Source organism: Phragmites australis, chromosome 12, assembly GCF_958298935.1.
Source record: "Phragmites australis chromosome 12, lpPhrAust1.1, whole genome shotgun sequence".
NCBI lineage: Eukaryota > Viridiplantae > Streptophyta > Magnoliopsida > Poales > Poaceae > Phragmites > Phragmites australis.
This window is the reverse complement of record NC_084932.1, coordinates 24,975,794-25,036,741: the sequence shown is the minus strand read 5'-3', so window position 1 is coordinate 25,036,741 and position 60,948 is coordinate 24,975,794. Positions and strand designations below refer to the sequence as shown.

Genomic DNA, 60,948 nt, shown 5'->3' with positions numbered 1-60,948 from the left:
CACAATCATAGAATGATAAAGTTTTTGGTCAATCGATTTACCCGTTTCATCCAAGTCGAGATGTCCATTGGTAGGCATGGGGTTCTTGATTGGCTTGCAATCATCCATCTTGAACTTCTTGAGGATGTCCCTCGTGTACTTCTCTTGATGGATGAATGTCCCTTCCTTCAATTGCTTGATTTGAAACCCAAGAAAGTAGTTGAGCTCGCCAATCATTGACATCTCGAACTCTCTAGACATCATGTCACCAAATTCCTTGCAAAACTCTTTGTTAGTTGAACCAAAGATAATATCATCAACATAAATTTGACACAAGAAAAGCTCATTGTCAATGATCTTTGTGAACAATGTGATGTCCACCCTCCCGATTTTAAATCCTTGGTTGATGAGGAAGTCACGTAGGCGTTCATACCAAGCTCGTGGGGCTTGCTTGAGTCCATAAAGCGCCTTGTGCAACCTATAAACATGATTAGGGTATCTAGGATCTTCGAAACCGGGGGGTTGTTCAACATAAACGAGTTCATTAATGAAGCCATTTAAGAATGCACTTTTCACATCCATTTGATAAAGCTTAATGTTATGATGTGAAGCAAATGCAAGGAGGATACGGATGGCTTCAAGACTTGCCACGGGAGCGAATGTTTCACCAAAATCCAAATCTTCAACTTGTGCAAAACCTTGCGCGACAAGTCTTGCCTTGTTGCGTACCACCACACCATGTTCATCTTGCTTGTTGCGAAAAACCCACTTTGTTCCAATCACGTTCTTGTCTTGAGGCCTCTCTTCAAGTATCCATACTTCATTGCGAGTGAAGTTGTTAAGTTCTTCTTGCATTGCCAACACCCAGTCCGGATCCTTGAGAGCCTCATCTATATGTGTGGGTTCCAAACACGAGACAAACGAGTAATGTTCGCAAAATGAAGCAAATTGACGAGAGCGAGTTTGTACTCCCCTAGATGGACTTCCAATGATCAAGTCAATCGGGTGATCCTTGGAAATGTGTGTATGCTTCACTTGTGGTTGTTGAGGTGTGTCTTGTGGTGGTCCAACATCTTGAGCTTGAGCTTGAGCTTCCTCTTGAGAGATATTGACATTATGTGATGGAAGTGGTTGATCATCCTTGTCCTCATCTTCATCAACTTGGGGCGCCATGGAGGTGTGCGGAATGGAAGTGGAAGGTACATCTTCATCATCCTCCTTAGGCTTGATATCCCCAATTGCCATATTCTTCAATACGTCTCTCACGGGTTCATCACCTACATCATGGCAAGAAATACCTTCTCCTTGGGAGCCATTAGATTCATCAAACTCCACATCACAAGTTTCTTCAACAAAACCGGAGGTATTGTTGAATACTCGATATGCTTTGGAGTTTGATGCATAACCAACAAGAAAACCAATATCACAACGTTTTTCGAACTTGCCTAGGCGTTCCTTTTTCTTGTAGATGAAGCACTTACACCCGAACATCCGGAAGTAGGAGACATTGGGTTTCCTCCCAATGAGAAGCTCATATGACGTTTTCTTCAATAGTCGATGAAGATAGACTCGATTTGATGCATGGCACGCCGTGTTGATTGCTTCCGCCCAAAACTTCTCCGGTGTACCATACTCATCCAACATTGCTCTTGCAAGAGTGATCAAGGTCTTGTTCTTTCTCTCAACCACGCCATTTTGTTGAGGGGTGTAGGTTGAAGAGAACTCATGTTTGATGCCTCTATCATCACAAAAATCTTCAATTTGAGTGTTCTTGAACTCCGTGCCGTTGTCACTCCGGATCTTCACAAGTGTGGACTCAAACTCATTTTGGGCCCTCTTCGCGAACTTCTTGAAGATCCCAACGGTCTTGCCCTTGTCATCTAGAAAGAAAGTCTAAGTGTATCTTGTATAATCATCAACAATGACAAGGCAATAGAGATTACCACCAAGACTTTTGTAGGTGGTTGGTCCGAAGAGATCCATGTGTAGAAGCTCCAAGGGTCTTGATGTAGACATCATTGACTTGTATGGATGTGAGCTCGCAACTTGCTTCCCTGCTTGGCAAGCGCTACACAACTTGTCCTTCTCGAATACCACATCCTTCAAGCCAACCACCATTTCATGTTTGAACACTTTCTTAAGTTGGTTCATGCCAATATGTGCAAGTCGACGATGCCAAAGCCAACCCATGGAAGTCTTGGAGAAGAGGCATGTAGTCAAGCTAGCTTCATTAGAGGAAAAATCCACAAGATAGATATGTTCATGTCTAAAGCCTTTAAAGATTAGATCATTATGCTTCTTGCTAGTGATGACAACATCAACATCACTAAATAAGCATGTGAAGCCTAAATCACATAGTTGAGCTACGAAAAGTAAGTTAAAACTAAGAGACTCAACTAAAAGAACATTAGAAATAGAGAGATCATGAGAGATTGCAACCTTACCCAACCCTACCACATTTGCCTTAGAGTTATCACCAAAGGTGACTTTGTCATGATCGTCCACTTCATCTTCTATAGAGGTGAACATCTTTACATTGCCGGTCATATGTTGTGTACATCCACTATCAAGCACCCAATACTTTTCACCGGCTTTGTAGTTCACCTACACACATGGGATCAAGCTTTTTGTTTAGATACCCAACTAAGTTTGGTACCTTTCATGTGAGATACAAGAGCTTTCGGCACCCAAAGTTGCCTAGGAAGCTTGCCCTTAGCTTGAGTTCCAATAAATTTAGCCATGACTTTTCCACTTTTAAGTTTATGCAATAGGAAATGATGATCATTAAAAGTGGACTTGTATTTTAAAGGCAAAGTAGGGAGGGGTTTAGTAGGAATTGGACACTCCCTTGTGTGGTGACCGGTGACTTCACAATGTTGGCAATATGAACCAACTTCCTTGATGAAGCAATTCTTGATCTCCGGTGACTTGTTGACCTTGTCCACCGGATTGGGGAAGCATCCAAGGCCTCTCTTGTTGTAGTACAACGCATTCTTCATGAGAATTTCCTTATGTTTGTACTCCCCCTTGGTCAACCGGGTCACACATGATTTGAGATTTGCAATCTCACTCTTAAGTTCTTGCTCCCTTGCATGGTTAGTCTTAGAAGATGATGTAACATCACATGAAGAGGAGCATGGTATATCAAGAAGATCATCACAAGAAGTAGATGCATTGACCTTAACAACATCAATATTAACCAATTCATTCAAGCTACGATCAATAGCATCATAAGCATACTCAAGTTCTTGATATTTGTAAATCAAGTCATTATGCTCAAGTTTTAGCTTATAGTTACTAGCCGAAAGAGACTTGCTAGATACAACTACTTCATCATATTTTTTAAGCACATCATTATATTTAGCAAGCAACTCATCATGACTAGAACTAAGCTTGGCATTATCATTTTCAAGAGACTTGATTTTAGCCTTTTGTTTCTTAATGATGATAGCATAATCATTCATAAGTTTAGATAAATCATTTGGAGAGAGACCATCATCATCACTACTATCTTCTTCCTCACTACTCACCTTGTTGTTACCTTTTGCTATGAGGCACATAGGTGGTGAAGGTAGCGGTGGATCAACATTTGTGATGGCGAGGCCGGCGAAGTCCTTTTCTTCATCATCGCTTGAATCTTCACTTGAGCTTTCACCGGAGGTCCATTCACCAACAATATAAGCCTTACGGCCTCCACCCTTCTTGTTGAAGAGTTTCTTGTTCTTCTTGTCTTGGCCCTTCTTCTTGTGATTTTCTTCATCCTCACTTGAATCATCCTTCTTGCTCTTGTTCTTGTTTCTCTTGTCGGGATGAGGACAATCATATGAAATGTGGCCAAGGTTACCACAATTGTAGCATTTCTTCTTGTCTCCGCCACCGTACTTGTCAAATTTCTTGGAGCGAAACTTATTCTTCTTGGGATCATAGTTGTAGCCCTTCTTCTTGAATTTGGAGATCATTCTTGTAGTTCTTCTCATAAGAAAGGCAAGCTCGGTGTCGAAGTCGTCATCATCATGTTCCTCATGATCATCATCACTTTCACTTGAAAATGGAAGCCTCACTTTCTTTTTCTTGTTGTCAACCATCTTTGCCTTGAGAGTAAGGTTTTTCTTGGATGAAGACTCATGATCTCCAAACAAGAACATCTCATGAGCACATATCTTTCCCACGGCATCGGTGATAGTCATGTCATTTATGTCCCTTTCATGAAGAAGAGATATGACAATATTGTATTGCGGCTTGGGAAGCACCATCAAAATCCTACGAATAATGTCCCCATCGGACAATTGAGTGAGTTCAAGAGAATTGATTTCTTCCACAAGCATATTTATGCGAGAATACATATCATTGCATAACTCATTAGGAAGCATCTTAAATTGATTTAGAGCATTCATAAGCACATGATATCTTTCCTCACGAATTCTTTTAGAGCCCTCATGAATTTCACATAGAGCGGTCCAAATTTCATGAGCAAACTCCTTGCTCCTAACTCTAGAGAAAACTTCTTCACTAATTCCCTCAAATATAGCATTCTTAGCCTTAGCATTCCACCTAACTTCTTGTTCGCTAAAAGGTAGCTCAAACCCAATAGATGCGGCTTGCCAACATTCGGGGGAAATAGCCTCAAGATAGCTCGCCATGCGAACTTTCCAATAGGCGAAGTTCTTTCCCTCAAATCTTGGCACGCTACTTCCATTCCCCGGGGCCATTGCTCTAGGATTTTAAGCCTATGAAGAGCACGAGGCTCTGATACCAATTGAAATGATCAAGTGACCCAAGAGGGGGGATGAATTGGGCACTAATCAAATTTTTACCGATTTTTAGAGCACAAGACAACCTTATCCTAGATGAAATGAAATGCTACTAAATGAACAAGAAAGAACAAGGCAACTAAGCAAGCAAGCAAAAGAACCAAGAACAAGAGGAGATAGAAAGCTTGCACGAAGAAAATGCTCAAAGTAAATTACAGGAATGTAAATAGATGGAGAAGAGAACAAGCCTAGACTACAGCTAGACTACAGCTAGATGCACATCTTGTTACTCTTCAAGCACTAATGATGTCCTTAACCTTCAATCAAGAACTTGGAATTCACTTAAGTGCTCTCTCTTGCTTCTAACTATCACACCAAGTGTATGAGTTGCTACAGTGTCGCAAGAGCGCCTCTTGAAACCAACTGAGTGGGTATTTATAGCCTAGAGATCAAAATTAGCCGTTGGCTAACCACTCTCATTTTTCTGTAATCACCGGATAATCCGCTGGCTATATCCTTAAGATCACCGGATAATCCGGTGGGTTCAAACCCAGAGCCAGCTATCACTAGCCGTTGCACGGCAACATTTGTCCGGTGATAAACTCCGGTGAACACGCAGTCATCACCGGATAATCCGGTGAGTACAACTCACCCGACCCTTTGAATTTCATAACCTTCTGCAAGAAATACTCTGGTGATATTTTTGCTCTCACCGGATAATCCGGTGAGTTCAATTTTTCTGAGTTTCTTCACAACATTTCTCCGGTGGTCTGCCAGCTAAGTCACCGGATAGTCCGGTGAACGTAATTTTCCACTGTGGCCCGAAGCAATGCTCTCTGCAAGAAATAGTCCGGTGTTCATATTATGCAGTCATCGGATAATCCGGTGAGTACAAAATTGTTTTTCTCCGAAAATTTTCTCTGCTGGAAAAGCTCCGGTGGTCACCGGGCTTCCATCACCGGATGTTCCGGTGTAACACTTCTGAAATTTTTCATATAATTCGGATGCCTCAATTAGTGTTTATCCGGTGAGTATTAGACATCCATCAGAAGATAATCCGGTGAGTGATATATATATATATTTTTTTCTGAGCTCGTCCAATTCAACTCTTTTTGAGCTCTAACTCCTCGACAACTTCACCATGGACTTGTATGCTCTACCTAGTGCTAGAATTTAACAAGTGTGCATCAGCTATGTCTAGACTCACTAAGTCAAGCTACTATTTTTAGCCCCCCTTTATAGTACGGGCAAAAGACTAAAAGAAAAAAAGACCTATACTACTCTAAGTGTCCTCCATCTCCTTTGTGACACTTAGAACTAGAAGATCCTTAATCTTAAAGCATATGTCCTTTGATTGTCCATATAAGCACTTTAGGGACCAAGATTACCCAAATATCATTGTATACTAAATTTTTGATTCCCTTCAAAACAAATTGTTAGTCACAGTAATATGGTTGTTATTAATCACCGAAACACTTACCACTTATCTAGGGGCCTAGATGCTATAATAAACTATTGTATAGTTATATCAATTTAATGTAACGATGAGAGTTAATAAAGCTTCATTTAAAAAAAAACAAAAATGACATGATTCACTTGTGGATTGCTCAAGGTTGCATCCACCATAATACATGTGAAACACCATTTCAGCACAACTCAGGTGCAACCTGCCCCTGCGCTGTGTCTTTTGTGCGTATCACACTTCAGGAATGCCTGGCTGAGTCTAGAAGTTATTTTCAGGTTAAAGTTATCATATTTTGCTTAATTTTCTTCAGATTGCTAGATATGTTGTGAACCTATATGCCTATGAATATATAGACATATGGTAGATATGCAGTTATGCTTCTGCTAGAAATTTGTGGTTCTGTGAATATATGCTAGATATGCAGTCATGCATTCATGATGCAGCCTGCAGGTGCTATTTGCTAGAATGCTAGATATAAATATATGTTAGTTGAAGTGAAGCTGTGAAAGTGACTTCTAAGTATTTTTCCAACCAGTAGGATAAGAAATTCTTATATCATCAATTTATCATGTTTTATATACACAGAAAGATTGAAAAATATTATGTTATTGTCGTGTGTTATCCATTGGTTTGATACGATCATATGGTCTATCTGTCTTTCATTCTTTTTTCTTGATGGGTTTGTATTTTTTTCGGTTATATTTGTGTATGACATCGTTTTGAACTAATCGATTATATGTATGGTGCATAATTTATCTCATGTTAGTGTAATTTGTTAAGCCTCAGCCCCTAACATTTTTTTTCTAGATCCGGCTCTGGACCCCCCCTCCTTGCCCTGACAGGTGAGATGGAAAAGCAAAGTTGTTTCCGCATCCTGAGTGGCGCTGCTTTCTCTGCACGGTGCAACCTAACGAAAAATGCAACTTCGCATTAAGTTGTGCACGTGCAATCTATCCCATCTGTCTATCGTTCTCACCTAATATTTATCATCTTCGTTAATTCTCTCCTATACTTTATAATTTTTTTCACTAGCTGTCAAATATAAATCTCTAACACCAATAAACGTAATGACACGAGTCATGTATCCGCATGACGTTTGAAATTTTCCCTACCTAACACGAATCTCTATCGCCGGGTGCGCTGACTTGTCCATTGACTCTTGCATAGAAAGAGGGCATGTGGCTCAGTGGCAGCGTGGACGAAGGGGGAGTAGGAACTCCTTGCTCAAATCCATGGCGACCGGGCTAGTGTCGTCTCTCCTGTCGTCGCTGACCAAGCTGCTCGACCTCCTCCCGAGCCCGCCGGCGGTTTCTTGGCCTCCTCGCAGCTCCGGCGGGCGGTCCACCGTTTCCAATGATCTGCAGCGGCTGGAGCGGCTGCTGCGGCGGGTCCAAGCCACGCTCGACGACGCCGGGGAGCGAGAGCTCCGGGACAGCTCCGTCAAGTTGTGGATCGAGGAGCTCACGGACTTGGCCCGCGACGCGGAGGACGTCCTCGACGACCACCGCTACGAGCTGCTGCGGCGTCGGGTCCAAGAACGCCAAGGCGCCGCCTTCGCCGCCTCCGCCTCTACCTCACGCAAGCGAAAGCACGAAGACGACGAGGAGGAGGAGGATGGCGGCATCAGTGAGGTGATACGGTTTCTTGCTTCGTTTCCTCCCAATTTCTTGTATCCCTTCAAATAACCATCAGTTAATCTGCAGAGAATTGGGGAGATCACGCGCCGGTTCGAGGAGATCTCCAGAGATCGATCCGCCTTGCAGCTTGGACCCGGGGACGGGGAAAGAATCGCAGGGAGGGACTTCCAATGGGAATCAAGAACGACTAGCCACCTTCTTGATGAATCCCTTGTTTTTGGTAGGTCCAACGAGAAAGAGAGCATCATAGAGTTAGTGTTGTCTTGCAGTCATGGCACTGGAACTCAAGTTTTGCCAGTTGTTGGAATGGGTGGCATTGGCAAGACCACGGTAGCACAGATGGTTTATAACGATAGCCGGGTCAAAGAACGTTTTGATCTCAGGGGTTGGGTTCATGTCTCCCAAACATTTGATTTACGCAGGCTAACGACTGCGATCGCCGAGTCCTTGACCTGGAAACAATGTGGATACAATGAATTAAGCTCTGTTCATCATGTTCTGGAGGAAGAGACAGATAAAAAGAGTGTGTTCCTGGTGCTGGATGATGTATGGAATGAACGGGAAAGTTGCTGGCAAGACTTGCTGTGTCCACTCAAGCTTGCTAAAACTGTGACAATCCTAGTGACTACTAGGAGTAAAGAGGTAGCACGCCTTGTGCAGACAGTTGATCCCTTTGCCCTTGGCTCACTGCCTAAAGATTATTGCTGGTTGTTGTTCTGACGCTATGCTTTTGGAGACAGAATCATCAGAATCATCGATGAAGAATCCAGTTTGGTTCAAGTTGGTATGAAAATTATGCAAAAATGTGGTGGCTTACCATTGGCAGTGAAGTCGATAGGTTGCCTGTTACGGTCCAAAATGGATATGCAGACTTGGATGGAAATATCGGAAAGTGAGTTCTGGGAGTATTCAGATGATAATGAAGAGGTCTTCTCTGCTCTCAGATTGAGCTTTTATCGACTGCCAGCAAAACTCAAACCTTGTTTCTTGATGTGCACTTCGTATCCCAAAGGTCAGCCGTTTACCAAGGATGACATGATTCACTTGTGGATTGCTCAAGGTTACATCCACCCTAAAACATGTGAAACACCAGAGAAAGTCGCTGGTGAGTACTTTGATGAATTGAATGAAAGATCGCTGATTGAAATAGATTTGGACCTCTCTAATGATTGCCAGTACTTGGAAAGGAGACCGTTAGGTGAAATTTCTTCTGAGCAGCTCTTCAACACTGACCAGAACTTTTACGAGTCGCATGTAAGATCATTGGTTGAAACTTTTCATGAAAGAAAAACTGAGGGTTCTTCAGATCAATCGCTTTGGTCATTTCAAGGATTTAAGTTGCATGATATGGTTTGGGATGTTGCAAAATCTCTGTCGAGTCATGTGCTTTCTGTAACAGCTGATGATGAAGGTAGTCTTAACGTGTCAAATAAAGTTCAACACCTATTTCTTCGGTTAGGTAGGAGCAGATACAGACATGATATTCTAAAATCTTTACCTCGGAAGGTAACCGGTCCGTTGAGGTACCATGAAATGACACAAGATTCATTGATTCATAATGATCTAATGATTGAGTTGCTTCGTTGTATGGAGAATCTAAGGATAAAATCGAGTCAAGAATATTGCCTAGCTAAAGAACATAGTCACTTTCTTACTGTGCAAAATCGAGTTTCCCAGTTGCGCAAAATGAATTATTTACGAACCTTGGTGTTAGAATATTGGGATTATGCGTTCCCTATTGATATACACAGGTTTGCGTACCTGAGGGCTCTTGTACTAGATTCATGTAATGATAGAGGCTGCATATCTGCTATCCAGAATCTGAAGCACTTGCGCTACCTCCATGTAACAAATTGTTACCCAATGATCTGCGAGAATCTGGAGCACTTGACAGAGTCAGGATGTCATCTTTACAGCCTAGAAAAATTGATCATATCCACTTGTTGCCTAGAATTCTCGATGAAATCTTGCAATCTTTTGAGTCTTAGATATCTCCATCTCTCCGGCCAATTCAATGATCGGTCACTGCATTCATTTTGTCATCTTTATAACTTGGACACACTGTGCTTGCAGAACTGCGGTAACATTACAGGGCTTCCCTTATTCATAGGAAACTTAATGAACTTGAGACGTCTTCAGCTTGCTCAAATTTCAAAAATCAGGAAGTTCGATCATGATTCTTTCCGATGTCAGAATAATAACAATAAATGCCAGCTAACAAAGGTAATATTTCCTGCCCTGGAGGAGTTAGAATTTGATGGTTTGTACGATCTACAGGATTGGTGTGGCGTGCAGGATTCAGATTGCCCAAAGATGCAGAGCATCACTATAAGAAACTGCTGCAAACTTAGAAGAATACCATATTTTGGTTATGTCAGAAAGCTAACAATAAGCAAGTTAACACTCACAGATCTCCAGCTTTGGGTCTCTAATAATGAACCGTCTCGGCTGCAGACTCTTGATATCAGAGATTGTAAGAATCTGACTTCCTTGATTGGGCTGAAATATCTTTGTTCTCTTGGGACCTTAAATATTGCCCGCTGTCCTGAACTCACTGTCTTTGGTAAAGAGAAGCTGCCATATAAGCCTCAGCATGTCTTCATTGATGATTGCCTTCTACTGAAGGGGTGGTGTGATGAACAAGAGCTTTACTATCAGGTCTAATATTCTTCTTGAATATATTGTTTTCTAACATAATCCTTAAAATAGTAATACGTCTGTAAGTTTTTTTTCCTTTTTATTCTACTGTGATTCTAAAAATAATGATCAAAATATGCACATGTTGGTACTGGTCTTCCTGATAGATCTGTAAGGGTTTTTTTTACCTTTTTTTATTCTTTATGTGATAGTGCCCCTTTTGCTTTCTTATTATTCATGAGAAAATGCTGAACATCAAACAGTAACGATGAATCACACCCTGTTGTTTTTTGTCATCCAACAGGCCCCTGAAATGGTGAAGATTTCTGATGTAAAGAGGGCAAATGAGCTTGGCATTGCTTATTTCCAATCCTTTAAACACCTCTCTCTTGATGTTTGCCCTGAGAAGGGGCCAGAATTGATTTTGACACCAAATAATTGGTTAGCATCTGATCTGCGGCTCTTAAGGTTTGAAAGTTCCTGTGGTGTTTCATCCTTCCATAGAGGTCTTTCTACACTTCGCAGACTGGAGATCAGGGGATGCCCAAAGCTTGTAGCACTGATGGGTTTGGAAGAACTGAACGTCCTCCACAGCTTGGTTATAGAGGACTGCCCCTTACTTTATATGTTACCTGAAATGAAGCTTCCGCCACGATTGTCGTCTTTAATGGTTCAAGGGTGCCATAAGCTTCTATCTTTGCACTTAAACATATCTGAGCCTTCAGTGCTCACTGAACTTGAGGTATCTGATTGCCAAGGACTCGTGCACATTGAAGGTTTGAGATATTTGAGCAATCTTGAAAGTTTAGTGCTACTTCATTGCCCTCTACTCGAGCTCCAGGAATTGCTCCCAGGCGTTCCTGAATCTGTCGCTGTTTTCCTCTGTCCGAAATTGAAGAAGTGGTGTGAGATCCAAAGCATTGAATACCAGGTAAATTTCTTCCGGTATCGGTACAATTACCCACATGTTGCTTCCTTTTCTTTTTATTGTCAGCTGAGGTGTTGTTGTTCATGGAAACCAGGAAAGCGTGCCCGACTCGTCGTATGAAACGGATGCTTGATTACGTGGGAGACCATGAAGCTGGTGAAAGAAGCTCGAGAGGTGCTTGTTGGTAATGGATGCTGGATCCCGTGAGGATATATTTTGAAAAATGCGCATTAGCTGCTCCTGGGTGTGTTCTCGTGTGGATGATAAAACGACTAGCTGCTACTTATTTCAGAGTGAAGAACTGGATCTTGATAGAGACAAATGCGTGATTGCTGGCTGTCCTTATGTAGGAGTAAGATTTTGGACCTTCGTATGGCTAGCTTAATAGTAGTTTAAAGCTTGGAAAAAATTACTTGGTTTCCAAATTGCTTATATTTGTGAGTACTGTAAATGAATCTTACACTCGTGGCAATCCGATTCTGGTTTATAAAATCACTTAACACGTTCACAGGTCAAAATGCATTTGATGCTTTCAGACGCTAATAACAAGACAAAAGCAGCTGATGTTTTCTACAGGTTTACACAGCTTGCACACAGTTTTTACACAACAGAAATGCAGCACACGTATAACGAACGCACACAAACACGCATCACCAACCACACACGATCTGCAAAAGCAAGCAGGGTTGCAGAGGCGCAGAGACTTCTCTTAGAACACACAGCAGCGGTGCACGCGCCTCAGCTGTCAAGGCAGAGCAGCGACCTGGGAGGCCTTGCAGTGCTCCACGATGGCCTTCGACTTGGTGTACAGCGACGTGAGGTGCCGTTCCCTCTTCGAGAACGCCCCGCTGATGAGCCTGATGTCCTGCTTCAGCTCCTCCATCCTCTGCTTCTCCGCGCCCAGCCCCCTGACCAGCTCCTGCTTCTCGGCGCTAAGATTCTCGGTCTCCTGCCTGGACCTGGAGAGCCCCTTCTTAAGCGTCGCGCATCTCGCCCTCGAGTCGTCGAGCTGCTCCTGCTTCTCGGCGACGAGACGGTCGGCCTCCTGCTTGGACTTGGAGAACTCATGTTGCAATGACGAGTTTTCGTCTCTGAGCAGGTCGCGTTCTTTCTCAAGTGTCGCGCATCTTGCCTTTGAATCCTCGAGCTGCTGCTGATCAGAGATGCAGTCCTTTTCCAACCTCTGGCATCTTGCAGCAGTAGGTTCCTCCAATGGTGCGGCCTGCGGACAGATCACAAGAAATGGCATAAAGAAATTAGAAAGTCAATCGTCACTGGCAACGTGTTCCATATGGAAACAGAAGCAAAAAATCTAACTGGAAACAGAAGGGTGGACAGGTAAAAATGTGCCTAGAAAGCCATCCTCTTCTGCCCTGTTCTCGTTTCCTTTCTTTCATCATAAGTAATGAATTGTAGCTTCTCAAATTTATTTTGCTATAGGCTCAGAAATATATGGGCCAAACGGAATCAGGTAACAGTCTTAGGTTGGAGCCTTTCTTAAATATAAAAACAGTCCCAAACCTCTGAACAACTTCCCATAATAAAAAAACTTGGATCCAAGGTTGTCCATTTTCTTAATATACAAGTTTCCACTTTTCACTGATGGACTCTGCAGACTCTAGACACTCTTAACTCTCCCTTGTTGAATATGGGAACTTATTCAACCAACCAAATGATCGCTTGTTGAGTGGCAACGGATAAGTATTACAAAAATTTAATTGCACATATGCAATTGACATTGATGATAAAGACCCAATGTGACTTTCAAGTCTGCAGAATACAGCGGGGGAAATGTATCTTACTTATCAAGCTTGCGACATAGATTGAACAAAAGAGGAGACATAGATTGACACATGGACAAATGTGTTTAGTTGAAATTTAACAGCAATATTCAGTAGAGTAAAAATGTGAAATAGATTAAGGAGATAATACCATTTTAGCATGAACGAAATCCATTATGTGTACAAAATTGGCATATGCTGCGTATTGTTAAGATTTGGAATGGCACCACTGGAGGGTGATGATTTGAAACTTCCATGGAGGGAAACTAATGATAAGCAGTAGCAATTGGACAAAGCTTGTAGTCAACTAGCTTCAATTTGTATACCATTGTATGATTGTTTCTGTCTAAATGAGGAATTGATCCTACCTCGGTGGGAGATATGGGTATAAACATCCATCACCTATGTTCAAATCCTCTTTGGCTCTAATTTGGTAGTCTGTTGTATTATTATTTCTGTCTTAATCACTTCACTGAGATAAAATCATCAAAATCCGTGGTGTTCTATAAATATTGGCTACCTAAAATAGTCGTAAACAAACACATTAGTGCAAATGATGCAGCAACACCAGAGAAAAAAACATGATAAGGCCGGCAATGTAACATACTGATGCTGTATCTTGTACCAAGGATACCTTGTGTCATCTCAAGCATGTCAAGATCCGTAATGCAACCTTTGTTCAGATGCATCCAAAGATCTTCATCAACAACATTATCCGAATTTTCAGGTATTGGGCTGAACTCAACATCATTTGAGTAGCGTGAGCGACATGCAACAAAGCCATCTTGGGTTAACTTTGAATCTGGAGTTTTCAAAGCAACCAGCTGCAACAGAAAAAAAAAAAATAGTTTCATTAACATCTGTGATTGGCATATTACAAGTAAGCTGGAAGGAAGAGGGTGGTTAGTGATGGACATGGACCATCAACAAAATATGAAGTGTGGAGAGCTTTAAGCTTTTCATACTAACACCAACATGTGAAATGAGATTGTACACAGTTGAAATGTTGATATGTTACCATATTTCTTCTCGACCAAATATACCTGGGTTGAATCAGTAAACTGGTTTGCTGATATGCTGGTATTATTGAGGTCCTCTAGCTTCTGTTGCTCAGCCAAACGGTGCGCTAGGGTCTCCCGTAACTTCTTTTCCTCCTCAAGCTCCATTGCCAGTCAATCCCGCTCAAGTTCAGACTACAAGAAAATAATGCGGATAACTTTAAGTAGTTAAAGTAGTTTCTTTTAGATGAGTTAAAGAAGTAGTTGTATGCTGCACGCCAAAATTAAGGATATTTATGATTAAATGAGAAACACAAGTTCTATTTGTAACCATTAAGTTTTACACACCTTATGCATGTCATTGCGGAGCTTTAGTACAACCTGCTCCAACACTTCAGAATGGGAACCCTGAAATCCATGAAAAATGCCTCAAGACTCAAGTAACATTATCATACCTACTCTTACGGAGAGCAATATCAAATTAACAGCAATTACCTGTAGCTTTTTACGAAGTTCTTCTATTTCCAGTTTCTGCCTCTTCAGCAGAGCAGCATCTGTTAGAATCTGTGATACCAGCAACCATATTAGGTTCTCTTACTACGTATAAACCATGTGTTAACAAATTAAACTCGAATAAACTATCCCTATTGTGATAAGATAGAGGCAGGAACAAAATTTGGATTAGCACCAGAGCATTTGCGTGAATACACCCCAACAATTGTACAAAAAATTTCACATTCAACGATAAAAAATATTTCAGTGGATATAAGACAACTCATAATACAAGTTCACATTTACTTGGATATAATACAACTCATAAGCATTCAATATTTCAATGTAAAAACTTTAATACATACCTCATTTACTTGGGCACAATTGCTGACACACTTTGCTCTACTTGCAAATTGAAGAGTTCCTCTAGTTTCCTCAGTGTGAATCTGTAAGTTAAATGGTTATTTAAAAAAAATATGCAAAAACAAATAAAATACAAGTACAGGAAGGTCTGGTACTATACAGTTTACCTAGGCGCAAACAAATATTAAAATTTTATAGACAAACCTCTTCGGGTGCAGCGGTGCAGATGATTGATGTTTTTGCGTTGCCTCCAAGTGCAGATTGCAGGATGCGAGTTAACTTACTATCACGATAGGGAATGTGCCCTCTGCATCAAATAATTATCCACCTAAGTACCTAAAACTATTGAACCATGGATCTTACAAAGGTTCATATCATTCTGTAAGTAGAGACAGAAAAACAGGAATTTTCTTTCCTTGCATAAGGTAGTATTTTTTTACCCCATTTAGGATACTACAATGATTCAAAACTCTCCAAATGTGACAAAACTCTAAGAACATCAAGGCAACAATGGGATCATTGAAGTATAAAGCTGTTTGATTGCAGTAGAGCGGTGCACAGTATCATGAGATTTTCCTTTCCCTTAATCGAGGTTTGTTCTTTCATTCAGGATACTATCATGGTTCAAAACTCTCCAAAGGTGAAAAAGAAAGCTTTCCAAAGTTACAGGAAGTCATAGATTTGGGAGACACATGAAGAAGAAACAGATGCGATCAATAGACTTACCTTTGCTTTCCATTCTCAGTAAAACTTATTGATGACATTGCCAAGAATCATCAAGCTCTTGTTAATATGCTTCCCCTCATTCAAACGCACCCCTTCAGCCCCTGTCTTGACTATTCTTTCTGACACAGCTGAGTCTACCAAATTCTAAATGTAAAATAAGAGGGTCAATCACATTATTTTCGACACATTTGTGTTTACTACAAACATGATACATGGGTATAGAGTAAGCAGCACAAACCAAACCAGACACTGTCATGTGGGGTATCCAGTATGAACGGCACAAGAAAAGGAAGAAGGACCAGATTCCAGCCGGCGTCAATTAGCAACCAGTGTGTTTTGGGTTGTTAGTTAAGAGTTAAATTAGGAGATCTGATTGTTAGCTAGTTTGTTAAATCCCGGATGATAAGCTTGTGAGTTAGTTTTGATTGTTAGGCGGCTAAGCTACATAAGCGCTGGTCGATCAATTGTCGAAGGCAACAGGAATAGATTCAACCAACTTCTTCTCTCCCCTTCTACCTCCTGCCTCTTGGGCGTTGTAACCGACCACGGCATCAAAGCCACGCCCTAGAGGTCCAGGGCCACATCCTGCTACCTCTCACGACTACGATCTTCGCAATCCATCGCCCACCAATACCCCTGCCCGTGATAATTTGGTATCAGTTAGTTCAGGTGCCGATTCCATGGAGGCGCTGACCAAAGCTATCACTTACCTCACCACAACAACCACCGCCATCGACAAGCGTGTGGCCTCCTTGGAGCCCTTGGCAGCCCTAGTAAAGCACATCAAAGCACTAGATGGCCTGCCATCCAAGATGACCAACCTGCACATCGGTCTCTGATGGCGCCGAGCAAGTCCAGGCCCTCAACCTAGCAGTTCTGCGCCTGCAGAAGGCTGGGTCACTGATGCGCGTTTGCCCGATCTTCCGAAGATAATATGTTAAGTCGATTGGTGAAGTTTCGACGTTGATGATCCAAAGGCTTTGACCAAGACAGATCGAGAACCCTCGCAACCACTACACCAATACTCCGTGGTTATCAACCATGCCAAAACGCTGTTGATCTCGCCAAGAAGGCTTTTCGTGCAAGCGAATTGAGAACACAAGCAAGAACAGGTAGATGCAATCTGAATATTGCTAATTACCAATGAAGTGGTCTAGTTGGGGTTCCACACCGAACAAGCGGCGAAATTGTATAAAACAGAATAATCTAAGCAAAACCCGATCCTAAACTACGACGGCTACTGTGTATATATAGGGGGGACATGAGGAGGTCGACCTAGGGTTGTGCAGCCATGGAAAGATGCGTACATAACCTGAACTCCGACTCCGACACGATTACAAGACCCAACTAGGTCCAAAATAGTGACACAACACCTTATTTCTTTGACTCTGACTAAACTATAAGGAATATTTGGTCGAGCTCATATCCATTGGAAAGGGCTCATCGTAAGCTTTCCAGAATATCCAAGATTTGCCTAAAACGGACTTCGTATGAGAGAGTTATGCCCGTTTTACTGACGTGCTATCCCGCGACTCGACCACGACCATGACTTCGACCACGGCCACGACTAGAGCTCAGTCTCGAGTCTGAGTAGACTTGGCCTTCGAGGGGTGACATTCGGGTAAGGTTGTGGTGCTTCTTTCACGTTTCTAAGCAATAAAATATCACAAAAATTTAGTAGTAATCCATCCAAGGAAGCATGAACAACCAGGAACAAGTTCACCTGGTAGTTTAATTATCGCGTACGTGCTCTTGTAATTGGACCTTGTATGATTTGAGAATTATTGGCGTTATTGATCGTATCCGAAGGAGCCATAGGCTCATCATCCTCCCCCTCTTAAATTTGAGTCATCCTCGACTCAAGCTCTTCTTCTTCTCCCAAGTAGGGCTTTAGATCTCTGTTTGACCGTCGGTCTGGGGATGACACGTAGTAGAAAATAGTAACTTCGTCCCCAGTTTATTCCAAAGTGATCTCCAAAAGTGACTCAAAAGCTTTGTATCATGATCCAAGACGATAGTATTAGGCACTCCATGTAGTCGAACGATTTCACTGAAAAATAAATCAGCTATGTTTATAGCATCATCACTCTTATGACAAGGTATAAAATGTGCCATTTTAGAAAATATATCTACAACTACAAACATGCTATCCCTTCCCCTCTTTGTCCTAGGCAATCTTAAAATATAATCCATGGAAATATCCTCTCAATGTGCACTAGGAACAGAAAGAGGCATGTAAAGACCATGTTGATTTAAACGAGACTTAGCTTTATTGCAAGTGGTGCAACGTGACACGTAGCGCTCGACATCATATCTCATCTTTGACCAAAAGAAATGAACGACCAGAACACCTTCAGTCTTCTTTGCTCCAAAATGTGCCATCAATCCTCCTCCATGCACCTCTTACAACAACAAAAGACGAACGGAGTTAGCTGAAATACATAGCTTGTTAGCACGATAGAGCAATCCATCATTCAGCACATATTTATTTCATATTTTTCCTTCTTTACAATGTTCAAGCACTTCTGTAAAGTCTAAATCAGTAGCATACAAGTCCTTAATGCTCTTTAAATCAAAAATCTTATGATCAAGTTGAGATAACATGGTATAATGCCTAGAAAGCGCATCAACAATCTCATTGTCCTTTCCTTTCTTATGTTTTATGACATATGAAAAAGACTCAATAAATTCTACTTATTTAGCATGTCTTTTATTCAGTTTAGCTTGACTTCTAATATGTTTCAGCGATTCATGATCAGAATGTATAACAAATTCTTTGGGCCATAGATAATGTTGCCAAGTTTCAAGCACACGAACTAAATCATACAATTCTTTATCATAAGTGGAATAATTCAGACTTGATCCACTTAATTTCTCGCTGAAATAAGGAACATGTTTACCTTCTTGAATTAGCACATCTCCAATTCTAATCCCACTAGCATCACATTCCAGTTCAAAGGTCTTACCAAAATCAGGGAGTTGGAGCAATGGAGCATGGGTGAGCTTCTCTTTCAACAACTTGAATGCTTGTTCTTGTACATGTCCCCATTTAAAAACTACTCCTTTATTTGTCAACTCGTTTAATGGAGCAGCAATTATGCTAAAATCCCGCACAAATCGCCGATAGAAACCCGCAAGACCATAAAAGCTTCTAACTTGTGTAATAGTCTCAGGAGTTGGCCAACTCTTTATGACTTTAATTTTTGCTTCATCCATCTCTATTCCCTATGGAGTAACAATATAGCCAAAAAAAGAGACTCGATTTGTGCAAAAGGTGCACTTTTCTAGGTTACCAAACAAACGTGCATATCTCAAAGTGTTAAAAATAGCATGTAAGTGATCAAAGTGTAGTTCATATGACTTGTTGTAAATCAAGATGTTATCAAAGTAAACCACCATAAATCTCCCAATGAAAACATGTAAAACTTCGTTCATCAATCACATGAAAGTACTAGGTGCATTAGTTAACCCAAAAGGCATTACTAACCACACATACAAACCAAACTTAGTTTTAAATGCAGTCTTCCATCAATCTCCAAGTTTCATTCTAATCTGGTGGTATCCATTTCGCAAGTCAATTTTAGTGAAAATTATAGAACCACTCAACTTATCAAGCATATCATCTAACCTAGGGATAGGTGAGGATATCTTATAGTAATATTATCGATGGCTCTACAATCAACACATATACGTCAACTACTGTCTTTCTTAGGAACCAAAAGAACAGGAACAACATAAGGGCTAAGACTTCCTCGTACATCATCCGGGTGGAGACCTCATCTTTGTGACTTGGTGGCTCAAAGGTCGTGACTGGGTGCCGATCGGGAGCATATCCTTTGTAGATCTCCAACGTGGACTAGGGGTGGCATTCATGCCATCGATACCACGGGAAAAATCCTTATGCTGTGTTTGCTCTCTCTACCTTATTTACGTTTCCATATTTACTTACTTGCAATTTACCTTCTTAGATAGGTTACAAGCGCTTTAATCGATAGAGTAGACACCATAGATAAACCTAGAGCATATTTAAATAGAAATTGATATAAGTTTATCTTGTGTTGATTTTGGAGCCAAAATATATGTAAGTGTCCTAATTCACCCCCTCTTAGGACGTCACCGATCCCCTACAATTGGGATCAGAGGTAGGGCTCACATCTAGCTCTTCATTTTGTGTTAGAATTTCACACCTTTCATAAGGTCTCGCCAATTCAAGTGGCATTTGAGTCTTAGTCTCATTGTGATCGGTTAGGCTTCACCGCCTAGTGAGTTGTTACGTCCGGAGTTGGGATGGATTCCCATAGTGCTCCACTTTTCGATGGCACAAATTTCTCACGTTGAAAAATTCTAATGTTTTGTTATTTGCAAGCTAGAGGCTTAGATGTTTGGCGAGTCACCAATGAAGGGATGAAACATCGCATCACCAATATGGAGAGACAATTAGATGCATTGGCAAAGAGTATCATTTTATCATCTATATGTGTTGATGCATTCAATCGTGTTTATTCTCTCACCAATGCACTTGATATTTGGAATAGTCTTGTTGAAATACATGAAGGCACAGAGGATGTGAGCAATGAGAAATATCATGTGCTTGTTACTAAGCTTAATGGCATCAAGCAACTACCCCATGAAAGTGCTAATGATATGTACTTACGTTTGAATATTCTTGTTAATGAGATCAATGGGTTAGATTTGATGCAAATTGAAGATAATCAAGTGGTGAGAAGAATACTTAAAGCTCTTCTTCCAAAGTATAAGTTGATCGTCTCCATCATCTATGACAAGAATGACATCAAAAAGATGACTCCAAGTCAAATGCTTAGCAAGATCACCGCCCATGAGATGACAATGGACATGAGGGTGGAAGCTTCTTCCTCATCCGGCAGCAAGAACCTTGCTCTCATAAGCAAGCAAACTCAATGTCAACACATGAAGGCAAGGATGATGAGACAAGAGAAAAAATCAAGCTCAAGTGAAGATGATGAAGAGAGCTATGAAGAAGATGAGCAAAGCACTTCAAGCGATGAAGAGATGGATCCCGAAGTCGTCAAGCTCATCTCACAAGTGGAGAAGAACATGAAGATGATCAATGCTAAGATTGATCACCCAATCTCCATGAAGGACTTAGTAAAAACAATTGATCATATCAAGAAGGAGAAGACAAAGACCAAGACCAAGAAAGAGACAAGGGGAAGAGCCAAGACATTTACAAGCATAGGAAGATAGGTGAGCGACGATGAAGAATCAAGCTCAAGTGATGAAAGCTTCACCATCCTCCCATCCAAGAAAAACTCTTCCTCAAGGTCATCATCACACAAGTCGTCTCGTAAGCCATCTCACAAGTGCCTTATGGCCAAAGATATAGATAGCGATGTAAGTGATGATGAATCCGATGAGAATTCTCCCTCCTATGATGAACTCCTTTAATTGATCAATGAGCAACAAAGAGCCCTTAACAAACAATCAAAAGAGCTTCAGAAATTCAATGCACTTAATGACATTCATGCTACCTTTATTTTTAATTATGAACAATTATTGTGCAAATGTAATTTGCAAAACAAGGAGCATGAAGAGATTAAGGCTAAATTTAAGTGCATTGAATCTCAAACTAAGGTCTCTTTGAAGCAATATACCTCTCTATTTAATTTTAATCCTAAGGTAGATGCTTCTACTTCTTGTGATGATTTAATTGCTTTATCTAGCTTACTCCTTTGCAATGAGATTTGTATTAAGAATGTTGCTGTAGAATCATCTAACAACCTCATTGCATAAGAAAATGATGAGCTCAAGCAAAAAGTGGAGAAGCCCAAGGAGGACTTGGCGAGATGGAAGGGCAAAGGACATGTCCAACCTCCTCAAGATAACCGTGTTTTCATGGTGAAAAAGCTTGAGAAGGGGTCAACCATGACATACTTCAAATGCTATCAAGAAAGCCACAAGTCCTTCCAATACAAGTAAGTGAAGAAGGAGACTAAGGAGAAGAAGAAGATATCTTCAACAAGACCTCCAACCTCTACACCAACCCCAACTACAAGAACAGGATAAAGAGCAACCACTACAAACTCAAGAAGAAGGAAAATAGCAAGGTGGTTGGACACATGATTGGGAAGAAGGATCGAAGGTGGAACCAATCCATTTAGGTGCCCAAGGGAGTCATCACCAATATGAAGGGGCCCAATCAGTTTGGGTTCTAAAGAAGACTTGAAGCCCTAAGCGGCTATGGGGATTTGGAGGCTTGGCTTACAAGCTGAAGTGAAGATTTAAGTAAAGAAGCCAAGTGTACAAGATGGGCGTATTGATGAAGATTATGATCATCACATACCAAAATCTCCATTCAAAGGTAAAAGAGGTAATGAAGCTAGATGCAAAATCCGTTCATTTGTCGTAGCTCTTTTTACCTCATCTAAGATTGCTTGTGCTCATTTCAATTTATTGCAATGCCTAGTGTAAGTCTCATATGGTAGGTTGCTTGTATTTCTCTTTTATCCATGAGCAACCTATATAGTTTATTAGTAGTAGATTTCTTTTATGGCACTATTTTTACAATTAATATCTTTTATGTGCCATGATCCAATATATAGGATAAATTCCCATTGTTATCAATAACAAGTGTATATATCTCACAAGTATTCAACACTTATATGCACACATTTAGGGAGAGTATATTCTATAGGTTGTAATTTTGAGAATAACATGTGTTGCTGGTGATATCTTTTGTAGTTTCATGGAGCAATCAACATGTCCCCAAAGGTATGCAATGCTCAAACGCTTTAATTGGTATCATTATCAAATCTTTGTTCATTTAAACTACCTCTATGCATAATATAGCTTAAACTTCCTATCTTGACATATTGTCTAGTTGTGCATATATTTCTTTCTCATCATATGCATGCATATATATAGAGGAAGTTTAGACAATATTATGTGAATTTCATGAATTATGATCCATACGCTTTCATCCCTTTCAATTGGTATCATTATTTTGTAGTGAGATTACTACAATTGGTATCATTTTTAATTGGATCATGATTTATGAAGCTCTCTCTTATGTGCTATAATATTTTTCCCTTTAAGTTCAACATGTGCTATAGTCATTTTTTGAAGATTGTTGACAAAGGGGCAGAAGTTTGATGACCAAAGCAAGGAATGCAAGATGAACAGTGTGAGGAGATTGTAGCAAGTGCAAGATACATGAAGGTTAACAAAGGGTGAGAAGCTCTTGCTTAGGTCAAATCAAGAGAGATAGTGACAATGGAGAAAGAGGGAGCCACAATAAAGGAGAACTAAGTGATAAGAATATGCATCCAAGTAATGTGGTAAGACTTTGTGCTCATTTGTGATCTTTACATTTGGAATCATTTGTTATTTGCCACTTGCTTTGATTGTGTTGTCATCAATCAACAAAAAGGGGGAGATTATAGCGAAAATAGCCATATTAGACCATGATTGTGATTTTAGTGATTAATGACAACATAGTCATTGGGACTAATATGTTTTGTCAAGAATATATGTTAGTAGGTCTCATGGATGCAATACATGAAGAAGCCACAGAAGTTGGGACAAAGTTTGGTTGAATTGGAAAAAGTCCCAGGAGAAATGACTACGCCGGATGGTCCGGTGCTCCAGGTATTTGCACTCACTGGAGCATCTCAGTCAAAGGGGGACAGAGGCCCGAAAGTCTCACCGGATAGTCCGGTGACAAAGCAAGGCAACACCGGACAATAAACAGTGCAAAGATGAAAAAGAAGCAGAAGACCCCACTGGATAGTCCGGTGATTGATTTAAACACAACAGAGGAAATCACCGGAGCATTGTTGACAAAGGGGAGGATGGTCCGGTGATGAAGTGATGTGCACTGGAGACTACATCAGAGAAATTTACACAGAGAAGATGTTAGCTCGGATGGCTAAGGTATACTCACCAGAAAGTCTGGTGATGAAGATGGAGTATACACTGAAGTGTCCAGTGTTCACATAGGCTTGAGTGGGGTTCCAACGGCTAGTTTGTGAGAGTGTACTCACCGGATGATCCGGTGTTAGTACTATTATTCTTACCGGATCATTCGGTGTTAACAACTTTTTAGAGCCGTTGGGTTAACAGCTAGTTGGCGGGTTTGAAGCTATAAATACTCCTTCACTCAGTCATTTGAGGGTGCTAGAGTCCAGAGAAGTTCATGTACACTTGAGAAGACATCCAAGCCACCAAAGTGCTTAAAGTGATCATCTAAGGCGATTAAGCATAAGATTAGTGAGTGATTAGTGCTTATAGGCCTAGAGAATGAGTTGTTGGGTGATTGCTGCCTAAAGAGTGGATCAAGAAGTGATCCAACAGTGTACCTCTTGGTACGCTAGCACCTTGGAGTCTTGGTGACTCACCAACAAGCTTGTTGAACCTCCAACTTGGTGTGGAGCGGCGGCAAAACGATTGTGCGGGGACGCGGAGACCCTTGTCTTTGTGGCTCAAGCTCCGAAGTGATCACGGAGGTAAGAAACCGGAAGAGAGGCTAGTGGTGAGACCTTGCCTTGGTGGCTTGGTGGCTCATCCGGTGGAGGTCTTGTCTTTGTGACTTGGTGGCTCAAAGGCCGTGACCGGGTGCCGATCGGGAGCATATCCTTTGTAGAGCTCCAACATGGACTAGGGGTGGCATTCATGCCATCGATACCATGAAAAAATCCTTGTGCTGAGTTTGCTCTCTATACCTTATTTACGTTTCTGTATTTACTTACTTACAATTTACCTTCTTAGATAGGTTACAAACGCTTTGATCGGTAGAGTAGACACACTAGATAAACTTAGAGCATATTTAGATAGAAATTGATCTAGGTTTATCTTGTGTTGTTTTTGGAGCCAAAATAGTTCTAAATCTCCTAATTCATTCCTCTCTTAGGACGTCACCGATCCCCTATAAGGGGACCGGGACTGAGTCGACTGGTGACTTGATGGGGTCGTGGCGGGCATGACGATTAGGGTAGAGTTGGACTCAGGAGTGGGAGCGTGGGGGCATTGGGGCTATTAGATTGAACCCACTTATCATATGGATAGACGGGCAAATGGGCACCACGGGTATGGGTAGCCCTTACCCATATCCGTGCCCGTATACCCGTCGGGTAATATTTTTTACCTACGAACATACCCGCAGAAATCAAATGCAGCCCATACCTAGTCCTATTAAAATATTTACTCATGAGTAACTGACATCCCTATATAGCACCCCTTTCCCTTAAAAAAAAAAGTTGACAACGCCCCTTGTCCAGAGAGAGAGACGTGGGATGGGTTTTGAGTTTTTTTTAAAAAAAAATATTTATCTCTCAAATCGGGTGTCCATTCCAAATTTTGTTCGAACTACAATGATATTTAGGATTATTACAATAAAATTAGACCCAATTTAAATATGTTTTGAACATTTTTAACAAATACAACAATTTGTATGCACTTCCTCAACAAATCGATATCAGTTATCAACAACTCACATACAAATGTTGAATATTTTCTTGCAAATTGCTGAAATAGATTTCACACATTGTTGAACAAAGAGTTTTATTCGTTAAAGGCACACAAAGGCAAGAAAATACAAATCTAACTCATAGGTATTAATTTATCACTTACCTTAATCTTTAGAAATTAGAAGAAAAAGGAAAGCAAAGAAAAGAAAAAAAAAACAGCTATTGGGCTCCATATGGGCTGACCTTTTTGTTGCTAACTGAAAGTCACCTTCACATAGGACGCCTCTCTGGCATCTCACAAATCACAAACATGTGGTAATCTCACAAATCACAGATATTTTTGAACGGAGAGAGAGTCCTTTTTTATGGTAATTTAACGGTGAAGTTGTCTAACTTTGGAGCTTTAAAGCACATTCCTTTTGATCAAGAAGGAGTGCATACAGCCATGGAAGGGGACATTAGGATATTTGGACCCTATGTACCGTAGCACTGGACACCTCACCGAGAAAATTGATATGGACAGTTTTGGTGTGCTTCTTATAGAGTTGTTTACTAGAAAGAAACCAGTTTCGTATAGATCATCTCATGGTTTTGATCCTCTAAACCATTTTGCTGCTCTCCTCTCAGAAAGCAACTTTGATCAAATATTGGATCCGCAAGTCGCGGCGGAGGGAGACACAGAAGTTGATGTCGCTCTATTGGCAGCAATACGTGTAAAGTTTAGCGCAAGGATCGACTATCAATGAGACAAGTAGAGATGACGCTAGGAAGCATAGAGGTGTCGAAGGAGTATTGTAGTGACCATAGATCCAGTGAAGGAAATAACCTTGAGGTTAGCAGCGAACCAACACGCAGAGTCGCGCCGCTGAACATATTTTTCTGCCACAACAAAGTACGATAAACATTCGCGGTTCATGATGCATTTTGGAGGCTACTTCAATGCCCGAAACCCAAAATTTTGTAGGTTGCAACGAAAAAGAGAGCACTAGAACTAAAAATGACATGTGCTCGGAGCTGGAGTCCGTGGGAGGATCCTGTCCTCTTGCCAACCAGCAACAACCGTGTGCATTCCGTTCCGCCTTCAATACACCACCACGCATCCAAACATGGAGGACGCTGTACGCGACTCAGCCATGTACATCCAAATGGAAGCTTGAGGGAGGGGGGGGGGGGGGGCGCGGAACCAATGGAACAAACCGTGCTACAATCAGCAGCATAAGACGAACCTGTTCATCCTAAACCCCGGGCCGGTCTTGAACCAAAAAAACCAGACACGATCGTAGCTGACATCAGGCTTATCGAATGTCATCGGTAAACATGATATATTGAATATATTAAATAAAATTTAATTAAATTTAAATAAAATACCAATAAACTGAGGATTTTTTCTAAACCGGATATATCATAGCTGAAATTTTTACTATGCCGACACTGGCACAGCGGCCACCTGACTTCGCCCATCCCTAGCCCGCGCCGCGCGGCGGCACCCGTGCCCAGACCCGAGGCCTTTGGCTTTTGCCCCTTTTCCGCCTAAAACCCAGGTGCGCGGCGGCGTTCGGCTTCTGGGCAACCGCCTTTCAGTTCCACACGAGCAGCATCAGTATGGCATCAGCGGAGGCCGCGCCGTTCTGCGTATCGGCGTCCGCGGGGAAGGGCGCCGCCGCCGCGAGGCCGCACGGGCACCTCGTGCTCCCGGCCGGGCGCGCGCGCGAGGCGCTGGCGTTCGCGGCGGGCGCCGTGGCGGCCGTGCTCGTGCTCCTCGGCTCGGCGTCGTTCCTCGCGCCCGCGCCCGTACCCAACCTCGTCGCCTTCCCCACCCCCGCCTCCGCCTCCTCCTCCGCGCGCGACGCCGGCGGCGTCGTCGGTGTGGGGAAGGGGCCGCGCACGTTCTACGACGACCCGGGGGTGTCCTACGCCGTCGGCCGCCGCGTCACGGATTGGGACGCCAAGCGCGCGGCGTGGCTGCGCACCCGCGGGCTCGACGGCGCGGCGGTCGCGGGCCGCGTGGTGATGGTGTCCGGGTCGCAGCCGGAGCCGTGCCGCGGGTCCGGGGGCGACCACCTCCTGCTGCGATTCCTCAAGAACAAGCTCGACTACTGCCGGCTCCACGGGATCGAGCTCCTCTACAACACGGCGCATCTAGAGCCGTCCATGGTGGCGTACTGGGCCAAGATCCCGGCGGTGCGCGCCGCGATGCTGGCCCACCCGGAGGCGGGGTGGGTCTGGTGGGTCGACGCCGACGCCGTGCTCACCGACATGGATTTCTCCCTCCCGCTCGATCGCTACGCCGGCCACAACCTCGTCGTCTACGGCTGGGAGAAGGAGGTGTACGACGCGAGCTCGTGGGTGGGGCTCAACGCCGGGGTGTTCCTCATCCGCAACTGCCAGTGGTCGCTCGACCTCATGGACGCGTGGGCTCGCATGGGGCCGGCCTACCCGGAGTACGCCGCGTGGGGAAAGACGCTAAGGGAAGCGCTCGCGGGGAAGCCCAACGACGAGTCTGACGACCAGTCGGCGCTGGTGTACCTGCTCCTCAAGCACCGGGAGCGGTGGGGGAACATGACCTACCTTGAGACGGGGTACTACTTCCAGGGCTACTGGGCGGAGATCGTGGGCCGGCTCGACGGCGTGGCCGCGCGGTACGAGGCCGTCGAGCGGGGCGGCCGCGGCGTCGCCCGCGACGCGGCGAGGGGGCTCCGGCGGCGGCACGCGGAGCGGGAGCACCTGCGGTACGCGGCGGCGAGGAACGCCGCGGCGGGGCGCGCCGTCCCGGGGCCCGACGGCGGCGGGCAGACCGGGTGGCGGCGGCCGTTCATCACGCACTTCACGGGGTGCCAGCCCTGCGGCGGCGCGCCGAACCGGATCTACTCGCGCCAGCGGTGCGCCGACGGGATCCGCCGCGCGCTCGGGTTCGCGGACGACCAGGTGCTCCGCGCGTACGGGTTCCGCCACGCAGGCCCGCTCAGCGACAGCGTCCGGCCGCTGCCGTTTGGCTACCCCGCCGCGCGGTGACCGCGCACAGGCACCGCTGGCGCTCGACGCCGCGGCTCGTGGGCCAGCAGCACAAGGCAGTGAATTCGCTCTGACCGCGCGCCGACAGGTGATCAGGAGTGGCGAGACAAAGATTTAGAGCCCTTCTGCATATGGATATGAGTGTCAAACCCAAACCGTCAAACATGTTTGTAAATGTGGATGTGGTGTCGATCGCAGTGAGAGATTTGGGCCTTGTTTGGATCTGGTTTACCTTGCCCGGTCCACTTTTTGCGCATCTAGACTCTTTCGGCTTGATGGTCTAAGGGTCTGGAACATAGGAATTGAGTCGAGACAATATCGGCATCCACATGACACAGTTTGGATCGAAACCAAATGCTTGTCCTGCCAAATATTAGCTCGGCCAGGCTCCATTGCCCGTTATTTGAAGTGCCACCAAGTTTTAGCTCGCCCAGCCCTCGAGGTTGGCTCGCCTAGCCCTCGTAGTATATTTTCTCGCCCGTGCTTGGGTGAACTGCTGATGCGGAAAACATCCACCAAGTATTTGGCAAGTCCGGGCAGAATCCAAACGTGCCCACAATTCCTTGTGCTGTTCTTGTTCTAGACGGTGCAGGTGATTCTACAAGAATTCGCACGAAACGGTTCGATTCCTACGCGTTGCGCACCGAGGACCGTGGAGGAAGAAGAGCGCTGGTGCTGTGGCTCCCGCGTCGGCGCCTCCCCATCTTTCGTTTTCGATCTCTTCTCTTCTACAGCTGATGGACCGGCACGGCACAGCACATTGCGTTCTCGTTCCCATCCCGTGGTGGGCCGGGGGTCCTGCTGGAGGGGAAGACGAGCAGAGCAGGGCGAAGCCGGGCACTGGACTGGATGGATCTCAGTCAGGGTCACGAGGTCACGATGATCAGGGTCATAGATCGGCAGTGAGGGCGTCTTGTCAACCTCGGGCTCGGAGAAGAGGGGGACTCTTGCTGATGTAGGAGCTGGATCCTAGATCTAGATGGGAGAACTAGTTAGTATATACTGTTCCTATTGTACAACTCTGGAGCAAGGGGTTGACCGAGAGCTGAGACTCGTAGATGCCTAAGCATCAGCCTTAAGTATTTACTGTCATGCCTCGGCACGTGAGAGCTACGTGATCACTAATTAGAAACTCAAAGCAGAAGACGATGATTTTTTAAAATAATAAAATTTTAATGAAAGATTGCAAAAACAGGTGCTAGTCGGCACTCGTCGACTAGAAACATATCGGCATTATGAGTGCTGACAGGTGGTTGGCGTCGTACCAAGTCGGCGCCACAAAGGTTGTCGGTTGTGTAGGTCCTGTCGACACTCCAAGTGCCGACAAAGAGCTACGCAAGATATGTCGGCACTCAGAGTCACATTGTATTGTTGCAAAAAATAATTCCTCATTTTGCAAAAAAATAAAAATAAAATAATAGATTTGTTGGTACTTCACATGCCGACAAGACAGTCGCCATGCAAATGGGCCGGCAAGTCTGTCGAGCCCTACTGGCCGTGGGAGTAAGGACATGTCCATACTCCACGTGCCTATACGTCTCTAACCACACTGCCACGTGCGTGCCACATCAGATGTCGGCACTTCGAGTGCCAACAGGAGCCTAGCCGGCACTCAGAGTGCTGACTGGCATCTAATTTTGTATTTTTTCATTTTTAAATTTTATTTTTACAAAGTTTCATTAAAATACTATTATTCAAGAAAAAAAATCGAATACGATGGGTCATCAGTAATGGCTGCTCTTCTTTGTGGAGGACGAGTGAGAATGCGAGTGAACCCATGGGCGACATGTGCTCCTTGCATCTAGGCACACTCCTCTTCCCGCTTGCGGTCGACACTGGACTGCCTCTGTCGTTGGGCCTGTGCTACCAGCGCCATCGCCCTTCCTACTTTGTTCGCTACTACTCCTCCTTCTCCTCTCCAGATCATGTGACACCACTGAATAAATGACTTGGTGCTGGAACATTTTTTTAGAACAACTTAATTTTTTTTTTCTGAAAAAATTGTTGTGTGTTGGGCAAGTGACCCATGCGATCCTTCGAAGTTAAGTCATTGTGATTGACGTGGTCGTTGATACGTGAACTAACTCTTAGGGATCCAAATATAACACTATATTGTAGACATCCAGTTTGATAGGCTCTAACTCCTAGTTTTATGTTTGATTTTAAGTTTGTAGGTTAAGACAAGATGATTTACATTTCTATTTTTATAATAAAATAGAAATAAAATAACTCATCTTAACCCTTATTGTACTTATAGCTTAAAGTATATAAAATTTTAAGTTAAAAATACCTAGTTTCCATAGTTGTTGATCTAGAGCTCGGTGAAATAAACCCAAAAATTACATGCTTGGGGAAAAAGATTCCATGGACCAAACGGATCGAATCCAATATCGCCTGGTTTTTTTTTTTTTTTTTTTTTTTTTCTGATTTCCCCCTGTGATTTTCCACGCGCAAAACGACGTAGCAGAAGAGTCCGGCCCGCTTATCCGTATGCTCCGCGCGTGCACACGCGCCGGCGGCCGCGCCGGCCGACGAGGAGCCCTCATGGCCTCCTCCTTCCTCCCCTTCTGCTCCTCCTCCATCCCCTCCCGCCTCCCGCCCCGGCCACCACCCACCCATAACCCTCCCGCCCCGGCCGCGCGCCCGTCCCGGTCTCGCTTCCTGCTCGCGCGCGCCGCCGCGCGGCGCGACCCCGAGCCGGCGCCTCCGGAGCCCGCGGTCCCGGCCGAGGAGGGGAGGTCGCTGGCGGTGAGGACGGGGGAGCTGTTCCTGGGCCTGGCGGCGCTGCTGGTGCGCGGGGTCGGGGGCAGGGGGTCGGCGGCGCCCGCGGTGGAGGAGGTGGAGGCGAGGGACGAGGTGGTTTGGGAGCAGCGGCCTGAGGACGTGGAGGCGGAGCGGCGGCGCCGGGAGCTCACCAGCCCCGGGTTCAGCTTCTCCGCGGCCGGGCTGCTCTTCCCCTACCACCTCGGCGCCGCGCAGTGCCTCATGGACCGGGGATACATCACCGTACGTGCGCTTCCCCCATCTCCCATCTCCATAATCCATTTATCTCTGCCATGTGACTGCGTATTCGCTGCTGTAACAATGGATGCGATACACTTTTCTAGAAGAAAAGAAAACAACGAATGCGATACGATCTTGTTAGGATGAATTGTAACTTGTGTCATTGTTCCAGATAAGAATGATAAATTCGTGTTGATTTCTTTACTTGACAAACTGTTTAGTGTCTTGGGAGCTGTTGATTCCATGCTAGTTTGTGCGTGACAGTTATGCATGGGAGCCCATGTGTCTATGTGATCCATGACGTCGGTGTGATAGATTCTGCGCTCTTATTCGTTCTGTTGTGCAGCCCTTCTTATAAAAGGTTTTGTTTTCTGGAACTTATATTAGGAGAGAACTCCGTTAGCTGGCTCATCAGCTGGTGCCATAATCTGTGCAGTGATTGCATCCGGGAACACAATGCAAGATGCTCTGCAGGTGACCAAGGTTCTGGCTGACAACTGCCGGAGCAAAGGGACTGCATTTCGACTTGGGGTATGCATTCCGTTTTTTTAGAAAACTAATTCACCCAACTATCTATGATTTACGCTTACATGTTCTGTTTTATTATTATTATGAACGGTATTTGAATTATTGGTGTTTGCTTTACTATAATGATTCAACATGGAATTTACCTTTTTCTTGTTCCTCCTGTGGATGTCATCAAAATTTTCTGGAATATGTTAGGAGAACCGCATACATTTGTGTATATGACATCCAGTCACTAAACAATCTGTATTTGTATTAGCTGATTGAATTTGACTAGGGTTTACCTTGTAAGTTCTAATCCTGTGCACTTGTGTAGGCTGTACTCAAGGATGTCCTAGACAAGTTTCTCCCAGATGATCTGCATATTAGATGCAATGGAAGAATCCGTGGTAAGCTTCATCGCCTCTCCATGTTTCTTGTATTTTGCTTTCAAGAAGTAACTTAATTGGCTTTGCCATTTTGATAATGCTTATATTCTTCTCATGCAGTTGCCATTACCCAGCTGTCCTGGAGGCCTAGGGGCTTACTGGTCGACCAATTTGACTCCAAAGAAGATGTCATTAATGCTGTCATTACATCCTCTTTTATTCCTGGGTAAGATTCAGCTAAGCTGTTCTTTCCTAACACTGTATGTGTCTTTAGTTATGTTTTCCGTAGAAGAGTTAAATGGTTGTTTTGTTCTAATTTCAGATACTTAGCTCCCAGGCCGGCAACTTTCTTTCGTAACAGGCTATGCATTGATGGGGGGCTTACATTGTTTATGCCACCCACTTCTGCTTCCGAAACGGTATGTATGCAGTTTTTGTTCTGGGTTCTTGCAATACTGATCACAAGCATTATTGTTTCTTTTTTTTTCTTTCTTTTTAATGGTACAAATATTTCTATTTTTGAGCTTTGGATATTATGTTTATCGGGATCCATGACATGGTGCTGCTAAATCATAGTATATATCAAAACTAAGCGTAAAAGGAAGCACAAGATAAGCCCTGGCTTACTATTTGGCGTCTCGTGCACATAGTTCCCTTTCATAAAACATGAATACATGATATGTGCCAGTGCCATGCTATATGTTCATTTCGCAGTGCTCATTGATAGCATTGTGCCTATCCTTGTAGGTCCAAATATGTGCTTTTCCAGCCAGCCGACTGGGATTGCAAGATATTGGGATTAGTCCAGACTGCAATCCAGAGAACAGGGCTAGTCCAAGACAGGTTATTCATTTTTCCAACGTGTACATTCTTCAATTCCATGGTTTATTATTGTTGCACTTACTCTCAAAGCTCAAACCAATTGCAGCTGTTTAACTGGGCTCTGGAACCTGCGGAAGATGAAATTCTCGACAAATTATATGAGCTTGGGTACCTGGACGCAGCTGTATGGGCCGAGCAGAATTCTGCCGAGTTAATTGCCAAGAATGATCAACCTCTTGCTGCTGATTGAAGGCGAACACCAGTTATCCTGAACCTTTTCATGGGAGTTATACACTTGTAATATATTATAAAGGTAAGCACTGAGGATGTGAAGGTGGCAATGTACTGCAGTCGAATCCGCAGATTCCTTTGAGAGAAGCACATGAAACCACGAAGCCTGGAACTGCCCGTCAGTTATCAGCTGCTGTGGGAGTAATTCGGGAAGACAAGTAACACAGTTGATATAAGGGCTTAAAAACTGACCTGCATAGTCCAATGTATATGATTCCTGATGATGAGGTTTGACCTGAGAGCTCGTTTTATAATGTTACAGAGGAGATATGTCTGAGCAACAGACAACTCCCCCAATGCCAATTTTTACAAGCTCAGCTTGTTATATGCCAATATTCAAAGTTTTTCCGCACAGATTGATTCACAGTAGCCAGGGTATAGTTTTCTGATTCTTGAATGTGAACTTCCAGTCTTCCACTCAATTAGGGGAACCAATCTGTCAATGCTCAGCTCACCAGTTTCATACAGGGTGTGATATGCATTGGACTGTGAGCAACCGGCAAAATAAAACAGATATGTACATTGTTATAAATAATGCAACATCTTGGCCTATGTGACGTCTACATCAAACTCAACCATTACTCTCACGGGAATGGATAAAATCGGCACTTCTACAACAGAACTTGTGTAAACTTGGAGCTGAAGGGAATTGAACCACCAAAAAGAAGAGGGAAAAGAAAGTAATCTTGAAACATTCTTGCTCCAACAAATCACTTCATTTTCCGGGACCTGAGCGTAAGGAACGAGAAAAATACTATTCCCGCTTGTCCTCTTCAGTCTCACCTTCCAAGCTGAAAACATGGCTAACACCAGCATTTCTGTCCTTATCAATCTTTACCATCCCTACTTCACCATCGGTTCCCTTCGTCAGAGATTGAGCCTCCTCCTCGTCATCGTCAGCAGCTTCACCTGAATATGCATATCTGGACAAAAGGAATCACGATTAGCTACGTGGTGGTTCCTAAACATATAGAAGAACTGATATTTTCTAATGATGGAGTAGGTAACTCTCGGCACTTAATGGATGATAAGTTGGTAAAGTAACAACTGGCAAACGGCTAGATCACACATTTTTAAGGTTCCAGGCCACTGAAGAGCGAAGATAGTTACCTTTGCGAGCTTTGGGACGGTGCCCACAGATAACAAACCACAACAAGCAACACAAATGCAAGAACATCCCAGAAGGCAGTTATGATCCAGGCGCTCTGCCACCTCTCGCTATAGGGGTCTGTCGCTTTGAAATAGACCTGCAGAATAAAGCCAGGGTAACACAGCAGGTTATTCAATCTATAGGGTTCTAAAACTGAATATTCTCTGAAAAAGAAGCTTCAGATTAATTAAGCCAGCTTAAATGATTATAGATCAGCAAGGAAACTAGGACATCTTCATGTACGAGAAAGAGAGTTTGATCCCAGAGGCTCATGAATCGGAATATCTTCAGCCAACCTATCAGCCCATGAACACATGCATTGATCAAAACTGCATGCCGTCCATCAATCAATTTCATGCCTTTGGTGGTGGTACTAGTAAGCACATATTTATTTTGAGACAAAGCTCACTAATGTAGATGTCAATTAAAAAGAGGATCCTCAGCTAAAGCAGATTCCATCAATACAAATAAGTAAAGTCCACTATTATCACCAATGAGAAATGTTGACATACTGATATTTTTTTACAGTCCTATATTTCTCGTACATAGTTTGATCCAGCATTACATAAGACTAACATCTGACACTTATTACTGCAAATTTGTAATTATTGCGGACAAAGTAAACTTCTTCGAAGCACAATCATTAGTTTAGGAAAGTTGATGTTCAGACTTGAAACCTAAGTTAGTCTTCTGAAAGTAATTTGTCAAGATTTTCCATAGAAGGTGTTGTGTCAAAAGGGGTACATCAGTGGGGGTGCAACAAAGACATGCCAATGGTGATATTTCCTAAATAAGGCAGATGCATTTGAGAATATATTTAAAACAATCACAGAGAAACCTGTATTTTAGAAAACAGTGAAATAATAACAATCAAATGTAACCAAACAACATATGAATAAGAAAAGAGCTCATTTCTACTAGTCCAGTCCTTTTTTGTATTTTGAAGGCACAATTTCAAAACCTTATGAAGATAATGAAAAACTCGGATCTTCATAAATCTTACAGAAAAATGGACCAAAAAGCAGTAAGATGATCTGGTGTAGTTAGAAGACATGCAGCACATTGTTCTTGTATAGAGAAATTAATATACCTCATAACCAATCCAGGCTACTGAAGCTATCACAGAAACCGCCAATGCATTTGTAAACTTTCTGTATATATCCAACTTCACAGAACTTCTTCTTGCCTGATGAATGAGAAAAGCAGTAAGTTCAAGAAGAACACAAATACACAAGTCTACATCGAGGATTCAACAGACTTGCTAATAAATTCTATTCTAACTACTCATAAGCCTGTCCTACTTGCCCTCTTTCTGAACACATCTAACTAGTGGCAATACTACAATTTGCAAAAAAACCCACAAAGTAAATATCAGGTCGAATTTACATAAAGAATAGAAAAACTATTAGAAAGGCTTGTACATGAAAAGTTGCACTAGATTTAGCTTACCTGTAGCTTCTCAAGAGTGTGGGAAAGAGAAGTGAAAATCCAAAGTATGAGAAAAGCATCCAAAAATGCAACAGGAAGGACCAGGAAAAGCCTTGTTTTGCCTGATATATCATTAATTGTTCCAACATTTTCTGCAATGTCCAGCAATTCAGACGCCAGGAAATATGTAAGTCCAAGGAGCAACACCTTGGAAGTGAGACCTCCCAAAGTTGGGCGAACAACACCATATCCCATTGAGATAGAAAGGATCAGTAGACGGGAAACTGTTTTTCTGATGGCCCCAACAGTGACCACCCAAGTTGTGATTCCAATTGGCCGTACACCACTACTGTTAAAGTTTAAGTATTCAAAGTACCATAATGTCATATTAAACAGGCCAAGGGCAATGACTAGCATGATCCAATTCTGGATTGGCAATATATCCCTCCAAAACCTTATATACTGGCTAAACCAAACAACCATGACCAATAGATACACCAGCAACATGATAACGTAGAATTTCATCAGAGGTGCCATTCTTCCAGGTAGATACCCACCAGGATTCCTCCAGATAGTCTTCCCACTCATAGTAAGGCCTCTCAGTTTTGGATCACAAGAAATGAAGAACAAGCTGTACATGCCTGTCTTTGTAATGTGCACTTGATCATCTTCTAACTTCACTGAAAGGTAATTCGCGCTGAAGTGTGTGTCTAGCACAACAGGCCAATCTGGATCATCGGAGGATGGCCTCCTGATTACTTCTCCTTGCTTGCAGCCCTCTAGTTTAGCAAGGTCTGGGGTACAACATATGGACCTCTGTCCACCATATGCTGATCCCCCGATATTATCCCGATCTGCTGCTTCAAAAAGAATAGCTTGTACCAGGCCTGTACTATGAGCCATTTTTGTGTGTGATTCTGCTGCTTCCACGGTTCTCCAGAAAGTAACATTGACAAACCTGAGACAGTAAGCCAGGCAATCTAGTTAATACCAAATTCTACAGCACACCACATCATGCAAGTTTCTAAATGTAGCCAATTAGTAAAGCCATATGTACAAATTTAAGAACAGTGTAAGCCTATTTATGTTCTGTAAAAGGAAAAGACTACATGAATGTATTTAAATCTCCAATTATATGGCTAATCCAAGTTATGCAACTGAAATTGACTATCCTGAAACCTGCATTAGTTCAAATGTGGCGGCACCACCTGCACTATTAAAACAACAAATTGAACACAAATTACGAAGGCGGTCATATAACACTAAAAATATTTAACTGGTTTGACACAAATTGAACACAAACAACTAAAGAATCTCACGTTGAGAGGAACACGGGCAGCGCTATTAGCATTCTAAAAATTTCAAAAAGGTAGATGCATCGCAGCTATGTGAATCCACATCCCTATCCACCTTTACGTTAAAAAATTCCAGCAGAAACGTTGACAATATATCCATTTTATCACGAATCACGCACTCAAGACCCAGGAGCCAAAAAAAAAAAAAAAAGGTTCCAACAGAACGCCACTAAGCAAGAAACGCACCACCACCTGCAGCCTAGCCCATTCCCGTGACAAGCGCAGAAAACCGATTCTCCCCAGACTCGAATCGAGCAACACACGCTCCCGACCCCGCAGCAACAGCTTCTAGAAACTACGGCCGGGCGAGCAACTGGGCTCTGCAACCATCAGACGAGGAGGAGGGAGTGCCTACTTGATGAAGGACGAGGCGGGGCTGGCGGGGTCGGCCCCGTCGGCGACGATGCCCTCGCTGCCGCCGGAGAGAAGGAACGCGTTGCCCACCTCGCGGAAGGGCTCCCGGTCGTAGGTGTGGATCGACGCCTCCGCGCCACGGCCCCACCACCCGCCGGCGATGGCGAGCGTGGCCACGAGCGCGGCGAGGCGAGGGAGATCCATGGGGGTGGAGCGGAGGCGGAGGCGGAGGCGGACGGGGGGGGGGGGGAGATCTCGCGGGAGGCGTGGGGTGGGTGGGTGGGTGGTGTAGATCGGAAGCGAAGCGGGCAGGGAGAAGGACGGGGGAAGGGGCGGGCGGGTGGGGCCCGCCGGCCAGTGGTGTGGTGGTGACGTGGAGAGCTGAGACAAGACAGGACTGGACGGAGCGGCAGCGCAACGGAGGGATGCAATACTAGTACTCACTACAGTGAAGTGAATGTGGACGAGATTACGAATTGCAACGGATACAATATATATGATGAGTAGAAGTTATATAAATTAGTACATATGAGTTAATTTTTAAATCAATGTTCGCACCTATTACATATTATGCGTAAAAATTGACATCTGTACCTTCATCTATAGATATTATATATCTACGAATGTATGAGTAGAAATTATATAAATTCATATATGTGAGCTAATTACTAAATCTGTGCTCGCACCTATTACTTGTCATGAGTAAAAACTGACATCCATTCCCGTCACCTACGGGTATTATATACCTATGGATACATCCGTATACCCGTTAATATAGTAATCATGTATAAATACATTCAATATAAGATCAAGTATGTAATAATAATATCATCAATTTAAATATGCATCTCAAATAAGATGATGATTAATGAACAAGTATGATTAATGGATAAACATCTTAGCATGTATATCAAATTAGTGCATTATCACATAGTTCACACATACAACATATTATTTCACAATTCAATAATGATTAGTGCAACACAAACGAGCATTGTTCAACAAGACATCAAGCCTAACCATGCAAATAAATATTAATAAAGCATCACTAAATAACGAGGTAGTTTATTAATCAGAGTCAACAAAAATGTGCAAGATTCTTACTTCATTTCTTCTTCAATGTCTTCAAGACATGACCAAAATCTATTGATATTTCCATCATCTTGATCTACAATCAAATTATCATGTACATTAGTAGATGTAGTCTACATATGAGAAGTAACATATATTGCAAATGCACATTTATTTACCGAGTGTGCCGTGATCAACATTGGCTACACATCAAAGATTCCAACATTTTTGGGGTAAGACATATGCCACTATGGTTATTGGAATAACCAAAATGTCACCTTTAATCAATCTCATGGTGGGATAACGAGTTTCAGCCATCTTCCACCAACCAAAGATATCAAAATCCGCATTCTCATCATGAAGAAGATTTTCTTCCTCTAAATAGTGATCTAGCTCATTCTTGACTTTAACAAGACTAGTAGTCTTCTTACTTTCAGCAAGTGTTTTGAATAGTGTCAAGACAACAGCTGTACTAATTGAAGAAGAAGAACCACTAGATAATGTACCCACACCCTCTTGCTCAAACTACACTTATACTAATTTGTCAACTTAGTTAACAATTTATGGCTCTTTGTAACATATTTCTCAGCGGCTTCTTCCCCCAAATGAGCAATATAGCAAGCATGTAACATTGCCATCTTAAGACATGGATCAAGAATAATAGAAATAACACCATGAGACCTTAGATGTCAGGCTAATACTTATCATACTTATCTATCATGACAGCAAACATTTTTCTAACTGTCTCATCTTCATTTTCTTTCCAAAAATTAATTTTAAGTTTGATTACATATACTTTAGGGAAGAAAATATTGGCTGTCACATACTTTGTTTCAGAAAATAATTCAATGAGTTTAGAGAATATTTCTAATTTGTCACTGTTAGAGTATATTTGGTAGTTAGGATTTGTAATTCCGTACTACCCTATGTATCGGGGAGGCTTCTTGCCCCAAGTCTCTATACTCTATTTATATCGCCCGAGAGGCTCAATGCAATTCATCCCACACAATCTATTCTTCCTACATAGTTCCTCATTGCAGTCTCGCATGCCATGATCTTTGCTAGGGGCAGCGTAGTCCGTACCTAGGGTTTGCGCCATCGATCGTGTGGATTAGTCGCTCTAGAGAGTCTTTTCCTGATCCGTTGATCGGGCTTTCTTTTTTCACCGGTTGTTGATCGGTGTTTCTCTTTAGTTTTTCCAATCCAAGATCGGTTTGCGTCGCTCGCCGCCCATCGTCTTCGCGCGCCTCTCCTTCGACCTCAGTTTTGACACCGACCACCTTCTCTATGCGTCTGGATGTTGCCAGTCACCATCACCATTTCCTGCGTCGATCGTCTCCACACACTTATGCACGAGACACGTCACCCATCTCCATGCGCATGGCCTGGATCCGCACCGCCCGTTTCCACATGCTGGACCAATGCCCATCTCCGTCAACACGCCTCCACACGCCACGAAATCATCTCCACCTATGCGGCACGGCTGGGCGCATGGCGCCCGGCTGCCATGTCCGCACTTCACTCCTTGTCAGTTCATCGTGGCCTCCAACAATCGGGACGCCTCCACCACGACTGCCTCACGTGCCCTCGGTATGATTAGCTGATCGCACATAGCTCCTCTTAGCCGATCGGTAGCGGCTCCCGTCCTCCTCCAGTACGCGCGTACCCCTTCTCAAGAACCAGGGCTACTGCTTCGTTGCCTTCGGGCTGCAGTGCTGCCGCCCATGGTCTGTGCCTATGTAGCGCCACCGCACCCTCCATGGTGTGGTCCGACCGAACGGAGGATCCTTCCATTGCCCTACATCACCATCTCGCGCGCCATCGCCTTAGTCGTCGGTGCCCTTGGTCTTCATCACGTTGTTCGTGTGTTCTTCGCTGAGTTGTTCGAGCACTGCCGCCACGCTTTCTCTGACACCAGCATCACCGCTCCAGGCCGCTGGTTCTATCTTCCTCTTCCGCCTTCGTCAAGCACAACCTCATCGCCAACATCGCAGTCTTCTCCTCGACTACTTTGTCTACTCCAAAAATTGATCCCAATCGGCACTCTCCTCCTCGCCGCTCTACGCACCGCGACCGTCGAGGCCTTCTCTGCTAGTCCCTCAGACACTGGTGCATGGTTGGGCTCCCTATTTTGGTGCGTCCGGTACTGGCAACACTGGTACATGCCTTCATCCCCGACGCGTTCCTAGACCTTGGCCTTGGTTGCATCGACTTTGGCATCGACCTCTCCTTCGATGATTGCCTCGTCCGCACCACCGTCTTCTTCCCTCGGGCCTCCCTGCGCTCATCACCATGGTGCCTCCTTGCGCCCGTGGCTTCAACTACGGCTTCCTCGTCAATGGCAACCTCGACTATGGTTACGTCAATCACGGCTATCTCATGCACGACATCCTCGACCATGGCTACTCACCTCGCTCTCGGCTCCTTGTCGGTTTTCCACTCCAGTCGCAACACTCGCAACACAGCGGCATTATGACTATGAGGGGATGTCAGTCCGTCGGCTTGACACCTTGAAAAGAATCTAATGTCGCCTAGAGGGGGGTTAATAAGCGTAACCTAAATTTTTTTACAAACTAAAATGCAGCGGATTAGAAATATGCGGACTCTCCATAGATTATTTGGAACCTCCACAAAATTGTAGAGGTTCCACAGATATATGCGGATACTCCAGATATTTCAGGAAAACTCAAGTAGACACCTATGCAAAACAACGTGGATCAAATCCACAAATTACCGAGCACTAGAGGATATGTTTCAACTTATTTCACCAAGTAACTGCAGCTCAAATTTCACAAGAGAGTAGATCGGGTCGAAACCCTAATAATCAATTGGTACAAGTAAATGCAACAAATCACGAGAAATTGACAAATGAGGCACAAAAATTTATTCATCGAAGTTCAGCCACTCCACAAATAAGTGCCTACGTCTCTGTTGAGGAGCTCACAAAGAGCTATGTCTCTTTCAACCATTTCCTCACCCAAGCAACCACAAAAGATCAAACTAGGGTTACTTACTCAATCGTAGGGGTAATACAAACGTCCCGGGGCTCACCACAAGATTAGGAGCTTGACGGGCTATGCCTAGCGATTTAGGTGGATGAACCACCAAGAGTAACGAACACGAAATCACTGGCTTGACGAAGAAAATGAGTGCTTAATGGTTGGAGTTTTGCTCACAAGAACTACATCTCAATCTCCCAACCAGACTCTCAAATTTTAGCAAATCTCAAGCTAAAGTAAGGTGAGAGAGAGTATTTTTTGCTCTAAAGTTGTTCACTTTTTCGTGTAAAGCAGCAGCCAGCTAAAGGAGGGAGTGAGGAGGTATATATACCCAACTCCAAAAAAACTAGCTATTACACCTGTGAAAATGCGAACTCTCCGTAAAAATACGGACACTCCGCACAAGTGCGGATCCTCCGCATCTCCCAGTTAACCCCAACTCCGCTCAACTGCGGACTATACGTAGAAAAATGTGGCACTTCGTAAAAGTGCGGACCTTCTGCATTTGCACATTCTCAAAAGGTTAGGGCTAACCTAGGTGCAAGTGTTGTGCTCGATATTTCTCTTATAGTTTTGTTAGATCTTTTGAGCACTGTTTCTACGTAAATAAGTAAATTTTGTATCCCCCTTAATAGTACTACATCCTAAACTCAATTTCAAAAATAAATGAATTTAAAACTATACGATCCATGTACCGCTTTCCTTTTTCCTTTTTAGGGGATCACCATGTGTCAAATTCTCACTTGATCGAATTACACCTGTCCATACTTCATAAAACTCATTAATTCTTTAATTATTTTGTGGTTATCACCAAAACCCACTTACGGGCCTAGAGGCACTTTCAATCTTCCCTTTTTGGTGATTGGTAACAATCCAATTAAATCTTACAAAAGATGTATATAATTCAAGCTCTTGAATCCTTATGGTATAGAGATCTCCCCTAAAGGTGTGTATTTAAATGAATTTCAAAAAATTTGACCTTAAATGCCAATTGCACAATTTTAGGATAGTGTGGAGACTCCCCCTGTATCATAGCATTTGTGGGGGGGGGGGTGTAACAACAACAGGTGTGTAAGATCATAAAACATGATGCGTATGACATGATATGTACAACAATAACTTGAAATTCTATCAATGTGCGGAGTCTCCGCAGAATTATGTGGAGTCTCCACAAATATGCAGACTCTTCGGATATTTTTGTGGACTCTCCACACTTGACAGATTCTAATCTAAACATATCTCAGCACAAGATTATATGAGCTCACACTAGCACAATAAAACTTAGTAGCACATCACAATCACACAAGTTCATGTCCAACCACCACATACAAAAGATAGAAAGAGTTATTACAAGAGGAGTATATGAAGGATAAGCTTTCACTCCCCCTTTGGCATCAAGCGCCAAAAAGGGAGAAAAGGAAAGACTATGAAGATCAGCATCTACTCGTCATCATCCTTATCATCAGCCTCGTCCTCATCCTCATTGTCATCATCTTCTTGATAATCACCCTCTTGTTCGCTTTCTTCTTCTTCTTCTTCTTCTTTTTCTTCTATATCACCATGAGTAGAGCGAGCATGGCGAGAGCGGGGAGCCAGAGGAGAAACCTCTTCTTCTTCTTCTTCTTGATCCGCTGCCTCCCACTCGGCAAATGGATCTCCAAAATTAGGCACTTCTTGATGAGGGGAAGTGAGGAGCTCTAAATACCCTTTGATTTCTTTTACTTCTCTTCTTAGCTCATTCACTTCTGTGACATTATACTTGCACATAGAGAAGATTGAGCGAAGCATATTTTTGATGTACTTGCCATGACCACGAGAGCCACGACCATGAGATTGTGAAGAGGAAGCACGAGATAGAGGCGGGGCTGCCCGAGATGAGCTTGAACCACGAGATGGCCTAGAGGATGCCTTCATTTTTACACGGTAGGACTCATGAATACAATCCTTTGGGAAAGAGATCTTTGTAACCTTCTCAATGACATACATGATATACGGAGTATATGGAAGGCTCTTTCTACCATCATTCATGGCATCACAAAGTTTGGCCCAAATGAACTCACCAACACTGAAGGGTCTTTCACCGGGTGCCATTCTAAGAAGAAAGTTTCTCACCGTGCCATGGAGCTTAGTCCCATCTCACCTCTTTGGATTTATGGTCTGATGAAACAGAAGGTTGAGATAGTGAAAATACGGCTTCAAACCATGAGTGGTGCCGTCGGCCAATCTTGGATCCTCATACATTTCACCCAAATCAAATTTCTTGATCTTCTTCTCAACAAAAATTGTACCATATTCATGGTCTTGTGATCCAAGAGCAAGAAGACGTGAGAAAGTCAAGTAGTCTATGCAATAGTGAATTCCAAGTGTTGTCCAATAAACCTCGTTCTTGCGGGTGTTGAAGAAGAAAGAGGCATGTAATTGATTAATGATTTCTTCATTTCAATTATACTTGAATCCCATGACATCTTTCATTCCTTTCTACGTGCAAGCATCAATGACTTCATCAAAGATAGGATCATTGGCTTCTTTCATGTATTTCCAATCTATGTATTGCATAGGGATAATGGACTTGATTTTGCTTCGGTAGATGACTGATAGATAGAAATCAAAATGAAATTGGCACCAAAACCGTCCATCCAAAGAGTCAACTTTAGGCCACAAGTAGGGGTCATTTTTCTTCTCTTTCTTAACCACTAATCCCTGATTCTTGTAGCTCTTTGGTAGTCGAGGATCATAGAGTTGGTTGAGTTGAGGAGAATGCATCTTTGAAAACTCATTATATGTCACTTGATCCCCTCCAAAGTTGAGACCAAAATGTGGAGGAATGATAGGACACACCCTTGGATCAATCCACTTGCCCAACCGTTCTTCATCTCTTTCCGCTTGGGTCTTGTGACCCCTAGCCCTTCTAGCAACAGCTACAACAGTAATGTTATCTTGAGGCTTTTCAATGCGAATGCCCTGACTTCCACTCCTTTCACCTCTCTTGGGTGCTTGCTTCTTTGCGGCAATCTTAACACGACCACCACTTGCCCTAGTCGTGCGAGAACCACCTCCTTCATCTAGTTGTTCTCCTGCCCCAAAAGTGATATCGGATTGATGTGGCTCATCAAAGGGAGGAGTTCCATAGCCTTGAGCTTGAGGGTCATGGCAGCGTTTACTACGAGCTTGAGTTGTTGGATCCCTTGGGTTTGGATGTTCCATCACAATAGAGAGATAAAGAGGGTGCATAAGCTATGGAAGAGGTCGGAACAAGATTGAAGAATGAAATCACGGTTTAGACTTTGTTCTACAGACTGCGGAGTCTCCGCAAAAAATTGCAGATCTTTTGCAATTGTACAGAGTCTCCGCACATCTTCAGACACTCCGTAGATTGCTGACCAAACCCTAAATTGTTTCGAATGATTCTACCGAGGTATGGAAATGCCACTAGGGATATAGAATCAAAAACACTTATGGAGGATATCTACCAAAGGAATATCGCTATATGGCATCCAATGAAGAGATCGGGTGAAAACTTGATTTGTACCTCAATAGGGAGAGAGAGGAGGTGAACTTGAGGTCGATATGCTGAACTTCACGAAGAATCTACACTCGAAGGGCTGGTCTTGATGCAGATGCGGAGTCTCCAAAGATTTCTCCTCCAAAACACCAGAGATTGAGTTTTGAGGAGAAGAACTTTAGAGAGAGAGGGAGAGCTTGAGGGAGAGAGAGGAGCGCCGGTGTAAAAGACTGAATGACTGGTGGAGAGAGAAGTTTTAACCCAACGGGTAGGTTAGAAGGTGAATAATTATCCAACTGCGGAGTCTCCGTAAATATACAGACTCTTTGTAGAATTTTGCGGACAAACTTTGTCCAGCAGGAGGGAAAAGATAGATTTCAAGGATGATTTGAGAGAGAGATGTGTTGTGATGGACATGAGAAATCATACAACTTGTGATTAGCTAGCAATCAACCAACCATAACTATAACCATAAGTGACATGATGAGATCAAAGATCAAAGATCCAACTTTTAAAAACACACAACTCTAAGCCTATCTTTTAGAAAATTTCTATCTAAAAAGATAGAAATCTATAATAATCAATTGTATGCAATAAGTCAAGCCACGTTACAAGAATCTAAGATGTTTAGTTCATTTCTCAACTCATAAAACCTTTGCTCATCTAGTGGCTTGGTAAGGATATCGGCTAGTTGTTTTTTGGTTCTCATATGGCGAATATTGATATCCCCTTTGGTTGAGTGGTTTCTCAAGAAGTGATGTCAGATATCTATGTGTTTGGTTGTTGAGTGTTGCACGAGATTATTAGCTATTTTTATGGCACTCTCATTGTCACACAAAAGTGAAACTTTGATCATGTTGTAGCCATAGTCTCTTAAGGTTTGCCTCATCTAAAGTAGTTGAGCACGACAAGCCCCCGCGGCAACATACTCGACTTCGGCGGTGGATAGGGCTACGGAATTTTGTTTCTTTGAGGACCAAGATACCAAGGACCTATCCAAAAATTCTCAAGTCCCTGAGATACTCTTCCTATCTACTTTACAACCAGCATAATCGGAGTTCGAATAGCCGATATGGTCAAAGGTTGAACCTTTAAGATACCATAAGCCAAGGTAAGGGGTATGAACCAAATATCTAAGAATTATCTTAACGGCCACTAAATGACACTCTTTTGGAGCGGCTTGAAATCTTGCACGCATGCATACACTAAGCATAATATCTAGCCTAGATGCACAAAAGGTAAAGTAAAGAACCAGTCATGGAGCGATATACCTTTTGATCCATGACCTTGCCTTCTTCATTTAGTCCGAGATGTCCATTAGCTTTCATTGGGGTCTTGATGGGCTTAGCATTCTCCATGTCAAACTTCTTGAGAATATCTTTGATGTATGTGGTTTAACATATGAATGCCTATTCCTTTTGTTGCTTGATTTAGAATCCTAGAAAAAACTTCAACTCCTCCATCATTGACATCTTAAACCTCTTCGTCATAATGCTACTAAACTCTTCACAAAATATTTTATTAGTATAATCGAATATAATGTCATTGACATATATTTGGCAAATGAATAAATCATTATCAACATTTTTAGTGAAAATAGTAGAATCAGCTTTACCTATTTCAAAGCATTTCTTGATAAGAAAATCCCTAAGGCATTCATACTATGCTCTAGGTACTTGATTAAGCACATAGAGCGCCTTATGGAGTTTGTACACATAATAAAGATACTTGAGATATTCAAATCTGGGTGGTTGCTCCACAAATACCAATTCGGAAATTGGTCCATTAAGAAAAGCACTCTTCACGTCCATTTGATATAGCTTGAAATCATGGTGAGTAGCATAGGCATGTAATATACGAATTGGCTCCAGCCTGGCTATTGGAGCATAAGTCTCACCAAAATCTAAACTTTGTATTTGTGTGAAGCCTTGAGCAACCAACCTTGCCTTGTTTCTTGTCACGATCCCGTTCTCATCTTGTTTGTTGCGGAAGACTGATTTGGTGCCGATCACGTTTTGATTGTGCCTTTCCACCAAGGACCAGACTTCATTTCTCTTGAAGTTATTAAGCTCTTCTTGCATGGTAATTACCAATCTGGATCACCAAGTGCATCATCTACCCTCAAAGGTTCCAAAGAGGAAACAAAAGAGTAATATTCATAAAAATTTACAATTTTAGAACGAGTGGTTACCTCCTTTTGTATATCACCAAGGATGTTGTCAATCGGGTGATCTCTTTGGATACTTTGATGAACTCTTGGATGTGGCACTTGGGTTTGGGGTTGAATGTCTTCCACTTCATCATCATCAAGAAATTTGTTGAATTCATCATGAGCTTGATCTTGATATTGATTTTGGTCTTGATCTTGAGTTGATGTAGGTGGCTGCACTTGAATTGATGAAGATGGATGAACTTGACCATTATTAGCCATTTGTAGCTCTTGGGACTTGATTTCACCTATTGCTATTTTCTTGATTGCTTCGCTTAAAATTTCTTCATCACCTAAAATATTAGGATCAACTTTCTCCACTTGGGAGCCGTTAGATTCATCAAATGTCATGTCACACGTGATTTCAACACAATTGGTGGTTTTGTTGAAAACAAGGTAAACGTAGGCATTTGATCCACAGCCAAGCAAGAAACATTCATCTACCTTAGGAACAAATTTAGAATTTTTGAGTTTTTTGTTTAGAATAGAACACTCACTACCAAAAACTCTAAAGTAAGATAGATTTAGCTTGTTACCGGTTAGAAGCTCGTATGCGGTCTGCTTCAAGATATTGTGGAGATATAACCGGTTGATAGCATGTCATGCGGTACTAATGGTCTCTATCCAAAATTGATCTAATATCTTGTACTCATCAAGCATGGTTCTTGCCAACTCTATAAGAGTCCTATTCTTTCTCTCAACTACCCCATTTTGTTGAGGGGAGTAGGGTGCCGAGAACTCATGCTTGATTCCTTCTTCATCAAGAAACTCTTCAGATTGTGTAATCTTGAATTCACTTACGTTGTTGCTTCTCAACCTTTTGATCTTCACATCAAATTCATTTTGGGATCTTCTCACAAATTTCTTGAATATGGCTTGTGTTTCACTCTTATCATGCAAAAAGAAAACCCAAGTGAAACGAGAAAAATCATCAACAATAACTAAGCCATATTTGTTACCGCCAATGTTTATGTAGGTGATTGGTCCAAATAAATCCATGTGAAGAATCTCCAATGGTCTTCTGGTCGTCATCACGTTCTTGACGGGGTGAGGAGCTCCAACTTGCTTGCCCGCTTGACATGCACTACAAGTTCTATCTTTCTCAAAAGAAACATTCATTAGTCCTAAGATCTGCTCTCCTTTTAGAAGTTTAGACAAATTCCTCATGCCAACATGAGCTAGTCGGCGATGTCATAGCCAACTCATGCTAGACTTAGCAATCAAGCAAGTCATAGGCCTCACTTCATTTGTTGAAAAATCAATGAGATAAAGCTTGCCCTTCAACCGACCAGTGAAAGCTATTGATAAGTCTTTCCTTCTTGAAACAGTCATACCCTCATTGGTAAAAAGACAATTGTAGCCCAACTCACAAAGTTGTGACACAGATAACAATTATAACTAAGAGATTTAACTAACAACACATTTAAGATAGAATAATTATTGGAGATAGCAATTTTACCTAAACCAATTACATCTCCTTTTCCATCATCACCAAAAACGATATTCTCATGAGATCCTCCATTTTCCTTCAATGATGAGAACATGCTCTTCTCTTCAGTCATATGATTTGTGCATCTGCTATCAAGCACCCAACTTGATCAACTGGAGGAGTATGCCTACAGAACAAATTTAGGCTTTTGTTTTATGTATCAAAATTTGTTTGGATCCTTTAACGTTAGTTACAAGCACTTTTGGCACCCACACATTCCTTTTCATAACTCGATCCTTTGTGCGGGTACTAACATATAGAGCAACCACTTTACTACAATGGTTCCTCTTCAAAACATAAGATGCATAAAAAGTAGATTGAAGTGCATGGTCTTTGGGTTGCTTGGCATGTGTGGTGAGATCATCTTGCTTGTCTCCCTTGATGAATTTGAGACACTTCTTGCCATTTATCACCACATATTTACTTGGCTTGCTTGTATGTATATCAAATCCAAGGTCTCTCTTTTGTTTGTTATCTTTGGCCTCAATGGTTTTGTATAGTGCATCCTTAGATTTGTATATCTTGATGCACCCATACTTCACCAAGGTATTTAGAATCTCATTTTTCTTTTGTAATGCTTGCAAGGATTAAACATTAGTAATACAAGCATTTATATCAACATTATAGCAACGAGAACAACCATTACTAGTGGAAGCACTACAGAGTAAGGTTGTATCATTAGAGGTGGGAGTGCTATTCTTAAGAGCATCAAAGTACACTTCAAGAGCTTTATGAGATTCATCTCTCCTGAAGTGTGACATTGCTACCCTGAAGGCTAGCGAAAGATTCATTGGCTAAGCTTAATTGCTTGGTCAACTCCTCAATCTTCTCCCTCTCTTTAGCAAGAAGCTCCTCGGGTTCAAGGTTTCTCTCCTTTTTAAGGATGAGCAAGTCCTCTCGCTTCCCGAGAATCTCCCCTTGACTCTCTATTATTTCCATTAGCTCTTTCGTCTTTGATATGGCATTTTTACTTAACCATTTAAGCAAAGATTTACATCAGCTATCACTCTCGCTACCTCTATCTAGGAGCTTGGGTTGTGATTTTACCTTGCTGCTTTTTGCCATGAGGCACTTGGGAGTGTCATCATCGCTCATGTCACAAAAAGTGACTTTCTCGGTGTAGAGGAACGGATGGCAATGGTGGTGACCCTTTCATCATCGAAGTCAAAGTTAGAGTTTGAGTCCCACTCCTCGCCGATGTGAGCTTGACTCGAATATTTCGTCTTGTGGATCTTGTACTTGTCCTTCTTGAAAGACTTGTTCTTCTTGTCTTCCTTGTCCTTACTCTTTTTGTTAGGACACTCGCGATGAAGTGGCCAACTTCGTCACACTCATAGCCAGCTCTCTTGGATGTTCTTTGTTTAGGAATATCTCTCTTGTGCTTTTTATAACCACCATTCTTCATGAATCTCTTGAACTTTCTTACAAAGAAAGCAATCTCTTCATCATCGGAGCTCTCATCTTCACTTGAACTCGATTCTTCAACTTGCTTGCTCTTACTTACCTTGAATGCTAATTCTTTATCCTTGGAGGTTGAGCTCTGCTTGATAAGGTTTTTGACTTCATTTGCTTTCTCCTCCATGAGCTCATAAGTAAGAATTCTACCAAGCACATCACTTGGTGTGAGCCTCTTGAAATCTCTTCTTTCTCGGATAAGTGTGACCAAGGTGGTATTTCTTGGTGCAAAAACTCTTAGAAATCTTCACACCACCTTATGGTCATCTAGCTCTTCACTTCCAAGCCATCTAATCTTGTTTACTAGCACCATCATGCGGTCATACATTGCTTATGGGGTTTCATCATCTTCTATAACAAATCTTTCAAATTTTCCTTTAAGAAACTCTATCTTTGATTCTCTCACACTTGTGGTGTCTTCATGTGCTACTTGGAGTATATCCTATATCACCTTAGCCTCCTCAAGCCCATCCACCTTGTTGAACTCCTCGGGGCTCAAAGGGCCAAGCAATACACTTGCGGCTTGTGTAATGCGCTGGAGATTTTGCTTTTGCTCGGGGGTGAGTTCTTTGTCTTCATCGGATAGCTCAAAATTTGTACACATAATCTTCCAAATACTTGGATAAAGAGAGATTAAATGCAATTTCATTTTGTGCCTCCAAGCGGTATAATGTGTACCATTGAAATAAGGTGCACACCCAGATGACACGGATATATAAGAATTAGAGGCATTCAATTTACCATAATTGAATTCAATTGTGACTCCCTTGCCTTTACTGTTACTCGATGTCAAAAGATCATCCTTTGGACTTTTCGGGCTTGCCGAACCTTTCTAAGCGGTGAAACCTTGCAAGAGGTTAGACTCTGATACCAATTGAAAAGAATCTGGTATTGCCTAAAGGGGGGTGAATAGGCGTAACCTGAAAATTTTTACAGACTAAAATGCAACGAATTAGCAATATGCAGACTCTCCGTAGATTTTTCGGGAACGTCCACATATTTACAGAGGTTTCGCAGATATATGCAGATACTCTGGATATTTCAGAAAAACTCAAGTAGACGCCTATGTGAAACAACATGGATCAAATCCACAAATTACCAAACACCAGAGGATATGTTTCAACTTATTTCACCAAGTACCTGCAGCTCAAATTTCACAAGAGAGTAGATCGGGTCGAAACCCTAATAATAAACTGGTACAAGTAAATGCAACAAATCATGAAAAATTGATAAATGAGGCACAATAATTTGTTCATCGAAGTTCGGCCACTCTACAAAGAAGTGCCTACATCTCTGTTGAAGAGCTCACAAAGAGCTGGATCTCTTTCAACCCTTTCCTCACCCAAGCGACCACAAAGATCATGCTAGGGTTACTTACTCAATCGTATGGATAATACAAACATCCCGGGGCTCACCACAAGATTGGGAGCTCGACGGGCGACACCTAGCCATCTAGGTGGACAAACCACTAAGAGTAACAAACACGAAATCACCGGCTTGAAGAAGAAAATGAGTTCTCAATGGTTGTAGTTTTGCTCACAAGCATTACATCTCACTCTCCCAACCAAACTCTCAAATCTTAGCATATCTCAAGCTAAAGCAAGGTGGGAGAGAGTATTTTTTGCTCTAAAGTTGTTCACTTTTTTGTGTAAAGCAGCAGCCAGATAAAGGAGAGAGTGAGGGGGTATATATACCCAACTCCAAAAAAAACTAGTCGCTACACTTGTGAAAATGCGGACTCTCCGCAAAAATGCGGACACTCCACAAAAGTGTGGATCCTCCACACTTACTAGTTAACCCTAACTCCGCTCAACTACGGACTATCCACAGAAAAATGTGAACACTCCATAAAAGTGCAGACCTTCCGTATTTGCACATTCTCAAAGGATCAGGGCTAACCTAGGTGCAAGTGTTGTGCTCGATATTTCTCTCATAGGTTTGTTAGATCTTTTGAGCACTATTTCTACGCAAATAAGTAAATTTTGTATCCCCCTTAATAGTACGACATCCTAAACTCAATTTCAAAAATAAATGAATTTAAAACTATACGGTCCATGTGCCGATTTCCTTTTTCCTTTTTAGGGGGTCACCATGCGTCAAATTCTCACTTGATTGAATTACACCTATCCATACTTCATAAAACTCATTAGTTCTTTAATTATTTTGTCATTATCACCAAAACCCACTTAGGGCCTAGATGCACTTTCACACCTTCGACTTCTTCTCTATTCTAATTGTTTGCGATGCTCTTGCTACCACTGTGGGGGATATTAGAGTATATTTGGTAGTTAGGATTTGTAATCCTATACTGCCATATGTATCAGAGAGGCTTCTTGACCGCTAAGTCTCTGTACTCTATTTATAGCACCTAAGAGGCTCAGTGCAATTCATCCCACGCAATCTATTCTTCCTACAGTTGGCTGCAAATCTCAAATTTGTTTGCATTTTCTCTCCTGGCTTCTTTCTATGGAGACAAATTTTTAAATGATTACGCAAATGGTTAGTACCATTTCTTGTGGTAGTTGAAAGAAGCTTCTTGCAGTGGTTGCACTTCACCGTTCACACTCCATCTTTGTCACACACTCCTATGAAGTCTACCCAAACAGCTGAAGTGAGATTTCTTGTCAACCCACAAGACTTAGTCACAGCAGCAGTTCCATCTTCTTCCACCAGCACGTCCCTAGCTGCAACATAATGTATGCACAAAAATCATGTTGGGAATGGTGTATACTTAAAGAATTATAGTCAATCTCACAAGAGAAGAAATTAAAACTTATGTAGACAACAATAGTGTAATGCATTGGTCATTTGGGCAACACAAAGGGCATGCTAGTTCCTGAATGCTACAAGTGTACTTATAGAGTTATAGTTCCCGAGTGCATAATAGTTCAATAAGATAACAATCGTGTATGATCAAAATTATCAATCATTTGCATGAGAAAACAAGTATGAGCACTATTTCTTTATGAGGTGCATCCATCAACGTCATCATTGTATTCACTGGCCCTAGTAGAATGTTTGCTAATGCTCCTAAATTGCTTCTGTCAACATCATTGTAACTAGCAAGGTGAAATCCACCCACATTGCAACTAGCAATGTGAAATCAATGAAGTAATGCTGTAAAAACTGCACATACAATGTCACTTGTAACATCGCAATAACCTACTGAAAGTTTGGAGTCAGCAACAACATATACATAGAGAGCAAATTCGACAAAAAACTGAAGACCATATGACACATGTTATCAACATAAACAAAGGAAAAATCATTACCTGATTCAACACGAGGGGTAGCTGGAGGTTCAATAGCAACAAGAGGGGCCGAGGCGGACACATGTGACTGTGAGACTTGCTCAGGGAAGCTACTAGTGGTGGTTGCCATCACAATAATGGATAGCGGATGGCGCGATCGATGGACTTAGGAGCGGATGGGCGGGGTCGAGAGCTCAGGGGCTGACGACAGATAGCGGATATGGGCGTAGTTGGTGGACTCGGGGGCGGACGGGCGCGGCCAGGACTCGAGTGTCGCACAATCTATAGGCAGACGAGGCACGGAGTGGAGGCGAAGTGGAGGGCTGGAGGCGGCTGGCCGCTGGGGTCTGGGCAGATGGAGGCGGTGGCATCTGGGGGGTAAATGGAAGTGGAACTCTGGATCTGGGGGCTAGGGAGAGTGGCAGCTAAGGCTGGAAGCCTAGAACAAACAAAAATGTGCTTTGTGGTCATGCTCAGGACCAGTCGTGCCACTCGGGTCCCAAGTGAGTGCATGTTTGCCTGGGAAGTGGTCGTCGATGCGGCCCGCTTTTGTGGTCGACTCAGGAAACTTCATTTTGAGGGTAGGTTAAACATCCAAAGAGAGAGAACATGGGAGGGAGATACGAGACACCGCCGGACCCGAGGGAATTTCATTTCCCCAAGCGCAGCCGTTCGAATTTTGAGAGGAGCGGACCTCGCGGCGGCTGATGCACCGCAGTGGCCCTTTAAATTGTAGCGTCGAGGCCCTTCCTGTCCTTTTTCGTCATCTCGCATCCTCGGTCGTGTCTCCCTCTACCTTCGAGTTTCCTCACCTAGAGACCTTCATATCCACTTCCGTTCTAGCCACCGAAGCATCCTCCTCCGACATCCGATGGTGCACACCGGGAAAGAGCCCGCCTTCCCCAGATCCAAGTGCAATGTGGCAAGGCTAAAGCAAATGCATGACATCAGCCAACTCACTCGCAGCTTGTCTTTTTTGTACCGCTCTGGGGAGAGTGTGCCTGCTCCCCGCTAGAGGGAGATTGTGATGTTCGCCTCCTTCTTCTTGGCTAGCCTCGTGCCACACTTCTTCGATTTCGTTACCGTCGTCATCTCCTTTTACAATATCTACCACCTTCACCTCAATCCCAACTCCATTATCATGCTGAGCATATTTGCTTATTTGTGTGATAATTTTGTCAGGGTCGATCCATGTCTGGATCTCTTTCGCTTCTTCTATGCATGCTAGTCAGTAACTGGGCCAGCCACCAGAAGCTATGGACTCCTACATCGAGGTGGACCTCAAGTTGCCGCTAGCGGGATGGAGGGAGGAGTGGTTCTACCTTGTGGCAGATAGCTCCTTGGATAACCTTTGTGTGCCGAGCGCGCCGACGCAGGTCATCGACAACTGGGTGAGCACCCCCATGATAACCTCGGAGCTGCTGACCCTCACCAAACAGATTGGCCAGCTCAGAGAGGCCAGACTGATGGGGTCAGACGTTGTCCATGAAATCTGGCATCCTAGTACGCCGGGCCTAACGACATCCCCTGGGAGAGTTCCTCGTGTAATATCACAGTAGTTCACCTGATGTTTTTTGTTAGGTGTGTGACTTATAACTTCTCCTCCTTTTATCCAAAGCTTACTGACGAGGTTGTTGACTCATGGGTCCAGAACCTTATGTTGACTGTCCCGAGAAAAGATGGTCCTCCTGCCAGTGCTCCTCTACTGTGCGATCTTCCCTTGTCAGAGAGAGCACCACTCAGGAGTGTAAGTTCAATATTTCCCAAAATTCCTACCCCAAGCCTTCTCCTGTGTGAGGAACCATCCAAATAGTATTCTAATTAATTATTAAATCAATCATTTAAAAAGTCACGACTACAATGATTAATAAGCATACCATTTCGGTAGTCCCGACACGTGTTTTGTGGCAAAGATCGGAATACATGCCTTTCTAACAGGTAACATCACAACAAAGCTTAAGAAACAACAAGTAATTAAATTATATGACAAGCATTAAAAAAATTATCATTTACAACAATTTACAGAGATACTACGTAGTGGAAAGTAACATCTATGAACAACAACAACTAGGTGAAGCCCTTAGGCTCCACCCAAAAGCACGCCACTCAAGTAGACAACACTACTCTTGCTCGCCGCCAGCATCGGCGGGTATGAAGTAGCCGGCAACTAACCTTTCCTCGCTTGCAAACTTAAAAGAGCAGCGTGAGTACGAAGGTACTCGCAAGACTTAATCTATATTGGATACATATAATAACCCGATTCCAAGGGTTATGCAATTGAGCCATTAGCAAGGAGTGGTCCACAAGATTAAGTAAATTCATATGCGTAAGCAACATTAACACCTATGTGTGAGCACCTATACTAAACCACAACTACCTTTCTACCCTGTGACCAACCACTTGCACATGAAAGTAAGTGAACCATCTCATGTAAACAACTACCATCACCCATCATAACCAACATGTCATACCAAAACCCCAAAGTCAGAACTCTACGACCGATGCAGATGGATAGAAGCTTGCTCGATAACTGAGAGCGCAGTAATTTGAATTGATTTTACACCCTACAGAGGGGTAGTCCTGGACCCACACTAATGAGCCCATGACTCCTTTGGATACGATCAATACTGCTAATAATCCTCAAATCATACAAGGTCTAACTACAAGAGCACGTGCACAACAATTAGACCACCAGGTGAACTCATTTCTTGCTATTCATGCTTTCTTGGATGGATTACTACTAAATTCTTGTGATGTTTTATTGCTTAGGAATGTGGGAGAACACCACAACCTTACCCGGACATCACCCCTCAAAGGCCAAGTTTACTCAGACTTGAGGCTTAGCTCTAGTTGTGGTCGTGGTCGAAGTCGTGGTTGTGGCCAAGTCTCAGAATAACACGTCAGTAAAATGGGCATAACTCTCTCATAGGAAATCTGTTTTAGGCGATCTTGGACATTCTGGAAAGTTTACGATGAGCCTTTCCCAATGGATATGAGCTCGACCGAATATTCCTTATAGTTTAGTCAGAGTCAAAGAAATAAGGTGCTACGCCACTATTTTGGACCTAGTTAGGTCTTGAAAACGTGTCGAGGTCGGAGTCCAAGTTGTGTACACCTCTTTTCACAGCTGCACAACCCTTGGTCTACCTCCTCACGCCCCCCTATAAATATATAGTAGCTGTCATAGTTTAGGCTCAGGTTTAGCTTGATTATTCTGTTTTTGATAGTTTCACTGTTTATCAGTTTGTTGAACCCTAACTTGAGTACTTTATTGGTAATCAACAATATTTAGATTGCATCTACCTGTACTTTCTTGTGTTCTCGATTCACTGGCAGGAAAAGCCTTCTTGGTGAGGTCAACTACGTCTTGGCACAGTTGATAACCATAGCGTAATGGTGTAGTGGTTGCGAGGGTTCTTGATCTGTTCTGACCGGTGCCTTTAGATTATCAATGTCGAAGCTCCACCAAATCAACTTATCATATTACGTACGAAAGATCGAGCATCCCCGCATCAAGTGGTATCAGAGTTTCGGTTGTCTATTAGGTAATCTCAGTTATCCCCTTTGTTTAATTTTGTTCCATTAACTAGAGTCCAGAAAATTGCCCCACAAAAAGATTTAAATCATAGTTATTCCACTGTCCAAACCACTTTGTACCCTTCGCAATTTTGTTTTCAATTTTCGTGTTGTTGAGTTCGAGTCCATCGTAGGTGTCTTTGTTGCTGGCCAAGTCACCATGTCCTATTTTTCTAGCATCGAGTCCTTGTCTGTTATAGACGAGTAGTCACTCCGACCACCCACTTGGGGTTCGACCAGTCACTCCAACCACGCACTCGGGTTTCGACTAGTCACTCTGACCACCCACTCGGGGTTCAACTAGTCACTCCGACCACCCATTCGGGTTCCGACTAGTCACTCTGACCACCTATTCGGGTTTCGACTAGTCACTCTGACCATCCACTTTGGGTCCAACCATCTAGTCATTGTGACCACTTAGTCGGAGTCGCCCACCTTCTCGGATCCAACCACCATAGCCGAAACAGAGGGAGCCAAAGTTCAGAGAGAGAGATTATCTTTTTATTACCTTTCTACCCCTGCTCTCTGGAAAAAGTGTCACACCTGGTTTTATAAAGGGACAAAACCAGATATAAACCACTTGTATGCCAGGATCAAGTTTCATACATGCTGCGACTTCATCAGTGTATCACATATAATGTCATTCTTATAACGCTTAACTTAAAGAAAATAGAAAGACCTCAAAGTCTTTTACTAAAGCACACTAAAAAATTACAACGAAGCTCCCATCTTCCACAGGCAATCGACTGGGGATCGACTTCATCGGCGAGGTAGTCTAGTTCTTCTTCATTGTCTGAGCAGCGTTTGATGTATATTTGGATGGAAATAGCAAGTGTGAGTACATATTATACTCCGCAAGTGTGGGAAATAAATGAAATGCAAGCTTAAATAAAGGAACAAGGTGTAACAGGTTAAATTTACATAAATGCAAACTATGCTAACGAAGAGTTATAAAAGCATCCTATTTAACTATGTGATTCACCACTAAACTTCCAACTCTTGGAAACAACTCCGTATGTTTCTCAACTTCCTGAAAACCACTTCAGATCCTCAAACCATCCGACTTGATACCCTTCACAGGTAACCAAGAACTATCCAACCAAACCATCTAAATCAAACCAACTATTGTGAGGATCCAAGTTTCTCATGACTGTGAGCACGACTGATATATTAGATTTTACACTCTACAGAGGTTGTTCAGCTTTCCCCGCGAGTTGTAATTTCCTTCTTGTCGTGCCAGCCAAGCACTTAATAGACGCCTATGGTGTGTTGCCCAAAGATCACTACAAAACCGTTTACAAAGTTTCATCCAGTATATGCACACCCGCTAGGTTTCACCACCGTCAAAGTGGTTTTCATGCCACCCAGAAGCCCCCTTTTGCGTCTTGTAGTTTTCATTAAGTTTTCACCCTTCCCTTCCACTACACATTTCATACCACTAACCAAATGGTTCTGGCCTTAGCCATCCCCACACATCCACTCTTTCGTTTGGCAAGCAAAAAACTAGAATCCATTAATTAATAGGCCAAGCCTGTCCCATACCAGGTCTCGTGGTTGGTACAATATTTTTTGGGTTGTCGCTCCACGAACTGGTCCTTACTTAGGTCACTTGAGCAAACACTAAACCAACAACATAACTATGACCACCATCACCAACACTATTTTGCTCAAGGCCTAAGGTTACATATTGCTATACCATTACCAGTATTCTCAACTCATAGTTGCATAGTTCATTAGTCATGTCTAACTGGCTACTCATCCATACCATTGTGTAAAGCTAAGCATAAGCTACCCAACATAACTATTACTGACAACTAGGGGACAAGGAATATATGGAATAGGGAACTATAAGTAAATAAGATTTAGGATTAACTGTATGCATGTTTGAAAGAAAGAACGCATTTGAAAAATTAGGATCAAAATGTTCAAGGACACTTGCCTCTTCCAACTTGTTGCTCAAACTCTTCAAAGACTTGGTCCTGGAGATTCTCTAACTGCTCTTCATCTGACTCTTCAAAGACTTGGTCCTGGAGATTCTCTAACTGCTCTTCATCTGTTCTCAAAACACACCGAAAGAGAACACAACCAAAAATAACTAAGAGCAGTACACCAAACATTATTAAAACACTTTAAAAATACTATGGTTGGATAAGCATGATTTTAGAAGAATTTAGATGCAAGAATCGCGTAAATCAGAGTTAGAATGAAAGAGAATGAACTTTTGGAAGATGGATTAGGTTGAAAAGGAAAGGCTGATTTACTGGAGTTATCTTCCAATGGGAATAGGAATTATCATGTAATCATTGCGTCAGGTTTGACAACGGCCTTATGTAAGGTTCAAGAAGTACAGGGCTGACTAGGCTAAGGAGGATGATGTGGTGCTAACTTGGCATGCTATGTAGTTATCGACTTAGATTAAAGAAAAGGTACGCTGAGGTCCAGTCTCGATCACCCATGATCAAATGGCTGGGTTTCTGCTTCTAGGTTAAGGATACTACTGGAAAGTCTGCATAGTGGCGGCAGCTCGGGTTTCGTCAAAGACAACAATCGAGCACGTGGCCACTGACATCGATGTTGGGCTTCAGTGGTGTTTCAGCAAAACAAGGGAAGCATAGCGTAGAACACGGAAAGGCTATCTCAAACATAGGGTCGGTTTTGGAAGGGGTCATCCAAAGTAGCAGCAAAATAGTAATGACTGCTGCTAGGTTTGGTGGTGACTACGAACAGATACAACAACGAAGATGCTCGTGTTCCTGGAGATTGTCTATGAATTTTGAGGAACCATCTGAACAAAGATATTCATATTTCCTAGGAACACAATGCTATAGCACGGGTTTGAGCATATCATCCCCTGAGATGAAGAATGAACAACGGAGATGAGATGAGTGGTGGTTACGATATGTTGCGATTGGCAAACACGTTCCTGTGGATTCACTACACAACAGGTGAAAAGCTCCTAGGGTTACATAGAAGACTTCATAGGACATGTTGTGACGCAGATGGCACAGTCATACAACTTTCAGATTGATGGGGAACGCGGCAGAAATCTCGGTGCGCGCACAGAACGCATCTAGAAAACGGACAGCGGCCATGTCGACCTTGATCCCGACAGTTTGGCTGATCTACTGGATGACCCGATTGGTGAGGGCATGGGTAACATCATGGGCCATGCTCTGGTGAAAGGGCAAGGCAATTTGACTTCTGGTCAGTCAGGAACGTCGATGCAAATCGGTGATGGCGCGACTATCCACGACGGCGACGACTGTGGTGGCGTAGATTGGGCTTTGGCCAGGGCTAGGGCTTGACTAGGGACTTAGTATGATGGTAAAACAGGGGTAAGTAAGGAGAAGGAGGGGTCTTCACCTTGCTTTGACGATCGGGGAAGGAGGATTCGCGAAGACGACGACGGCACTGGTGGTGGCGACACCAGCAAACGACGTCGTATGGACAGGGCAGCTAGGGCTTAGGGGCATAGAAAGGGGGTAGTGGAGGACGTTCAACACCTATTTATAGGGGTAGGGGCGGCTGGTTGAGGTGGAGTCCAAGTCGGGCATGAACTGCGTTCGAGTTCGAGTCGGTTAGGATTTCCTTTTTCGCACCTCTTTATTTCGAGGTTGATATCTCCATCGTGAACTCCAAATTGGAAGTTTCTAGACTCTAAATTGTAGTACTCGAAAAGTTCTACAACTTTGGTATTCATTGGAACTTATGAAAACGCGATTTTGATTTTCAAAAATGCGTCACAAGATAAGCTGTTTAAACTGAGACTTATCTGCGCAACACTGATTTTGGGGGCCATAACTCCTAGCTCTATTATCCAAAAGGGGATTTCCATAAATTAAAATCAAAGCTCTCTATGAGGCCTACAACTTTGGTATTTTCAAGATT

General features: G+C 43.0%; 6 protein-coding genes and 1 pseudogene across 6 annotated transcripts; 4 read left to right on the top strand and 3 right to left on the bottom strand.

Moving 5' to 3' along the window:
* Positions 1 to 7,345: 7,345 nt before the first annotated feature.
* Positions 7,346 to 11,848, top strand: LOC133887130 (putative disease resistance protein RGA1). Its single transcript, XM_062327061.1, has 4 exons — positions 7,346 to 7,826; positions 7,899 to 10,490; positions 10,774 to 11,400; positions 11,492 to 11,848. The coding sequence occupies exons 2-4, from the start codon at positions 8,619 to 8,621 to the stop codon at positions 11,528 to 11,530; spliced, it is 2,538 nt and encodes an 845-aa protein (XP_062183045.1). The 5' UTR covers positions 7,346 to 7,826; positions 7,899 to 8,618; the 3' UTR covers positions 11,531 to 11,848.
* LOC133886432 (putative disease resistance protein RGA3) lies at positions 7,428 to 8,552 on the top strand. The gene is made up of 2 exons (XM_062326140.1): positions 7,428 to 7,826; positions 7,899 to 8,552. The coding sequence occupies exons 1-2, from the start codon at positions 7,428 to 7,430 to the stop codon at positions 8,550 to 8,552; spliced, it is 1,053 nt and encodes a 350-aa protein (XP_062182124.1).
* Positions 11,849 to 11,860: 12 nt separating the features above from the next.
* On the bottom strand, positions 11,861 to 16,013 carry LOC133886431 (kinesin-like protein KIN-7L; annotated as a pseudogene).
* A 10,680-nt stretch (positions 16,014 to 26,693) lies between these two features.
* Positions 26,694 to 28,434, top strand: LOC133886125 (probable glycosyltransferase 6). Its single transcript, XM_062325860.1, has one exon. The coding sequence runs from the start codon at positions 26,803 to 26,805 to the stop codon at positions 28,210 to 28,212; it is 1,410 nt and encodes a 469-aa protein (XP_062181844.1). The 5' UTR covers positions 26,694 to 26,802; the 3' UTR covers positions 28,213 to 28,434.
* Positions 28,435 to 30,657: 2,223 nt separating this feature from the next.
* Positions 30,658 to 33,575, top strand: LOC133886276 (uncharacterized). The gene is made up of 7 exons (XM_062326029.1): positions 30,658 to 31,218; positions 31,603 to 31,746; positions 32,057 to 32,129; positions 32,229 to 32,334; positions 32,431 to 32,527; positions 32,856 to 32,951; positions 33,037 to 33,575. The coding sequence occupies exons 1-7, from the start codon at positions 30,703 to 30,705 to the stop codon at positions 33,178 to 33,180; spliced, it is 1,176 nt and encodes a 391-aa protein (XP_062182013.1). The 5' UTR covers positions 30,658 to 30,702; the 3' UTR covers positions 33,181 to 33,575.
* Positions 33,576 to 33,708: 133 nt separating this feature from the next.
* On the bottom strand, positions 33,709 to 37,774 carry LOC133886275 (uncharacterized). The gene is made up of 5 exons (XM_062326028.1): positions 37,510 to 37,774; positions 35,821 to 36,757; positions 35,462 to 35,557; positions 34,332 to 34,468; positions 33,709 to 34,144 (listed from the first exon to the last, which is right to left on the bottom strand). Exons 1-5 carry the CDS (start codon positions 37,710 to 37,712, stop codon positions 33,976 to 33,978), a joined length of 1,542 nt encoding a protein of 513 aa, XP_062182012.1. The 5' UTR covers positions 37,713 to 37,774; the 3' UTR covers positions 33,709 to 33,975.
* Positions 37,775 to 43,018: 5,244 nt separating this feature from the next.
* On the bottom strand, positions 43,019 to 43,606 carry LOC133886430 (uncharacterized). The gene has a single exon (XM_062326139.1). It carries the CDS (start codon positions 43,604 to 43,606, stop codon positions 43,019 to 43,021), a length of 588 nt encoding a protein of 195 aa, XP_062182123.1.
* Between the last annotated feature and the right edge of the window lie 17,342 nt (positions 43,607 to 60,948).

Bases quoted from the DNA above. Each gene is read 5' to 3' on its own strand.
- LOC133886432 (XM_062326140.1), top strand. From the start codon at position 7,428: ATGGCGACCGGGCTAGTGTCGTCTCTCCTGTCGTCGCTGACCAAGCTG. The intron at 7,827-7,898 runs GTGATACGGTTT...GTTAATCTGCAG, and splicing joins AGGATGGCGGCATCAGTGAG to AGAATTGGGGAGATCACGCG.
- LOC133887130 (XM_062327061.1), top strand. From the start codon at position 8,619: ATGAAAATTATGCAAAAATGTGGTGGCTTACCATTGGCAGTGAAGTCG. The intron at 10,491-10,773 runs GTCTAATATTCT...GTCATCCAACAG, and splicing joins AACAAGAGCTTTACTATCAG to GCCCCTGAAATGGTGAAGAT. The intron at 11,401-11,491 runs GTAAATTTCTTC...CATGGAAACCAG, and splicing joins TCCAAAGCATTGAATACCAG to GAAAGCGTGCCCGACTCGTC.
- LOC133886125 (XM_062325860.1), top strand. From the start codon at position 26,803: ATGGCATCAGCGGAGGCCGCGCCGTTCTGCGTATCGGCGTCCGCGGGG.
- LOC133886276 (XM_062326029.1), top strand. From the start codon at position 30,703: ATGCTCCGCGCGTGCACACGCGCCGGCGGCCGCGCCGGCCGACGAGGA. The intron at 31,747-32,056 runs GTATGCATTCCG...GCACTTGTGTAG, and splicing joins GGACTGCATTTCGACTTGGG to GCTGTACTCAAGGATGTCCT. The intron at 32,335-32,430 runs GTAAGATTCAGC...TTCTAATTTCAG, and splicing joins ACATCCTCTTTTATTCCTGG to ATACTTAGCTCCCAGGCCGG.
- LOC133886275 (XM_062326028.1), bottom strand. From the start codon at position 37,712: ATGGATCTCCCTCGCCTCGCCGCGCTCGTGGCCACGCTCGCCATCGCC. The intron at 36,758-37,509 runs GTAGGCACTCCC...TTACTGTCTCAG, and splicing joins CCCGCCTCGTCCTTCATCAA to GTTTGTCAATGTTACTTTCT. The intron at 34,145-34,331 runs GTAACTATCTTC...CCTTTTGTCCAG, and splicing joins CCGTCCCAAAGCTCGCAAAG to ATATGCATATTCAGGTGAAG.
- LOC133886430 (XM_062326139.1), bottom strand. From the start codon at position 43,606: ATGAATGATGGTAGAAAGAGCCTTCCATATACTCCGTATATCATGTAT.